The sequence below is a fragment of the Chrysemys picta genome, chromosome 3, assembly GCF_011386835.1.
Source record: "Chrysemys picta bellii isolate R12L10 chromosome 3, ASM1138683v2, whole genome shotgun sequence".
NCBI lineage: Eukaryota > Metazoa > Chordata > Testudines > Emydidae > Chrysemys > Chrysemys picta.
Window position 1 is genome coordinate 147,405,864 of NC_088793.1, and position 72,089 is coordinate 147,477,952.

At 45.6% G+C, this 72,089-nt stretch overlaps 1 long non-coding RNA gene across 2 annotated transcripts; it reads right to left on the reverse strand.

The window, feature by feature from the left end:
- Nucleotides 1-13,116: 13,116 nt before the first annotated feature.
- Nucleotides 13,117-39,465, reverse strand: LOC135982459 (uncharacterized). Of its 2 annotated transcripts, none has more exons than XR_010599820.1 (3): nt 39,343-39,465; nt 38,530-38,626; nt 13,117-15,136 (listed from the first exon to the last, which is right to left on the reverse strand). It is a non-coding gene; the product is annotated as an uncharacterized LOC135982459 (long non-coding RNA). The 2 variants fall into 2 exon arrangements; XR_010599819.1 differs by lacking the exon at nt 39,343-39,465 and adding an exon at nt 39,179-39,336.
- Nucleotides 39,466-72,089: the final 32,624 nt, after the last annotated feature.

Sequence of the window (72,089 nt, forward strand, 5' to 3'; positions counted from 1 at the left end):
TAATCAGCGTGGAGTAGAGCGGAAGAATTACTTCTCATGTCTTGCTTACAACACTCCTGCTAATCCATCCCAGAATTATGTTTGCTTTTTTTGCAACAGCGTTACTCTGTTGACTCATATTTAGCTTGTGATCCACTATGACCCCCAGATCCCTTTCCGCAGTGCTCCTTCCTAGGCAGTCATCTCCCATTTTGTACGGTCTATGCCATTATCTAAATCATTGATGAAGATATCAAACAGAACTGGACTATCTACTGCAGTCAGCAACAGTGGTATCCCATAAGGCTGCAGATGCAGCTGTGTATGTAGGGCCCTATATCACTAGGTGCAAAACAACTGTTGCAGCTGTGCCCCCCCCCGATGGGCTATGTGCACCATGAGTGGCTGTAGCACCCTGCAAAGCTGAATGATCTATACATATACCAAGCACCAGCGTGGGACACAACAACTCATCTCATATGGCTGGCTGAGGCAGATGGCTCAAATCATGGCAGCTGTGCAAAGGAACCAGGGTAACTCCTGCAACACTCCACCCCTCCTCCCAGCTAATTCTCTGAGGGGCAAACCTCAATTTTTGCAAATCTAAGTGTCTGAAATATTAACAGGAATCGTTAAAACATCCCCGGAGAATCCGTAAACCATCCCGTCACTTCCCCTCTTACAGTCTCAAATTTGTAATGAAAGAAGTGTCCGGAGCTCAAGTAATTTTTTTTACTTTCAGAAGACGTGGCAAACCCAGATGTGCTGGGGCTATGAACTGCCAAGCCTAGAGGTTCCAGGGCTCAGCTCTGGAAGCCCTGGCACAAATTAAGCACTGCCCTCTTAGCTTTGCAAGGGCAATGCTGCCCCCTAAACAGTATCAAAAACTTGTCTGCCACAAGCCAGCTGTTCCGTATTTCTCTAACTGAATTCATCAGACTTATTGGTCGATGTCCTCGGCGCATAAATTTATAATGTGACTGAGGGATTTTTTAATCTGAGTTTTAAATTTGATTACCGCTGTAATTTTGGAATGTAATTCACTTAGGTATTGCAGCATGTCACGTCTTGTGAAATAGCTTTTGAACGTCTATCTCCTTTAAAGAAACATGTCCGTGCTTTGTTGAATTAGCTGCAAATCACTTTCAGATGCCTGCTCTTTTATTTCTGGTGATTTCATGTTGCTATCAGAGCCTGGGAAAGGTTCGATGACTAGCAAGAATGGAAAGTGAAGTGTTTTGTCAAAACCACAGGCTGTGTTTAGTGCAGACAACTAGAATGAAAACTTTCCTAATGACTTCAGCGTTGTCTGGGGACCCTCCGCCTCCAGATCATAATAGTCCTTTATCCATTAGGTCACTCTGCTTCTTGGTCAGAAACTCCTGCTTTATTCTGCACGGCACAACCACTCACAGGAGGGGAAAACCCAGTATGATTATGGTGGTGTCAGTAGCAGCTCCACCACTAAGATAAAGTATATAAGGATTTGAATTAGAGATGGGTGTTTTCAGAATTGTTTGAACCTAATACATGGTTCTAGTTGGTAGGAGGCAGCTTAACTTTGCCTGAATAAGATAATAGTAAGATAATAATAGTCCTTGGCTAAAACAGAGTGGCTTGTGGAGTAGTAATAATACATCGCACTTGCATTGAAATTCACCCCCGTTCAGAGCACCAGCACAAAGCCTGTTCATCTCTTCAGTCCTGTGTTGGCCCTGTATTGAGAACTCTCAAGGCCCTCTGCGCAGGGGTAAATTTCACCCTTATGTAGCAGTCTCCAGCCGTAGATCTCAAAGCACTCTGCAAAGGAGGGCAAGTATCATTATTGTCTTTTCAGATGTGCAGAACTGGCATACAGAGAAGTGCCTTGCCAGAGGTGTCTGAGAGCCAACAGTTGAGCTCGGAATAGGAGCCAGGTCTCCTGATTTCCGTTTGTTCGCCCTACACGCTGACTGGACTACCCGGCCTTCCCTAGTTCGTTTTGGAATCTTGGCAGGCTGCACTTTTGTAATGAAGACAATCAGCATTTGTTATTTGTATTACTGTAGTGCGTAGGAGCCCTCATCATGGGCCAGGACCCCATTGTGCTAGGTGTGCTACAAACACAGAATAAAAAGACGGTCCCGGCCCCAAGGAATTACAAACTACGTATCAGACAAGAGACAGCAGATGGATACAGACAGACTGACGGGGGAATACAAGGAAACAGTGAGACAATGCTGGTCCATAGGAGAGGCAGTGGTCTCGTCACACCGTTAGTCTCGCCGTTGTTACGTTTTTTGTAGGTCTTGTGGCAAAGGAGGGTTTGGAAGGAGGATAATGAGGTGTCATGGCAGATGTTTATGGGGAACTGCTCCCAAGAGAGAGGGGCAGCAAGGGAGAAAGCTTGTGTGAAAATGTAATAAGTGGATGATGGAGGCTGGCAGCATGGGCCAATTGGAGCTGAGAAGTGACCTCTTGATAGTGAATTAGCAATGCCAGGTAAGGTGGGGATTGGTTGTGAAGATGGAGGGGATTGCAACTTGCTCCATTTCATGCAAATGAGTTGAGATCCTTGGACACTGAGATGCCTTGGTGATAGGCAGGGTATAGTGATTCCAAAGGAATAGAACAGCAATAGAATTGGGCTCCTGGTGGTGTCCATGGCTTGACCATCCCCTGCCTGAACACAATGGAAATTTTCCCGGAGACATGTTCCCCCCTCTTCTTAAGATTTTTGTGCCTCTTTGGTTGGTTGAGTTTTACACTCCACTTCCTTTCAGGATGGTTGAGTCTTGTGACTTGTGGCTAATTGAAAGCTGCTTCGCAGGCAATAATGTAGGAGGACCACAAATTGGAACAATATGTTTTGCTCCCAGCGAATGCTCCTTCCACTCCACCCCCACCTCCGGCAGCATTTGCCCTAGAGTCTGGTGCTGCACACCAATTGGCCAAAGCCCCACTCTCATCAGCCAGCTGGGCCTTTGTGATGTCACAACCATACACCAACTCCCAGCATTGCACAGCTACAGCCTCATCACTGAAAAGGAGCCAAGCTTCTTTGCCCCTTAAATGGGAAAGAAGTAAATGAAATACAGAGCAGGATGTGTTGCTCCATTTTCACTATCTCATCTGTGATCAGGTGGCAAGCCCACCCTGCTCCAAATAAACTCTTCATACACTATATAAGGTCACACATATCCCCTTCCTGTGATCTGGCCTTCCTGGTTACTCAGATAATACAGGGAAACGCCGGTATAACACGCCCCGCGATAACGCGAATTCGGATGTAACACTGTCATAAGGTGGCTCCGGCTGCCCCAAGCAAAAAAAAAAAAAAAAAAGGAGGGGGGGCGGAGCGCCGCGGAAGTGCAAAAAAGAAAAAGAAAAAAGAAAAAAGCGGCCAGAGCGCCGCCGAAGCGCCCAGGGGCAGTGGTCAACTGGGGGCCCTCCGCGCCTCCCTGACTGTGTCCCCAGCAGTAGGTGGGGAGGGGGCAGGGGAAGCCCCCAGCGCTCCAACCCATCCCCGGCAGAAGCGCAGGAGGTGGCGGGGGAAGCCCCAGCACTGGGACCCCCCTCCACTGGGGCCCCGGGAGGCAGCCTCACAGCTTGGGGGAGGTTGGGGGGGCACACACTCCCCACTGCAGCCTCAGGCTGTGACGGGGGGACAGGGCATCTCTGGTCTTGGGGCTGCTGTGGGGGGTGGGGAGGATATAAAGTAGCAAACGGGTTGAGGAGCTGCAGTGGGGGTGTGTGGAATGGGGGGACCCTGAGTGGCACCCCAGGGAAGGAGCAGAAAGGGGTGGAACTGTGGGCGGGGGCTGCAGGCAGACTGGGGGGCAGGCTAGCAGGTAGAAGGGGCGGGGGGGGGGACTTGCTTTGTCTCAGGGCCCCAGAAAACCTTAATCTGCCTCTGGCCCTGAAGTGTTGCACCAAATCGCCCCAAACGTTGAGAGGCTCAGGGCCAAATCACCAGCTTGACAGCCCCTATTAGCCTCGCTGTCCAAGTAACACCTGAGGGCTCTACAAATCTAACCACGCTGCCCTTGCTGAGATGCAGGACACCCCTACCAGCATCAGTGACTCAGTCACAAACTCACCCCCCACACACACACAGCGCAAAACAGAAAAAAAAGCGGCCGGAGCGCCGCGGAAGCACAGAAAAGAAAAAAAGACAAAAAAAGGGGCTGCAGCGCCGCCGAAGGAAAAAAAAACAAAAACAAAAAATGGAATGTGCCTTCCCCACTGCCTCTTCCCCCCTACCCCCGCTTCTCCTTTTGGCGAGAAGAGCCGTTCTCCTCCCCATCTGCTCCTCGCTCTTCCTCTGCCCCTTGCACATCTCCCCTGTTCGCCCCAAGTGTTTCCCTCTCGCTGCATGGCTGAGAGCCCCCGCTGCTGGAGCTGCACCCTTTCAGTTACTGTTATGGGCAGTTCGCAAAGGCAAGTCCTTTTCTGCCCAAGAGAAATTGACCGGCTTGAAACGGTAAACCTCGCTATACCGCAACCCCGCATTTAGCGCGATCAAATTTTTTGGAGCCCAATCATCGCGTTATAGCAGGGTTTCATGGTAACAGAACACACACATCCGCCTCAGCTTTCTCCCCAATGCTGCTAGTTCCTAGGCTTTCATACATGAACCTCCCATCTCTGCCCCTAGTTCTGTTAACCCAAGGGTCTCATCATGACTTGCTCAGCAGCCCTGAGCAGGGATCTAACTGCTGCTAACTGGCACAAGAGCCCTGCATCCTGCCACCCTTTTATGCCATCTCATTTAACATAAGAACAGTCATACTCGTCAGACCAAAGGTCCATCTAGCCCAGTGTCCTGTCTTCTGACAGTGGCCAGTGCCAGGTGCCCCAGGGGCAATGAACAGAACAGGTAATCATCAAGTGATCCATCCCCTGTTGCCCATTCCCAGCTTCTGGCAAACAGAGGCTAGGGGCACCATCCCTGCCCATCCTGGTTAATAGCCATTCATTGACATATCCTCCATGAATTTACCTAGTTCTTTTTTGAACCCTGTTATAGTCTTGGCCTTCACAACATCCTCTGGCAAAGAGTTCCACAGGTTGACTGTGCATTGTGTGAAAAAATACTTCCTTTTGTTTGTTTTAAACCTGCTGCCTATTAATCGCATTTGGTGACCACATGTTCTTGTGTTATGAGAAGGAGTAAATAACACTTCCTTATTTACTTTCTCCATGCCAGTCATGATTTTATAGACCTCTATCATATCCCCTCTTAGTCATCTCTTTTCCAAGATGAAAAGTCCCAGTCTTATTAATCTCTCCTCATATGGCAGCTGTTCCATACCTCTAATCATTTTTGTTGCCCTTTTCTGAACCTTTTCCAAGTCCAATATATCTTTTTTGAGATGGGATGACCACATCTGCTTGCAGTACTCAAGATGTGGGTGTACCATGGATTTATATAGAGGCAAGATGATATTTCCTGTCTTATTATCTGTCCCTTTCCTAATGATTCCCAACGTTCTGTTTTCTTTTTTGACTGCTGCTGCACATTGAGTGGATGTTTTCAGAGATCTATCCACAATGACTCCAAGATCTTTCTTGAGTGGTAACAGCTAATTTAGACCCCATCATTTTATATGTATATTGGGATTATGTTTTCCAATGTGCATGACTTTGCATTTATCAACATTGAATTTACCCTTCCTTTCCATGGCCACTTTACTGAATGGGCCTGAGGGTTTTCTCTTCAAAAGTGTTGCAGGGCAAAGTCTGGAGTCTCCTCCTTCTCTTCTTGTGGCAGCCCCATTCCATACTGCTTTATTTCCTTATCTGTGTCATCCCCTCAAAAATCCTTAAGAAACTGAATTGGGTGCATTAAACCAAGTCTCCACTTGTGTGTCTAAAATCAGCTCAAAAGCTGCTCCGAAATCTATGGAAAACAATGTCTGAGCCAGGAAGGGAAGCCACTTATTCCCGTTGAAATCCCACAGCCAGTATTGCTCTTGCAGTGGGAAACTGCTGCTTCCCCGACGCTACCAGAGGGGTCTGAGCAGTGCCTAAGCTGAATTTCAGAGACTTGAACTGGGCCCTGGTTTAAGGCTCCCAGATCCACTTCTTAAGGCTCAAGGAGAGTGGTTGAGAGTACTGGTACATTGGGGAAAGTGGAGGGGCAGGGGCAATGTCAGTTTCAAACTGCCCTCTCCTCCTTCCCCCAGGAACTCAGCTGGCCTTTCAGAAGTTTCTGCCCCAATATCCACTTTTGACTCATTTTCCATTTCTAAAACTATGAAGAGCCCTGTTCCTTCCAATAATAAGTGAGAATGTGTTCGTGCCTCACAACCCCCACGGCATCTACCAATCGTCTGGTGTGGCTTTTTACCATTGCATATGGAAGCCTATATGCATCCATAGACTAACTCCTAATTTTATAGTAGTAGACTGGGTTAGTGGTTGACTTTTTGTTGATTATTGGAAGGAGGTTCCACCCCCGCAGGATATTAATATCCTGAAAAAATCAACTGTGGTAAAAAATGCATCTTGTACACTTTGGCTGAGGTTTCACAAGACCACAGTCATTTTGCTTAGCTTGGAGACAGATGATGAGCTCCCTGTTAACAAAGAGCAGCTGTCACTCATTGAAGCGCAGAAATCAGAAGTCAGGAAAAAAATTATTAGGGCATCTACTGTCTCCGCCAGCCAATGTAGGATTGTCCCGAACACAAGATGGAAGCCTGAGCATTAGAGCAGAGGACTTGTAGCCAGGACACATGGCTTTTACTCCCAATTTTGCCACTGACTCACTGTGTGATTTAAAGCAAGTCATTTAATCTCTCCAGGCCTCAGTTTCTCTGTGTGTTAAATGGGAATAATAATACAATACACTGCCTCGGGATATCTTGCTTAATTTAGTGATCTTTGTACATCACTTTGAGAGCCTGAGTTGAAAGCACTAGACATGAACAAATTATTATTACATTTGCCAGTGCTTTTATTAGCCTCCTTTTAGAAGTCCTAAGGAATTAGAAATATTTATATTTAATCACACCTTTTCTTTGCTGTGCATCCCCTAGTGTAGGAGAGTCCAACCTAGTCTCGGGGGGCCCATACAATATGCTTTTAATGGTCTGGCAGTGTTTTCCTCTGATTACCCCCCACTTTGTTAGCAAGTGTCAATCATGCTGAGAAAGGGTGAATTGTGTTTGGCTGATTCACTAAAGCTACCCCACCAGGACACAAGAGAGGTGGGAGTGTGGTTGTCCGGAGAGAGGGGTTCATGGATTTGAAGACCTGAAAGGACCACAATGCCCTCCTGCTCCATGACACAGGCCAGAGAATTTCACCAGTAATCCCTGCGTCAAGCCTTATAACTTATGATTGAACTGACTGAAGGCATTTAAATGATGGAAATTGACCAATCCCTTGGTAATCTATTCCAATGATCAATTACCCTCATGGTTAAAACCTTGTATCTTATTCCTACTTTGAATTTTGTTGAACTTCAGCTCCCAGGTCTTGGATCTTGTTGGGCTTTTGTCTTCTAGATTAAAGAGCCCTCTGGCATGAGATACTTCTCATGTAGATACCTATAAGCCATGATCAGGTTGTCTCCTCACCTTCTCTTTGATAGGCCAGATACATGGGATTCCTCGAAGTTCTTCTTGTGAGATGTGATTTTTTTCAGACCCTGAGTCATTCTGATAGGATGTGAGCTGAACAGACCTGAGGGAGGATCTCCAGGAGTAGCTTTGTCTTGGGGAAAGTCTTTGTTATCTTAGCATTAATTTCATTGTTAATAAAGAGTTGGCTACATAGCTGCAAAATCTGTAGTTTTATCGTGTCGCAAAGATGCATGCAGCCCTTTTTTCCAAGTATTTCTTCCTGTGAAAAGATTACAACAAACATGAAAATTTGCTGCATTTACCATGCGCAAAATTGCTGTTGTTCACTGAGAGTATGTCTACACTGCAATTAGACAACCATGGCTGGCCTGTGCCAGCTGACTTCGGTTTGCAGGGCTTGGGATACAGGACAGTTTAATTGCAATGCAGACATGTGGGCTTGAGCTCTGCAATACTCCCATCTCACAAGGTCCTAGAGGCCGGTCTCCAGCCTGAGCCTGAATGTCTTCACCGCTATGAAACAGCCCCTTAGCCCGAGTCCTGCAAGCTTGAGTGAGCTGGAATGAGCCACTTTTTAATTGCAGTGTAGACATACTCTGAAAGGCGAATGAACTGTAACATACTACTGCACCTACCATGGGCGAGGTAATGATCTCATAATGTAAAGTTCATTGGGATACATTATTGCTGGAGCATGCCATGTAAGGACAAGGCAGCAGCCAGTAATGGATATAGTCCCACAACAATGGCACATGGGCATATGTTGCTATCCATTAGTCTCGTCACCACTCATACCACAGAAAGGTCAATGATAGAGAGGTAAGAGCATGAAGGCTGATTTATATCCCCTTCACCATGATAACAAATGCTTTTATGTAGATTGGGCCCAGGCTGTAAACGGCTCCAGTTTTTCTAGTCTGGTGGTGTTAAGGTCATAAAATGTCTTGAGATTCATGTGAACTTCATGCCAGTTTGGCTCCAACCCAAGTGCATCCATTTAAGAATCTCCTGAGAACAGCTGGGTAAAACGATGGCAGCAGGTGGCCTTCTAAGCTGGAAATTGAAAAGATTTGATAGGAAATACACTGAGCCTGTCCCAGCTTTCGGTCCCTCTCTCTCTGGGAACAAAAACACTGAAAAGGGGAAAAAAGTATTTTGACATCTCAGGTCATCTTGATTCTAAGTCAATTACTGACAAATTTTAACACCTAGAGTATTTTCAGCATGTATGAGCTTAGAGCTGAAGGATTGAAAATCCATCTCCACTGTAAATATCTCTCTCTCTCTGGATGGAGTTACAGTGGATAGAATTTGGCCTAAAACATTTACTTTCCTGAATCCACAGTTCGCTTAATAATCCATATGAAATGGTTTACAGTAGATGGTCTTAGCTCTCCTTGAGGGAAAACAGCACCTGTTGGTCAGGAAGATGGTAGTTTCTCTCACTTCATCCCATATAATAAGCAGCATGGAAGGTAATCAACCAACCTGCCATCTTGACTGATTAAAGACATGGTGACGTACTTGCATTTCTATGGCGCTTTACATCCAAAGAGCTCTCAAACCTGTCAGTACTTCCCTGATTGTCAGATCCCGCCCCCTGCTGTTTGCCAAATCAGAGGAAAGCCCTGCCCTTTGGCATACAAGGGGTGAGAAGAGGGTATAAAGGGCCTCTTCCCCTCACTGCCCACCCTGCAAGCGAACAGCTCTCTTCAGAACAGGCCCCAAGCAACATTTCATTGGACACATGTGGCCTTCAGGCCAGGCCTCTCCCTTGGACTGGGCCCCCATAAAGCATACTCATTCACCCCCCCTTTACTAGGGGCTTGTTCATGAAAGACAGACAGCTAATTCTGCTCCCCTCACAGTACATGGGCTGCAGGTTCGGAGGTATGCCATGTGTAGCACTTCCTTCCCCAGGAGTCTACCCTGCATTCTTCTGTCCAGAGCAGTGGTTTTCCACCTTTTTTCATTTGCAGGCCCTGAAAAAATTTCAGATGGAGGTACAGACCTCTTTGGAAATCTTAGACATCGTCTGTGGACCCACAGGTTGAAAACCACTGGTCTAAAGCAAATACTAACTAGGGCAGACATTACTCCTGCTCACATGTCCTCTTGGGCCACAATGAGGACTCCTGTCCTGGCCAATGGGATTCCTGTAAATGAGGCTACACCAAGCAGCATCTTTGCTCCCCTTCACTGCACTGTCCAGGATATTATGTGAAAAATTGGGCAGATAGAGAGGGAATATGCTTCTCCCCAAACACTTCCGTCCACATCTGAGTTTGTATCTACAGTATCCTAAAATGCAAGCAACTCTTTAGTTCTAAGATCAATTGACAAACATTTGTCTGATTTTTTGTTCTGACCTTTAAGCTGCCTTCGTATTTCCCACAACCTGAGGCTGGCCTGGGGCTGGTACAGAGTTCACACAAGTTAGAGCAGCTTCAGGGCTACTCTAACTTGCATCTGGCTGCCCGAAACCCCAAGGGCCTTTCTGGCAGCCCCGAATGGCCAGAGTACAGCAGTGTTCTAGCCCGGCCCCATTTGTTTGGCCACATCTTCTAAAAAGGAGGTTATAAGGGCAGTAGTGCAGAGCTATTACACTGGTTCCCTGACCCCATAGGAATTCATCACTGGTCAGTGTCACAGGCTGACTGGCCCTTCAAGGGGGAGTCAGGTTCATCCTTGCTGTGATGCAGCAGTTAGCCCTAAGCTGATCCTGATATGGATTCAATTAGAATTAGTGTTCCAGCCCTAGAAGGGTCAGGGAGAACTATAGAGAGAGGGAGGAGAATTCAGTTGGGGAGGAGAAGATCCAGGAGAGAGGAGCAAGGGGAGGGGGTTCCCTCTGTCTGGGAAGGACCTGGTGAAGGCCTGCTGGAGAGAACCACAAGGAGCAGATTAGGTTCCTGTGGGCGGCTCTGCCATAGCGGCTGTAAGAAGCAGGGACATCCCCGGGGGAAGCTGCCAGAGTCCCTGGGAAGGGGAAACCTGCTAGGAAGAAGCAATGTAGAAGAACAATGAGGGTCTGGGAGCAGAGGGGCAATGAGTGGAGGACTTTAATGTGGCCCAAGAGGGACAGAAAGTTTTTTGCTTTGGATATTTATTTGGGTCTTCAGTTGGTCTTTTGTTACCCCGCATGGGAACTGAACTGGGAAAGCGACCGGGCCAGAGGGCTAGGCCACCGAAGATATAGCTGGAGACAGGCCATGGAAGTGGTCAGAGGGGGTGCTGGAGATGAAGATCCCTGCAATGCCATGCTCTGATGCCAGGGAGCACTCTGGCCCTGAGTGCAGCTGCTTGTAGCCAGTGATGTAAAGGTCTGTAATACAATGAAGAATTGGGCCCCAGCAGTTTGCCTGGCTCTGCTATCACATCTTTAGAGACAAATCCTTTAAATTACATGGCACAAACTCAGGAGAATCCTGCTAAACAAAAAAATCCTTGTTGCAGTGAAATGGTCTTTGAATAGCTTCACTCCCCTAACAGGTTTGTCTCTGTTTCAGCCTGTTTTCAGAAGAACATTTAGATTTTTTTAAACACAAATCATGTCTTTGTTAAGCTGATCTGTTCTTTAATCAGGTCAAGTAGGCACTTAGACTTTACAGTGATTGGGGCCATATAAGTACCTACACAGGTAGCATTTTCTCTCCTGATGCCCTAAGAAATTTATTACTTTATGGGGAATTTTCCTTCCTCAAGGATTGATTGAAGAGGGCTTCATTGTATTTCAATATTCTCCAAAACCCCAAAGAAAAAATATTTTAAGAGGTGTAGTCCTTTTTTAAAACGAAAAGTTTTATATCAGTGTTATTGTTTAACATTTTTAGTAACTTTTAATTACATGCTAACTACATATGATGATTATACCGAAATGGCCAAATCTTGCTGATGGACTCCTGCAATGCATCCTCAGAGGGTAAAATTCAACACTGTGCAATGAGCCAGGAGTGCACAAGACCAATACATCTCTGAAGGCTCACTTAAGCCACAGGTTCTACCCACAGAAGTTGCCTGGCCTTATGGTGATGCTATATGGACATTTCAGGCACTGTGTATGTTTTCTGGGCTGAATTGTCATGGAAGATATCCCAGTGTCTTTCTGCAGAAATATAACTGAACTTTCACATACTTGTATTTTCAGTTGCCGGGATGGACAAAATTAATGCAGAAGCAGATGAGGCTAATTTCTGCCTAGGCTGCCTTGGGATGGGAGCCACCCAGGGTGTAACAGACTAAACAATGCCCTTGGTGTTTTAGGTGACTATGTCGCCCCAATTGCTTATTTTTTAGGTTGTACCACATTAAGATCTGCACAAAGAATGTAGCTTTGATACAAAGGTAGTAGGTACCTTAGACAGAGTGCCACTGAACAAAGATCAATACTGATTCCACATCACTTTATGAATGGAAGAACGAGGGATGTTGTACCTGGAAAACATGTAAGAGAGAGAGGACACCAGCTAAGGGAAATGTGACAGAGCATACAACATATTCCCGGACAATAATGTGCCTTCTTACAGCCACTTCTGCAACAACTGAAAAGCAGAGACAAAACACTCAGGATAATCAGTAAAATCTGGTGCTGAGAATGTGCAGAGGAGGTTTTTTGTGGAGTCTTTTATTCACAAGTGCAGGCTTTATCAAAGGATCAGAGAAGGGGAAAGCACAATATTTTTTGCCCTGTGCCTCCCTGGGAGTAATGACTTGCTCTAGGTTTCTTTTACCGATATGCTGCCAAAAGTTCTGATGTATTGGCAACCAAGTTAATTTATTCCCTTGGATGTTCTCCAGGAATAGAAATGGTTAAGGTGTCTTGAAGTTCTTGCATCCTAGCTGAGGAGGGCACATCTGAAGGGTAACAAAGTGCCTTGGGTGTTGCTTTAATTAATTAGTTCAGCCATTATCCTCACCTTTTTGTCCAGCTTAGTCTAAAGAAAAGGTCGGTTTTGTTTCAGCTGCTGGTTGCTGCTAATGGATACAAAGCCCCACCCTTTTATATTAATGGGTCAGTGCCCAAAACATACCCAGTACTAGCCAGTTTCACATAGTTCAGACAGGTGCTCTTTCTAACATATGAGAAATATGATCTGACTTTTTAGAGTCAAGTTGTCCTGCCTGGAGTTTAGAAGCAGGTCTCACTTTCACAAATACTCTCAATGGCTGTGAATTTGAGTTATGCATAATACAAGAGCTGGGATTTGGGAGACTGACATTCCCCAGGGTACAATCTTGACTGATGGACAGCTGTGTCCCCTCAACTCTCCAACCTGGGGTGCCGCTTACACTGTTCTGTTGTGAGAGCAACCACTCCTAGGCAGTTCATACACAGCCTCCCGTATATAAATCACTCCCAGCTGTACTGTATGAATGCTATGGCCAACACCAGCAAACTCCCAGTCCCAGATTTTCATCCAGAAATGTGCGTCTTGTACTGCCCAGCACCCTCCTGGACGATACAAGCTCATATAAAGTCCATCATTTCATTCATAGAAAATGATGCTCACAAATCCTGTTATCTCAAAAGAAGTTTCCCCAACACTTCAATCCAAACAGACACTGATTTAGATAAAACAAGTTTATTAACTACAGAAAGGTAGTTTTTAAGTGATTACAAGTGTGACATTACACCCCATATTCTTTATGGAAATATGCTTATGATATAGATATGGCATAACGAGATATATTTTATGCAAGATGAATCTTGTAAGGTTTCATCGGAAAGGTTATAATTTACTGAATGTGACTATCCAATTTGTATGCATGCACCATTTCTGTATAGAAAGTTAGGAATATTAACTATGTAACAATTACAACTGAGTATGTACTTGGGAAACACCCACCAGACAACAGGCCATCAGCCTTGATGGACCATTAGGAAGAAACAATAAGACTTTGAAGATACTAATCTCTCTCCTTCCTGAAAGGCATCCTGGGATGATACTGTGACTCTACTACGTCATGTGGTCATGTCACCTGGTACTAAACACCACCTTGGATATTGCTGGTACTTTTCCACTGGAAACAAAGGCTTCCTGACTTATGTAAATTCTATTTAAGACTGCGGAATAAGGCAAACAGGACTCTTTTCCATTGCCTTCCTGCCCAGGAAGAAAGACTGTGGAAAGTACCTGCAGAGACAAAGGAACTGAACAGTGGGAAAGGCAAAGGCTGAGTCCAGACTAAGGGCATGGCTACACTTGAAGATGTAGAGCGTTGTGAGTTAAATCAGCCCACGGAGACCGCAGCAGGAAAAGTGCTGCCATGTGTTTACACTATCAGCTGCAAGCACACTGGCGTTGCCACATTTGCGACACTTGCAGCGGCATTGGGAGCGGTGCATTATGGGCAGCTATCCCACAGAGCACCTCTTCCCATTCTGGCGCTGTGGCTTGTTGGAAGGGGAAGGGGGGTGCGGGACATCCTGGGTTCTGTCACAATGCCCTGCCGGTGGAGAAGCATGTGGCTATTGCAATCTGGAAGCTGGCAACTCCAGACAGCTACCGATCAGTCGCTAACCAGTTTGGAGTGGGAAAGTCGACTGTTGGAATCGTGTTGATGCAAGTTTGCAGGGCCATTAATCGCATCCTGCTCAGAAGAACCGTGACTCTGGGCAACGTGCAGGACATTGTGGCTGGCTTTGCACAAATGGGTTTCCCTAACTGCAGAAGGGTGATAGATGAGACGTATATTCCAATTCTGGCACCAGACCACCTAGCCTCCGAGTACATAAATCGGAAGGGGTATTTCTCTATGGTTCTCCAGGCGCTTGTGGATCACCATGGGCATTTCATGGATATTAACGCAGGCTGGTCCGGAAAAGTGCAGTGGTTCCAATGCTAGTAGGCATCTGTGTTTGCTACGTATCATGCACTGATTTGCATTTCCAGTTGCTTTCCTGGGCTACGCTATCTTTTACTTAATGCAATAAAGAATGTTTGCAAAGCCAAAAAAATCATTTATTGAAAAGAAACACAAATGCTAAGGAAACACACATGGCATGATACAACTGTGCTGTGTGGTAGGATGGAAGGGGGTGGGATTGGGAATGGGACAATCACCGATTTGTGTATGTCCTGTTATCATATTCAGCCTTCCTATCTGGAATGCCGTGCAATGAGTGCTGCACTTCAAGCTGGCTAAAATGCATGGTGATGGGGGTTGAGTGCAGTGGGTAAGAGTCGTAGTTTGCAGGGCTGGGTGGTGAAGCTACAGGTGTTGGAGGCAGCTGGTGACGATAAGAAACCGGACGTTGGGGAAAGTGGGTTGGCGGTGACATGGGGCACAAGGGAAAAAGTTTTGGGACAAGGGCTGCAGGGATGGGCGGGCATGGATCTGCTCCATCTGGAGTGCTATGAGCGCCTGCATCGAGTCCGCTTGGCACTCCATAATGCTTAGGAGCCGCTCCATGCTTTGGTGCCAGCAATCTGCATTCTGCTGGCGGAGCCTCCTTTCGTTCTCCCGCCACTTCTGTACTTTTTGATTTTCAGTAAGGTCCTCCTTGGTTCTTCGCGGGCGCTTCCTGATATTTTTCAGCCTTTCGGCCATTGATAACAAGGACGGCTGGAATCTCAAGGCTGCATCTGTAAAGCCAAAATGGAAACACTTAACAGAGGCAGCATTGTTCACACTAGACAGAGCAATGATTTGGCCAAACTTAAAGACAAGCACAGTGCACACAATAGCAGAAAGTGTCCGTCCCAAAGCGAGCGCACATAACCCACAAGAGCCCTGAAATCGTGAGTAAGCACAGGGGCAAGGGAGACTGATTGTTTCAGGGCCATACAGTCCTCTGGCGTTCTGTGCTTTAGGGAGAGCCAACAGCTGCAGGGGGCCCCTATACTGAACACTGTCCCCACATTTTCCACAGGATGTTTTCGTCCTGGAAGATATCTCGCTTTTGAGGGTGACCTGGGAAGCAAGGGAAGGTCTTCTACTACAATGCAGCTTCTGCCCCGGCCCTTATGCAGGTTGCCTGTGTGCAGCAATGGTCCCCCTGCCCCTCACGGCACAGTGGCGCGGACATGTTAGCATGACTGGGACAAGGAGCACAGTAGCTCTGCCAAGGAACCTGCGCAGGCAGGATTGCCCAGCTTCTGCATGAGACCTTCAATGAGATCACTGAGGCCTATTACCATGATGTGAGAGAGCACATCAATGCCCTATTCCTCATCTAGGCATGCATGCAGCCCTAACCCTTCTTTCTGCAACCCTCCTCGCCCCAAGAGCTCTCACCGAACAACAACCTTCCCAAAATAAAGCTGCTTATTGGGCACCTCTGCTGCTATTTGTTCTTCCACAAGCACCGTCCACTGCGACTGGCTACCTTGCTCCTGGCTTGAAAACAGCTCCTGGCTGTATGCATCTCGGGATGCCAGGCCGTCCTCTGGCTCTGGGCCCCCCTCCTCCTCAGCACCCTTGTTCCCGCTTTCCTCCTCCTGCCTTGTTGAACTCTGGGCTGCTACGGCCTCTGAAGCATCCATGGTGCTCTTTGAGGTGGAGGTGGGGTCGCCCTCAAGTATCTCGTCCAGCTCTTTGTAGAAACGGCAGGTCGTGGGCACAGAACTGGAGCAGCTGTTTGCGTCCCACGCTTTGTGATAGGCATTCCACAGCTCCTTCACTTTAACCCTGCACTGCAGTGTGTCCCGTTCATGGCCCCTTTCCATCATGGCCCTTGCTATCTGCCCAAAGGTATCATAATTCCTACGGCTGGAGCACAGCTGGGACTGGACAGCTTCCTCCCCCAAAACACTAATGAGGTCCAGCACCTCGCCATTGCTCCATACTGGGGCTTGCCTGGCACGTGGAGGCATGGTCACCTGGAAAGATTCGCTGAGAGCACTCCACACCTTGCTGAGCAAACAGGAAGGGGAATTTCAAAATTCCCAGAGAATTTAAAGGGCGGGTCTGACAGTTGGTCACCTGAGGGCAGGGCAGTAGAGTTCAAAGTGATGACCAGAGTGGCTAGAACAGGCATTGTGGGACACTTCATGGAGGCTGATCAGAGCGCATTAATAGACCAGGGCTTCCACACTGGCACCACAGTGCTACAGCCAGGGTGCAGCAAGCTTTATGTTTCTCGTGGAGGTGGATTACCAGGGGCACTCCAGCCATGGAGTCCGGGCACTCTATGTGCCTTGCCAGTGTGGACACCTCAGGAGTTAGGGTGCCCGGGACTGATTTAATGCACTTCAACTCGCAAGTGTAGCCAAGGCCTTAGACAGGAGTCTAGTCTGTAAAGAGAAATAACTGGAACTCTAAGCTACAGAAACTCTGCAACTTGCCTAAAGCAACAATTAGGGTGAGAAATTATTTCTTGAAACCAGTCTCTTTAAGATCTTAAGCTTAGTAAGCGTGTTTTGTTTTATTTGCTTGGTAATCGGCTTTATTCTGTTTGCTATCCCTTATAATCACTTACAATCTGCCTTTTATAGTTAAGAAACTTGTTTTGGTTATTATTAAACCCAGTTTGTGCAATTTCTAACTTGGGGGGAAGAAGTTGTGCATATCTTCCTCCACATTGAGGGATGGGGCAGATTCATGAGCTTACGTTGTATAGATTTCTCTACAGTGCAAGACAATATTATTTTGGGTGTACTTTCCAGTACCCTTGAGTGCTGGGCAATTTCCTAGCTGAGTCTTCTCATAAAGAGTTATTTCAGACTCTGTGTGATTCTACAGCTGGTGCGTCCCTACCTGTGTATGTGTGAAGAGGCCAAAGAGCCTAATTCAGCAACACAGGGACACGGAGCCCAGGCTAGTGGAGTTGGCAGGCTCAGTGAAATCCCAATACATCAGTTGGCATCCCAGTTGCATCCAGTTTTGGGGGCCCCCCACTACAGAAAGGATGTGGACAAATTCGAGAGAATCCAGCGGAGGGCAACAAAAACGATCAGGAGGCTGGGGCACATGACTTATAAGAAGAGGCTGAGGGAACTGGGGTTATTTAGTCTGTAGAAGAGAAGAGTGAGGGGGGATTTGATAGCAGACTTCAACTATCTGAAGGGGGGTTCCAAAGAGGATGGAGCAAGGCTATCCTCAGTGGTGGCAGACAACAGAACAAGGAGCAATGGTCTCAAGTTGCAGTGGGGGAGGTCTAGGTTGGATACTAGGAAAAACTATTTTACTAGGATGGTGGTGAAGCACTGGAATGGGTTACCTAGGGAAGTGGTGGAATCTCCGTCCTTAGAGGTTTTTAAGGTCCAGCTTGACAAAGCCCTGACTGGGATGATTTAGTTGGGGTTGGTCCTGCTTTGAGCAGGGGGTTGGACTAGATGACCTCCTGAGGTCTCTTCCAACCCTAATCTTCTATGATTCTATAACCCGTCACAAGAAGTAATGAGGCATGAGAGTCAGAATTGGTTACAAGAAAACAAAAGGTAAAATGCAGTTAATATCTAACTTAACAGGCTAAATTAATTCAAAGCAAAGGTTTCTCTCACCACATGCTTCAGCAGTCTTACTGACTGTATTCCCAGCCAGGGCCCCTTCCCAGTTCAATGTTAATTTCCTTGTCCTTCAAGTGTTGTTGATGCTATGGGCAGAGAAAAAGGGAGGAGTCTTTTGGAGCATCTGTTCCCCTTTCTTATAGTTCTCTTTTTCTTTGAAAATCATCTCCATCTGAGGTTCAGAAGAGAGAGAATGTAGAGATGTTTTTTTGCCAAAATGTAGATTTCTCACTCATACCCTTTTTCCTGCTGAAGAATGGCTGCTTAACCAAGTGATAGTCCATTTGATTTTGTCGACACCTGGTTGAGGCATCAGTTTGCCTTTTGTCTTTGAGGAACTGGTTAGTGCCTGCTTTTCTAAACTTGGAACATGTCTCAGTAATGTTATACAGTAGAATCTTATAACTTTACATACAATGTTGCCACACAAATTTTACCAGAACAATAATGATCAGCAAATTATGAGTTTTCAAATGATACCTCACAAGGAACACTTTGTACAAAATCCACTATAGTTTTGGGAAAATGGTGAACACAGAGCTATAGATTGCCACAGAGACAGCCCCTGGATGCCTCCAAAACAGCTGCTTTGGGACCCATAAAATCCTAGATGGTTTAGAGCTACCTGAATTTAGAGAAGAAAGTGGTGCAGGCAGAATTCTTATTGCAAGGTGCTGTGTTGCATGATGCAATGGAGTTCTGATTTCATATGTGGTTTAGGTTATAAGTGGAATGAGTTTGGTGATCTTGGGAACCCAGCATCTGGTGGATATGTGGAAATAATACAAGATTGCCCCGTGGAGAAGAAGGATGGTCTTGTTGGTAAGGCACTAGACTGGATCTCAGGAGATGTAAGTCACCATAAGCAGGCCATTTAATCTCTGTGGCTCAGTTCTATGTCTGTAAAAGGAGGACAATAATCTTTCACTTTGTCTGCTTAGACCATAAGCCCTTCAAGGGAGGGACTCTCTTTTATTCTGGGTTTCTACAGTGCACAGCACAATGGGGCCTTGATCTCGGTTGAAGTCCCCAAGTGCCATTGTAATACAAATAATAAATAATATTAATAGGGACAATCCCCAGCTGTCCTGAGGACTTCCCATGTGACCTCCGTGTTAGAAAATATTAATGCTTTCCCTGTCAGTTGTGTGCAGGTGAACAAATGAAACTTTGCTTTAAATGTATTTGCTAGACATTCATTCATTTATAATGAGGATTATGATGTACAACATTCCGCCCCAATTAGTACTGACTTGTGTGGTGGCATACATCCAGGCCTAGAACCTGGGCTTGCCTGTGGAAAGTCAGCCACTCGGCAGAGGAGGTAGCATAACCATTCACAGACACACTTTGGCCTAGGAACTTATAGGCATCAAGGTAGCTCCAAAAAGAGGGCAGTGCTGGCCAGGAAGGCAATGTAGTAGGGCAGGTGGGGGAATGTGCCAGTTCATCACTTCCCCAAAGCAGCCTCTCTACCAGTGGGGCTCCTATAGAATCCTGGCTATTGCTTAAGGCTACTGCAGAAATCCCCAACAGAGGGAAGGGGGGTTCATCTCTTGCTGTGATGCAAAGGATCAGGCAGGCACAGGGAGGTATGTGAATGTGGTCCAATTAGCAGAACTCATTCACTTTTAAGAATTTATTTGCAATTAACGAGGGATGGGCAGCTCCACTGGTATAGTGTGATTGCTGGTCTCTACTCAGAAGAGGTCTAGGAGTGGAATAGGAGGAAGTTTCATGGGTCAGGACAGACAGGCAATGGAAATTCTGGGTGGGGCTCAGGACTGGAGTAAGAGTGGGGAAGCCGGCAGGTCAGAACAGAGGTGCTGGACTAGCATGGCTAAGGGTCATGCCAGTGCTGGAGGGGCAAGGACTACAGTTTGGGATTGAGGTGTATCAGCAGAGCTGTGCATTGGAAAGTTTCCAAAATCTGCATGCAGCATACCTGGTCTAATCCATTGTTTGCCCTTCACTTCCCTAAACACTGAAGCAGATATTAAGATTTAAAAGCCCATTCTTTTTCCAAATCATTACCCCTTGCTACCTCATCACTGAGGCAATGTAACATGCCACAGAGCTGTGTATATGCTGACACATACTGGAAGAGGAAAAATAAAAGAGGATGGGTATCCTTTTCTACTGGTTACAACAAAGGACTAGTTGTCAGGTGGATCCTGGGTACTAATCATGATTTACTGACTGTGTGACCTTTGAGTAAATTACCTAATTACTCTGTCCCTGTGGTCAACTGAGCTAGTAAAGAACAGGTGTTTCAATGAAAACCAGAATATCTGAGCCAAACTTTCCTTGGGAAATAGTGATGGAATAAACATGTTCAGCCTTTTTAAATGGTAGTGCTAATACTGCTAAGGAAAAGTACACCAATTAGGTGTGTTTGTCCTCACTAAAGAACCTACAGTGCTTTTGGCATGTGCAGGGGAGTTAATCATAATGTTCTGGTCAAATTACAATTCATTTAATTCCATTCTGCTGACCTAAATTTCCCCCAGCTAGATACAAGTGTCTTCTTCATTTCTGGACAACATGGTTATAGAGCATTATTGTTGCATGCTGTTTAAACTGTCGCCTTGTTTCCCATCAGAGGTGGCTGCATTTCAGTAGGGGCTGATGTTGTTCCTCTGTATAACTGGCATCTCACTTTGTCAAATTTGGAAGGCACTTTGAGATCCTTCAGGATAAAGTGCGGGCTCAAAATACAGGATGATAATATGGACCCCCTCCCTCCCAAATTCCAATTGCTGTCCCCTTTCAAGATTTTCCCCTTCATTTTCATGTTTCTCCTGCTTCCCATCTGACTGACTCTGTCTTAGAAGACAGCATATGTATTCCTCACCCCTTTCCTTAAGCTATGGCAGCTTGTAAATATATACCATTCTTCTCCTTCTCAAGCATTTCTTCACTGGATATGTTCTTTTTACTGATGTGAAATGATGAGAGAGAAATTTCTTCCTCCACTTTTCAACCACTCTCTGTTACAAGATAATTCCCTAAGCTGGGAAACAAATGTTACAGCCCAGGCAAAGCTATTCATTGAGTTAAACTTAGTTCTCAATCAAAGAAAACCATGCACATCTCTCTGTCATGGATTTAAAACAGCCTCCTTCCTTGTGCCGTTGTCGCTTATTTTACTGATTCTGTCTTTCCCTTGTTAGAAGAGAAGGGTTTTCAGGGAGATGCTTTGCAAAAGTCTAATCCACAATCAAACAACTTCTACTCTGAACAGATTTAGTGACTGGATGTCATATGGTGCTTAGGTCCATTGCTGGGGAACGTGTTTGTATATTAAAGGCCACCTCACGAAAAACCGTTGACTAGGGAATTGCATTTACAGAGAGAGAAACTGAAATAGGGTCTTAGTTCTGATCAATACCTCCTGAAACAAGATTATTAGAACCAGATTCCGATACCCTCACGTTGAGTAGCACCTTACTCTGTGAATGGCCAAAATGAAACCAATAGAACTAATGCAAACTAAGGTGCTACTCACGGTGAGTACAGAGCATCAGCACCTGGGCCTTAGCGGTTAGATTTTTGAGATTTAAATTGAAAACAATACTGGATCAGATCCCTGGTTGGTGTAAATTAGTGCCGTTCCATTGACACCAATGGGCCAGATCCTCAGCTGGTGCAAATTGGTGTTGCTACTTTGAGGTGTAGTTCCACTGCAGTTAATGGAGCAACATCAGCTGGGGACCTGGCCCATTGTGTGCATGTTTTTGAAGGGTTGGAGGGTCAGGACTCAGGCATGGTGAAGTCCATGGAAGATGGTATTTCCTCCCCTCAGAAAGTTGACAATGAGATCAGCAAACGGACTGCTCCCCCTTTGTTCTATAGAAGAGAGATGCTCCGGCAAGGTCCACTTAGCAAACACCTTCCACCTCTGAAACAGACAGTCTGTGAGCTAGAAACTTGCCCACAGAATCAATGAGCCACTGAGGCCCCCACTAGATTAATCCTTTCCTGGGGCATACAACCAAACATTTTTTTTTTTTGTATCCCACGACAACAGGACAGCGGCGTCCGTTCCAAAACAATCTCAAAGCACACCCCAGATTAGACTGTTGCACTGTGCTCTACATGGGGCTGCATCTTAATTCTATCCAGAAGGATGTAGAATTCAGCAGCACATTGGTTAGAGGATCTACCTGGCTGGGAGCCCATGACACTAGTGCTATTCGCTCTTGCTGCCTGTTAGGTTCCAGATAGAATTAATAAGGTGTTGATTTTGACCTATGAATCTCTACATGCCCTGGGAACTATTTATCTGAGATCCTGCCTTGCTCTCCATTTCATCCTGCCACAGTTGTGATGCAGAGACACCTACACTGAGCCCCACTGATAGAAGAGTGAGGGGACGGTTGGCAGGGCATTCTCTGGGACGGCCCCTCAACTTTGGAAGTTACTGCTCCCCTCCCCTTGGTCTGTCACAACCTGAGTTCATTGACCTTCATTTGTTTCCTTAGCTGTGAGGGAACAGGAAGCCTCTCGTGGGAGATTTTGATGCCAGACCATTGTTAGCTGCTGGGAATTGTTGTCTAATGGATGAAGGGATTAAGTGGAGTTGTCTATTATGTAATTCACTATATCAGACATCGTCAGGAGAGCCTAGAGCAAGAGACAGAAACTCCTTTTAGGGCAGAAATCAAAATAAATAAATGCTAAGGGCCAGATCCTCAACCAATGTAAGACAGTGTAGCAGCCTAATGGAATGGTGCCCGTTTTCCTCGCCTGAGGAGCCAGCCCTTCATTCCAGACATTGCCGGTGGGGATGACCCTTTGTCCAGGATGCTCCGAGTAAAGTTTAGCAGCAAAAGTCCGTCTGACCTCCTAAAACCATAAACCACAGATGGAACAGGTTAGATTTAGGGGGTTTTCTTTATGTAACCCAACAAAAGGGGGGGAATCACACACACACACACACACACACACACACACACACACACACACACACACACACACAAAACAATCCCTCTTTCTTTTGATTCAAGGGGAAGCAAGTCCCAGCATTGTAACGTCAAAGATTAAGTAACGAGAAAACGCCAGGGCATGCTGCCGTGCATACATTAGACCTGTGTAAAAAATGTGAAGTGCACACCTGCAGGGATGTAACCATTGTAGGGCATGCAGGAGTCACATTGAGGATTTCATTAATTCTTCCTTGCAGCCCAGTATTCTTGCACGCATACACACAGAGGTCTGTTTAGAATCCACCAGCCAGGACTTTGCTCATCCCCACTTGCCCACTCCATGGTGCTGAGGAACCCTGAGTACTGAAAGTCCCTTGTTTTGTGCTGGCCAGCAGTAGCCCTGTGCTAGTGACATAGATGAGAGAGAGAAGGTCATCTTTTATCCTGTTGGTGAAAGAGACAAGGTTTCGAGTGCCACAGAGCTCTTCTTCAGATCTGTGGAGCTCAAAAGAGTGTCTCTTTCACCAGCAGAAGTTGGTCCAAGAAAGTACTTCACCTACACTGTCTCTCTCATATCCTGTGACCAACATGGATACAGCCGCACTGCAAACAACTAGTGATATATATGGGATCTCTGAACATGGAGGTATCTGCTTACATGCACACAGAGGATAAGGATTGCCATCTGACTATCTCCAGCCTGCTACTCGCATTGATTTAGTGCCCAGATACCATTGTGACCGGAGACTTCATAAATACCTTGCTGCACAGATCTAGTTGTACAGTGGGCAACAGTGACAGTGCCTTCCAAGCCAATGTTTTTCTGCAGAGTAGAGAGGCCAAATTACTCTCTGCAAATAATTTAGCTGATTAATTTAGCTCTTTGTTCTGCTCACAAATAACTGTTGATTTTTGCAAGAAGTATTCACGATTCTATGACCAGATAATGCTGGGATTATAAATTTCAATGGTATTTAAGCTATTACCTCCCTTAGGCTCTGTTGAAAATCCCTGCCTGTGTGAACACATTTCAGGCTCTGGGTTGGTTTATGACCTGTTTGCTTTGACTGTGTGTTATTGATCACTCATGGTGTGTGACGGTGACCCGAGTGGCATGATATTGTGAGATCTTTGGGCAGGGACTGTGTCTGTAGACAGCATCTGGTGCATTGTGGGAGCTACCATTACATAAATAGTCCAGTTATTCTTCCTGTCTCCTCTTCATTGCTCCTGTATAATGGAGCCAGTGCAGGATGGCTGCTGCCATCTAGCCCAAGGCAGAGGTTGTTGAGTTCAGCTTCACCCTCTGAACAACATAAACTGCTTGTAAAAATGCTGTGAGATACGTCTGGAGGGAAGGTTCTTTATGAAGATAAGGTATTCAGCCTTTTACAAAACCACCACTTGCTTATTTGCTTTGGGTTCTGGTGACATTGCACTCCATATGCTTTATGGAAATATGCTTATGAATATGACATAACTGAAATATGCTTTATGCTAAATACCCCTTGTATGGTGTCATTAGAAAGCCTGTAATCTGCTAAGTGTGTTCATCCTATTTGTTGGCATGTATTATTTCTATATCTGGAGTTAGGAGAATAAGATATAAACTTGTATCACCGATGTAAACATATTAAGTGGAGGTCATTAAGGGTGCTCCAGAAACAATCAATTGTAAAAGTTGTAAAAGTCTAAAGTCCTTAGTTACTTGAAAGCCTTCCTGTGTACATGTGGGCCAACCCATGGGGAATGGAGACTAGGGGTTTTACAGTGACATGTGACCATGTCATCTGATAATGAAATCCATCTTAAATCTGGTACTTTTCCATTTAGAAGGAGGGGTGGGGACCCAGAGAGAAAAAAGATTCCCGCCTTGTGCCAAAGCTATAAAAGGGGGTGGAGCAGGACAAAAGGCACAGCTAGTCATGAGAAAACCCCTGCTTACCACCTGAGATGTCTGCTGGATCTAACAAAGACTGTACCAGGGGAAAGGAGGAGTCTAGTCTGTGAGAGAAGCTCATTGGAACATCTTTGAGGGTGAGATATTACCTGTATTCAGTTTCTTAATGTATTAGGTTTAGACTTGTGTGTTTTGTTTTATTTTGCTTTGTGACTTGCTTTGTTCTGGCTGTTATTACTTGAAACCATTTAAATCCTACTTTTTATACTAAATAAAATCACTTTTGTTTATTAATAAACCCAGAGTAAGTGATTAATACCTGGTGGAGCAAACAGCTGTGCATATCTCTCTATCAGTGATATAGAGGGTGAACAATTTACAAATTTACCCTGTATAAGAGTAATTTACAAATTTACCCTGTTATACAGAGTAAAACGCATTTATTTGGGGTTCGGATCCCATTGGGAGCTGGATGTCTGGGTGTTGGAGACAGGTAACCTGCTGAGCTGTTTTTAGGTAAAGTCTGCAGCATTGGGGGAGTGGTTCAGACCCTGGGGCCGTGTTGCAGCCAGCTAGCCTGTCTGGCTCAACAAGGCAGGGTTCTGGAGTCCCAAGCTGGCAGGGAAAATGGGCTCAGAGGTAATTTCAGCACATCAGGTGACAGTCCCAAGCGGGTCTCTGTGACCGAACCCATCGCAGTTGGGTTCTAAACACCCAAACCAAATTACTGAAGCAGGTAATCTCTCAAAGCCTGTTGCCACATGTACCATAAATGGAGACATTTTGCTGCCTGTGCTTCTCCATCAAAAAACCAGCTGAAGATTTTAGCTTCTTCCTACCACTTCAGATGCCGGGCAGAGGGAGCCTTTCTTGTCTCGCATGACTTCGTCCAGATAATGCCCTTCCCCTGGAGAAAGTCACAGGATAATTCCAAACTCTTTCCCTCCCTGATGCTTGCAGGAACTCTGGATTCAATCCCTCAATCCCCACTCGGGCAAAACACCATTTAAAATACCATTTAAAATCACTGAGGGTATGTCTACACTGCAATAAAACACTCACTGCTGGCCCTTGTCAGCTGACTTGGGCTTGGGCTGTGGGGCTATAAAATTGCAGTGTAGATGTTCGGGCTTGGATTGGAGCCCAAGCTCTGGGACCCGCCCCCCCTCACAGCATTAATGAACTGGATGATGGGATGAATTGCACTCTCAGCAAGTTTGCAGATGACACTAAACTGGGAGGAGTGGTAGATACGCTGGAGGGTAGGGATCGGATACAGAGGGACCTAGACAAATTAGAGGAGGTTCAACAAGGACAAGTGCAGAGTCCTGCACTTAGGATGGAAGAATCCCATGCACTGCTACAGACTAGGGACTGAATGGCTAGGCAGCAGTTCTGCAGAAAAGGACCTAGGGGTTACAATGGATGAGAAGCTGGATATGAGTTAACAGTGTGCCCTTGTTGCCAAGAAGGCTAATGGCATTTGGGGCTCTATAAGTAGGGGCATTGCCAGCAGATCAAGGGACGTGATCATTCCCCTCTATTCGACATTGGTGAGGCCTCATCTGGAGTACTGTGTCCAGTTTTGGGCCCCACACTACAAGAAGGATGTGGAAAAATTGGAAAGAGTCCAGCAGAAGGCAACAAAAATGATTAGGGGGCTGGAACACATGACAGATGAGGAGAGGCTGAGGGAACTGGGATTTTTTAGTCTGCAGAAGAGAAGAATGAGGGGGGATTTGACAGCTGCTTTCAACTACCTGAAAGGAGGTTCCAAAGAGGATGGATCTAGACTGTTCTCAGTGGTACCAGATGCCAGAACAAGGAGTAATGGTCTCAAGTTGCAGTGGGGGAGGTTTAGGTTGGATATTAGGAAAAACTTTTTCACTAGGAAGGTGGTGAAGCACTGGAATGGGTTACCTAGGGAGGTGGTGGAATCTCCTTCCTTAGAGGTTTTTAAGGTCAGGCTTGACAAAACCCTGGCTGGGATGATTTAGTTGGGAATTGGTCCTGCTTTGAGCAGCGGGTTGGACTAGATGACCTCCTGAAGTCCCTTCCAATCCTGATATCCTATGATTCTATGAACTCTGAACATCTACACTGCAGTTTTACAGTCCTCCAGCCCGAGCCCTGTTAGCCCAAGTCCGCTGAGCCTGGGCCAGTCCCAGGTGTTTTATTGCATTGTAGATATACCCTGAGGAATTCTGCCTGAGTAAAGGACACCAGATCTGGCCCCTCTGTCAAGATAATTGTTCTCCAAGAAGATTGTGGGCTGGGGTTCTGAACACACTACCACCAACACATGTACGTGTCAGGGGCTGGGACATACCCAAACAATGGAGAAACATATTCAACCTGCATCCAGCAAAGAACTTCTTATCATAACTGTCAAGATACTGGTAGCTGGGTTATTTCCTGTATAAGGGGGGAGGGAGGTATTCTTGCTTGACTGAAGCAAAACAGAGCCAGAGAAACCAGTGCTTGGCTTAGACCCAGATGTCTCACTACCTCCATTCATGCAACAGCTGTATTTTCAAAAAACTCCTCAAATGGACCATGATGAAACTGGGGGGGGGGGGGGATGAAGGAGAGGGGAGTTTGATCATTGCAGTTCAGATCCCAGCAAACCAACATCAAATGTGCCATACGGTGATGGTGGAGTCCTGTTACCCAGGCTATGTGACCGAGGAGCTCCTCGAATATTCTGGTGACATTGTCATGCTAAGTCAAATAGAAGTCAGAATCTGCCATCTGCCTGCAGTGGCGCTGGAACATTTTTTACAGTGAGGGTGCTGAAAGCCAGTGGTCCCCACCCAAAACTTTTTACCTCACTCCCCCCCTTACTCCTGTCCATGCCCACCCCACCCCCCACAGCTGGGGTTAGGAATGGGACCCCACATGCAGGGATAGAGAAGAGCCCCGGGTGCAGGGCCGGCAGCAGCCGGGATCCTGCGTGTGGACTCCACGTGCGGGGCCATGAACAGAGCCCCTGGGTGCGGGGCCAGCAGCAGCTGGGACCCTGCATGCAGTGTAGTAGGCGGGAGCCCGCACAAAAACTTGAGGGTGCTGCAGCACCCCTGCCCCCATAGTTCCCACGCCTATATCTGCCTGGAAAATATTTCAAGGCCAAGAATTTGGGGAGCAGTGTGGTCTAGTGTAATGTTTGTCAATCTTTTTGATACCATGGACCGGCTTGCTGCCTTCCTAAACTGCGTCAGGGAGATCTCAGGGACCAGCGTCAGTCCACAGACCAGTCGTTGAGAAACACTGGTCTAGTGGATAGGGCCCTATACTGGGAGTCAGACTTTGGTTCTATTTCTGGCTCTACCCCGACCAGCTGTGTGACCTTTGGCAAGTCACTCCAATTTATGTGCCTCAGTTTCCCCATTCACCCTTCCTCTCTCTTGTTTATTTTTTATTATAAACTCTTCAGGGCAGGGACTGTTGCTATGATGCCAGGAGGCGCCCCTCTTCCCTCTGCTCTCCCCATTTTGCTACTAGTTAGTAAGATGACTTGAGTGGAAAGTCTCTGTCTGCTGGTGATCAATACCCCTGAAAGGAGACCATACCCCTCAAAGGGAGAGGCAGCCATTTCCCAAGGTGGCAGCCATCTTAACTGGAAGAGAAGCAGCATTGCTGCCAGACACTGTTTCAGATGGGCACAAAAGTCTTCTCTGGTATTTGTTCTCCCTGTGACTGTCCCAGGGCAGCTGCAGTTAGATAGCTGGCTGCGAGTGCAATCTGATCTCTTATGCCACCTTTCCTGATGCCCAAGATTAGGATGCCTCGAAGCTGGAAGGAGTGTTGGCGGGGGAAGAGTGGGGCCAGGGATCTCTGCCTGCAGCTATGCTCAGCTGATGAACAAGCCTTTGAGGGCCATTGCCAGCTGGCCTACGTTAGTGTAGTCTGCCCTGGGGCTGGGCAGAGTAGCCATATTTGCTTCTCTAATGGCCCCCCTTCTGCCTCTCTACATGTAAACTCAGCCAAGCCGAGATCTAGCCCTGTGTCTTCCTACTCTCCATGGAACAGCCCAATCTCCAGGAATCATTGCAGCCCATTGCAAGAAGGAACAGGGTCAAACCAATTGAATAGTGGCTAAAGAGGAACTCAGGGAGGGAATGTTTCCATTAGAACAGTTCATCTTTCTTTTCACAGTTCATCAAAAGCAGGCCTACTTCATACACAGATAGGCCTTACTGGTGATGGATATTGTACGTGTGTGATGATTAGAACAACCCTCCACTCGTAGCAATGATCAAAGGCAAGTAAAACAATCAGCCAGACCTTCACTAAGATGTAATATTAACTCCCCAAACACCTCATTTAATTATGTAATTTGGATCAAAATCCCAAGGCCAGGTTGTTGTGTTTTAAATTATGTACTCTGAGGCCTTCCCCTAGATAGCAGAAAAAGACTTCTGGAGGGAAAAGTAGTATTAAAAGCACATTTACCAAAAATAGCCATTTAATCTTGGCTAATAATTGTGCAAATCCTCCTGTTGCTCTTGAAAAATCGATGCCTGACTCACACCACTCAACTCTCACCACGCTGCTGCTGTCTCACGTGGAGGACGCTGCAGAAAAAGTCCTGGTTTTGTGATGCCAGCTTCTCATTGATGCAATAGCTTTGATGTCACCAATTCTTCCTTATGATTTCACTGCAAGGCTCAAGGACCTGCTCCAAAGCCCATTAAAGCCATGGAGTCTCTCCATTGAATTCAGTGGGTTTGGGACAGATGCCAAATAAGGAGAAGATGGGATGTGAAGGACAAAGGCAAGGGTGTGAGGGGCAAGGGACAAGACTTTAAAAAGAGAGTACTGACTTTTGGAGTCCTCGATGTTTGGGCATCTAATATGAGATAACTTGAAGGCAATTGATTTTCAGAAGGGGTATGCTGAGCACTTCTTGAAAATCAGACCCTTTAAAATCTCTCTAGTTGGGGAATCAAAAAATCAAGACACCCAAAATCACTAGCCACTAATCCTGGCCTAAACTTTGATGTGCAAGAGGTTCACTTATTAGCAAAGAGGGGAAATGACGCGATAATTCAATCCCCAAGAGATCGATTTCTACCCGCCGATTCAGGCGGGTAGTGAAGACGTAGCCTGAGTCATTCAATCAATAGTAATTTCCCTTTTTTGCCCTCTTCTTTTTGCTTTTAGAAAGAACCCACAAAATGAATCTTGCCATAGTGTATTATCCACCTGTTCTGTGCGTTCAAAGCCTCCACTGAAATCATCAGACATCTGAATGAAACCTGCCCCAGTGCTGCCTGGCATGAACAGCCCACTTCAGCATTTCTCTACCCAGACATCAGACACAATAAAAAGGGCAGAGGATTTCAGGGAAAGGAGCACTAGGAATTACTAGGCCAGAGGTTCAACTAGTGTAATTGGGTAGCTCCACTGATATCAATGGAGCCATGTCCTTTTATGCTAGCTAAGGATTTGGTCTATTTTTTAATAGTGCATTTGGCAAGCAAGTTAAATCCAGGACTATGCATGCTACTGACATAGGATGTTAGGAAACTGCATGTGGAGACTCTCTTTCATTCTTTCTTTATCCAAGAGGTAGATTTGACTTCAAAAAGATGAACCCCAGAGGCCTCCTTGCAAAATCTAGATGCATTTTTCATGCACCCGTGTGCAAAATAAGGAGGGGGAAGGGAGTGAGACAACAAACCAAACCTGCATTTATGTTTTACTGAGTAAAATAATTATAGTTTAGTTTTCCCGGTGCTGAGTTCCAAATTGCTTGCAGCATGTCGGTAAAAATAGCTCTGTGATCTAAATAATGGGTGGTTAAAAATAAACCACCTATGTTGTTTGCCCAGGTGACTTACCTGCTTTCAGAGGTTTATGTAATTAGGTCATTTCTAAGAATATATATTTTTAAGCCACCATACAGCAATATTTGGTTGTTTTCTAGCTCTCCATAGTTACTACACTGAGAACACATCAGCTGCCTCTAGCACTTAAAGATTGGGATCTGTAGCGAGGCACAGCTGGGCCCCTCTTGCTTCTGCCCCCTCGCAAAACCAATCCAGGATGCCTCCGGTCAATGAAATCACCCATGTATTTTATTTATAGCTCTTTCACACCACCTGCTTACTATCTACATATAGGGTATTACAGCCAGACTTCACCAGCAACAGACCAGAGCCACCAGTCCCTCTCAGCCTCTGGCCTTTCTCTTCCCCCTTCTGGCTGCCTTCCTCCCTTCCAGCCTTATAGCCCCTGGTTAATTAGGCTGGCAGCTGTTTCTAGTTGCCAAGCAGGCAGGGCTATTCAGCCAGCCCTAATCCATTCCCCTTGCTTGGGGCTGGGGTGGCAGGGGGCTGATTAAGCACTTTGTGCCCAACACCCTGTCACAGGGTCAGAGTCTGCATATCAGATCTGTGTATTTTGGGTTTTTCTAAAGTAAATATTACCATGGCATCTATGCACTCTGCATGCTTACTAATGTGAGTATTCAAACCCTGCTCACCCCGTGCCCTGGGGGTGAAATTCACCTTCATGCAGAGGGCTAGCATGAGTCCCAAGCACCATTTAAGCCCAACTACACAGGGAAGAATTTCACCCATGAGTAGTCCCCACTGAAGTCAATGAAAACCTTACTTACATAAGTAAAATAAGTAGGCTTTAGTTCTTAATCTGTTAGTTTGTAATTCTAGGTGGGAATAGGGTAAATTTCTGAGTCTAGGAACTCCCTTGCTAGGATTCTATGCCCATCTATAGTTTCCTTCCACTGATCAAGCAAAACTGGATAATGATGATGAATGATGGTGACATTTGTGGACAAATATTGCCTCCTTCCTACTAATGACACCCATGGAAGCCCACTCCATGGATTGGTGGATTCTTGTGGGTATTGTGAGGCTGGATAAATAGACAGCAAATTAGGCATCGATTTGCAATGCAACATATATAACTAAATAAACGCAATGCAATTTTGGGGCTGTATATGCCAAGATAACACGATGCAAGCATAACAACAAACATCATACCTGGAGAATCTGACCAGTCCTGCATTGGCCTCTAAGGTGGTGATGAACAAATGGATATACAGTGTCCATCAGGAAGTTTAGGCTTGCAATTAGACACAAGTTTCTAGCTACCAGAGGAGTGAAGTCCTGGAACAGCCTCTCAAGGGGAATAGTGGGAGAAAAAAACCTAACTTATTTCAAGACTGAGCCCAGGTCTACACTAGCAGGGGAGGGGTTGACCTAAGATATGCAAATTCAGCTACGCAAATAGCGTAGTGAAGTCAGCATATCTTAGGTCGACTTACCTGGCCGTAAGGACGGCGGCGAGTCGACCGCTGCCGCTCCCCCGTTGACTCCGCTTCCGCCTCTCATGAGCTGGAGTTCCGGAGTCAACGGGGAGTGTGATCGGGGATCGATTTTATCGCGTCTACACTAGACGTGATAAATCGACCCCCGATAGATCGATCACTACCCGCCGATCCGGCAGGTAGTGAAGACCTGCCCTGAGCTTAGGGTGACCAGATCACCCAAGTCAAATATCGGGACGTGGGGGGGGGGTGACGCGGGAGGGGGGCGTGGCGGGGGGCGGGGCCAAAAAAACCACACCTTCCTCCACAAGCGCTGGAGGGAGGCCCGGGAGACTCAGGGGAAGCGAGACTCAGGGGAAGCGCGGGGCCGGGGTGAGTAAGAGTCCGGCCTGGTCCCGAGCAGGCAGGACTCAGTTGGGTGGTAGGGAGAGGAGGTGGGTGGCCCGCGGGGCCAGGCGGTGGCTGTTCTCCCCCCCGGGCAGCGGGACTCGGGAGCAGCCGCTGCTGCAGCTTCCACTGCCGCGGGGGGAGGAAGCGGCCATGGCGCTTGGCGGCTGCGGCTCTGGCGCCCCCGAACCCCCCGAGCCGGGGCCTGCTGCGGGGACCCAGTAGCGCACGCTGCGCCCAGCCCAGCCCCTGGCCAGTCGCGTCTGGGCTGCTGCCCAGCTGGTGCTATCGCGCGGCGGCCCCGGAGTGGGGGCAGCAGGCCCCAGCCCCCCCGTCCCGCAGGGGAACAAACGGGGCTGGGCGGCCGATGCCTCCACCCCGGGGCCACTGCGCGATAGCACCAGCTGGGCAGCAGCCCAGACCCTGGCCAGGGGCTGGGCGCAGCGTACGCGCTGTTGGGTCCCTGCAGCAAGCCCGGGGGGTTCGGGGGTGCCAGAGCCGCAGCCGCGGAGCGCCATGGCCGCTTCCTCCCCCCGCGGCAGTGGGAGCTGCAGCAGCGGCTGCTCCCGAGTCCCGCTGCCTGGGGGTGAGAACAGCCGCCGCCTGGCCCCGCGGGCCGGCCCCCTCCTCTCCCAACCACCCAACTGGGTCCTGCCTGCTGGGGACCAGGCCGGACTCTTACTCACCCCGGCCCTGCGCTTCCTCTGAGTCTCGCTTCCCCTGAGTCTCCCGGGCCTCCCTCCAGCGCTTGCGGAGCGGGGAGGAATGGTGAGCCCGGGGAAGAGCTGGGGATTCGGGGAGGGAGCCAATTGGGGGAGGAGGGGGCGGGGTCGGGGCGGGGGGGGCGAGCACTTCCGGGCTCCAGGCTCCGGCGCATTTCCTTGTTTGTCCGTCGGTCGGGACACGGGACAAACAAGGAAATATCGGGACAGTCCCGATAAAATCGGGACGTCTGGTCACCCTACCTGAGCTTGATAAATTTATAGAAGGGATGGTATGATGAGGTTGCCTACAATGACATATGGTCCATCCACATCTACTAATATTTAATAGTATTTCCAAATATTTCCAATGGCCGGAGATGGGCCACAATCTGGGGATGGCTCTGAGTTACTAGAGAGAATTCTTTTCCAGGTGTCCGGCTGGTGGGTCTCGCCTGCATGTTCAGGGTCTAACTCAGGGGTTCTCAAACTCTCAGGGGGTCATGAGGTTATTACATGGGGGGTCACAAGCTGTCAGCCTCCACCCCAAACTCTGCTTTGCCTCCAGCATTTATAATGGTGTTAAATATATTAAAAAGTGTTTTTAATTTATAAGCAGGGTTGCACTCTGAGGTTTGCTATGTGAAAGGGATCACCAATACAAAAGTTTGAGAACCACTGGTCTAACTGATCACCATACTCGGGGTCAGGAAGGAATTTCCCACCAGGTCAGATTGCCAGAGACCATGGAGGGTTTTCGCCTTCCTCTGCAGTGTGGTGCATGGGTCATTTGCTGGTTTGATCTAGAATAAATGGTGGATTCTCAGTAATGTGAAGTTTTTAAATCAAGATTGGAGGACGTCAGTAACTCAGCCAGTGGTTAGGGGCCTGTCACAGGAATGGGTGAGCGAGGTTCTGTGGCCTGTGATGTGCAGGAGCTCAGACTGGATGATCACAATGGTCCTTTCTGGCTTAAAGTCTCTGAATCTATGGCTGACTATTATAGGTCTTTTCTCTCTTTTTCATTTAATTCAGGGGGGAGTTGGCAAGGACCAGACCCTTGTTGCCTGGTAGGGGTGAAGTCCTAAATTTTCAAAAGTGATTAGTGAATTGAGTGCCTCAGTTTTTCACTGCCCAACTTGAGACACTTTAAAAAGACCTGATTTGCGGAAAGCAGGTACTCAACACTTCCTGGAAATCAGGCCCATTTAGTGTGTCTCAAAAGTTAGGCACCCAAAATCATTGAACCTCTTTTGAAAATGTAGGCCAGAGAATGGGTGAGACTGTGTAATCTGTCTAGATTCATATAATGGGAATAATGACTCCTGTTGAACCCGATGCTCCCTGTGGAAATGGCTAAACGAGAGCTATACCAGGAAGGGACGCATTCAGCTCCTCTCCCCCTCTGGCCTAGCCTCTGGCAGGATCATGCATTTCTATTTATTTGTCATCGTATTGTCCATCTTGTCTCATTTGCGTGATGGATGAGGATGAAAAGACCTGAACTCAATTCCAAGCCCTCAATAAAAATATGATTAACATCATTCACCTTCCACAGCACAGCTCCAGCTGCTCCTCTGTGTGAGACACTCACATGAATAATAATATTCACAGTTACACTAGCTAGATTTAATATTTATAAGGGATATTAACCCTACTGCTTCAGGGCACAAGCCACTGCCAACTGCCTGGCGTTAGAAAGAAGATTCCCTTATGAGCAGGTTACTCCATAATTACCCAGTATGGAGGTTTCTTGCAACATCCTCAGAAGCATCCGGTTTACCCCCTCCCACTCTGTTACCTTTGCCTCTTTCCTCCCTCTTGTATTCTTTTCCAATCAACTTTCATCTCTCTGTGCTGCAGACCCTTGTCTAGACCATTCTTCCCTTTCTCAAGCTGACTTCCCTTCCCAGTGTGTCCCTCCTCCAGGTTATCCTGTTCCATCTCCTGTCACTTTTTGTCCTCCTCTGCCACCCTTTCCCATATGCAGTGTTGTTGTAGCTGTGTCAGTCCCCTGGGATATTAGAGAGACAAGGTGGGTGAGGTGATATCTTTTATTGGACCAAGTTCTGTTGGTGAGAGAGACAAGCCTGCGAGCGTACCTGGAGCTCTCCTTCAGGTCTTGTCCTTTTGCCTCTATGGGACATCTCCCACCCAGTCCCTTCTCTCTCTCCCTGCCTGTCTTCGTTCCCTATCCCCTGGGTTCCATTTCTCCCCTAACCAAAGTGAAATCTGCTTTTTGAATGCCAGGCACTAGGGAAATGATGGAAATCATGCCCTGGTTCTGTGACAGGAATTGCACATGTAGTCAGAGCTAAACTTCATGGAGTTGTGCCCCCTGGCCAATTACATTTTGGGCACCCGCATCCCATAGCCAAACCATATGATCCTTCACTGCACGTAAAGGACTGTGGCAGGTGGCCTGAGTAGCAGATTATGCCTCAGCCATCCCTATATACATGTAATTTGGCTGTCGCACTAGTACTCCTCCCTCATCATAGGTTAACTCAATGAGTAGATTGAACTCCCCAGTGGCAACCTCCCCATCCTTGACTTGTCATATGCCCTCTTAAAATCCCAGCTTTCCTGGCCTTCATCCATGTGGTCAGGTCTACCCCCTCAGTAACAGCTGTTTTAAAGAATTTAGTCACCACCTTGACCCCCTGAACTAAAAAGATTAATCACCTGATAGTCCTGCCACACTACTTTTCCTTCTCTTTCTGCCCACCACCTCCAAAACTCTACTAGTGCCTCTTTTCTGTAGAAGTCAGTTGTGGCCACTGTCAGAGACAGACAGGATACGAAACCAGATGTTCCTCAGGGCTGACACAGTCTGGATCCCTTAGTTATTTTAAATGTGTCAACCCTAGTTTAGACGAGATGAATCAGACTGTATTTCACTATTTGGATCTGGGTCCAGAGCTGGATTTTGAGTTCAAGGTATTTGGATCCGGGGTTTCGGTTCAATCCATTATAAAGCCTGGAGCCAGCTGCAAATTCAGATCCCAGTTCAGATTCTGCAACATACCCCAGCCTCCCAAAACATTCAGGCTTGTTGGGATTGGGAGTTTTGACTGCAGCCGATTGCTACTTTTCAAGTGTGCGAAGGGTGATGAGGGTCTTCCCCCTCAGCTGCACAGTTAGTTCCGAGGTGCTCAGATACAAGGGGCATGGGTAGGAAAGGGACGGGAGAGAGAATGACTGGAACAGGAGGAAAGGATCCATTGGCCAGTGCTCCAAGTTAACCCAGTCCTGTGATGCTAGAGTGTTCTAATGCTAGAGACGGAGGACACAACACTCCTCATTCCCTGGTGCACTGTAGGAGGCACAGAGAGATCTGGGTGATCTGCTGAGAAATACTGTAGCCAGAAGTTACACAACAGCATTTCATTTGGGCATGTATAGTCCAGAGGCCCTGAGACTAGGCCGCCTCTCAGGACGCGACGTTCCCATTTCAAGGCAGGGGACATGATAATGAATATTAAACAAAGAAAACGTGTCCATGTCCAGTGCATCTGAACACATACAATATTTCTAAAACCATAGAGCCTGTGGCTTCTGTCAAGATTGGCCTCTATCTGCTCCTATCTTGCCCGTTTTCCTTCTCCTTAATCTTTCCCTTGCCACAAGCAGGAGAATGTAATAAAGCAGACAGGGCACTTATGTCAGGGCCCATGTATTTTAACTATCTCATTTTTGCTTCTTTTTTCCCCCCACACCCTCCCATAACAATGATTAGCTATAGCCACAAAATGAAATAGCTGCTGGTCCAAGTGGCAGCCTTCTGTATATGTGCAATGTGCAATGAGGTCTTGTAGTAAGCCTGGTAGATTATATGATCATATACCACAGAGATGGGTGCTCTGTAATGACCTGTTCCAAAGCCCTTTAATGGCAATAAAATCTTTCCATTAGCTTTGAGGGGCTTTGGATCAGGCAATAAATTACAAAACCTAGCAAGGTATGTAGACTGAAACAATCAATATCTACAGTGTCTATGATAGGTAGATAAGATGGAGACCCACCATCTAAACCTGGCCACCATCTCATCTGACTGAACCAGGATTAATGGTTAGTGGCAGAAGTTAGGGGCAGGAATGACCATGAAGCATTTTATATCACTGCCCATCTGCTTCCGCTGAGCAAAAGTTCCAGAGATCCTTCAACATGCACTTCCACTGCCCTGCAATAACTTATCATTTAGTTCTACGGGAAGATTGAGAGCACATATGTAAAGTAGCACACATAAGCTAATGATGCTTTTCTGCAGCGAGCCCTCCTGATTCATTTAAACATAATCCCCGAAATCTCAGGAGGTTGTAGTTTGAAATCCTCCCTTGACTAGTTCTCTGTATCTGTAGCCAACAAACCCAGCAGCAACTACCGCCAGTGCTGGGGTTTATTTGTGTGACTCAATGTAGATGAACTTAGTATCCAAGATTACGTGTGTGATCCAAGCTCAGTTCATATCATTGGTACCCAAGGTTACCAGTTCTGACAACATCAGACTAAGGTTACCTGTGTGGCATAACCTGTTTATATTCACAACTGTGAGTGAGAACCTGACTTTCATTCATAAAAACATGTCTCCATCTGAAGAGAACACGGGTGTGCAGACACTATCCAGAGAATGAATTTCTCAGACAAAGGTGTTTTAACTTCTGATGTAGCACATGTGCATAGTTTCACATTAAACAAGGATTGCCAGCAACCATCACCAATGCCTTATAAATATTCATGTATGGTGCAGGCTGGAGCAGAGAGCACAGACTGGCCCGTGCAATTTGCAAGAGTGTTAAATGTTTTAGCATGAATAAGTAGGAAGAAACACAGGCACTGCATTAGAGCTGGGAGGGTGCCGTGAAAATATTTGCAATACAGCAGAACCTCAGTTTTATGAACACCAGTCTTACAAACGACCAGTTATACAAAACCATTTTTTCGAACAAATAAAAAAAAAATCATGTAACGAAAGTGATGTCAATGAAGAACAAATCAATGTCCCATCACAACCTTGTGCCTTCAGTGCAATGGAAATCGCTTTGCAGTGGTTTGAAGGACAGGAAGAAAGCTATGCCGTGCGCAATACTGCAACTTATGCACTGGGACCCTACTGGAATGATGAGATGTTCAGTTTGATTAACTTTTTGATTTTATGAACTCCTCAGTCCCCAATTAGTTTGTAAAACAGAGGCTGTACTCTATTGAAAAACTTTCCCTTGCCACATTGGGAATCTTTCAAAATGTTTCACAAAAAAACAGAAGAGAGCCGCACCCCACCCCACAATAGTTAATAGCCCAGTGATTAGGGCACTCACCTGGGATGTAAGAGATTCAGATTCATATCCATGCTCTGAATTGAAAAAGTCCTGACCAGCTCTACTCAGCACTGCTTCCGTGCAGGTGGAGAGACACCTAAAGTATTAAAGAGAAATGCTTTTCAGCACACAAACTACCATGAGTGGCATAAACCTACAGTTTCGTTTGTATATAGCAGCAGAGGTGTGGTTAGTACTGTGAATAAGCCACACTATTGACAAAAAATTGCCTTGACAAATTTTCAGCCGTGGCAATCAGTTCACGTGTTGAAGGCTATTTTCACAATGCAAAAAGCTAGAAAAACTGACTTTTAGAAAAATTAAAAGTTTGAAATTTAGCATCCTTCTCAGAACTCAGGGGCGTCAAAAGCTCAGCCTTTGTGGAAACACAACTGTGTGATTTTCCGCCATTATGTATAAAAAACAAGCAACATCTGTGGGATGTATAGGAGGATCTTCTATCTTTGCAAAAGTGGCTGAAATCTATAAGATTGAGCCATTGCAGAACAAACCAATCTAACGTCCACCCAGCTTCTTCCATTCTCCAGGCAGACGGTATTTTCTCTGATCACCAAGAAAAAGCAACAGCCAAAATGAGGTCCCAGAGATCGACGCTCTCACTCCAGGGTTCGAAGCAGATGTGCATCACCTTTATTATAATTGTGGCCCCAATTCAGCAAAGCTCATGCTTAAGTTCCAATCCCTTCATCGGGACCTAAGCACATACTTAAGTGCTTTGTTGAAAGTCCTGAACAAGGCAGCGAGTAATTCCTTGGGACTGTAGCAAGGGAGTAGAGTCTGTGCTGAAGTTACCTGTTGCAACTACAGTCCTATGCCTCACTGAACCTGTTGGTGGTATGCCCAAATATGGGAGTTTGATGACTTGAGTGGTCTCTGATATTTTCTTTTATGGGTGGTGTAAGAGTGGGGTTTTTGTTTGTTTTATCCTTGCTCCTTTGAAGTTTTCCGGTCATTGCCTTGCTTGTGATTTCCTGTTGATATAGTGATATAATCAACCTTTAATAATAAGACATCCATTGTGCTACAACTCTGAGATCCTCTCCAAATGATGCTAGACTGGTTGCAAACAAGCTCAATCATGTCAGGCTACTACTGTACGTCTTTAAGAGCTTTTAGACGTTGGGAGCAGCCTGGGGACCAGAACCAGTCACAAAATGGTTTTTGTTTCAGCAAAAAATTTGACACCGTTTTCGTTTGCTTTGAAATTTGACTTCAAACGTTTTCAGGTTTTTGTTGAAAAAATGAAAATCCACAAAATGAAAAATGTTGGCTGAAAATCAATGGCGGGGGGGGGGGGTTGGAATTTTTCAGTTGTCAGTTCCTAAAAACTGACTTTTGTTTCATTTTCTGCAACTGGAAACCAAAAGACTTTTGTTCTTCAACTACCACCTCCCCCAAATAAAAAATGGCGAAAAATTTGTATTTCCTGGAGAAATTTTAGTTTGGTCTAAAAAGCCATTTTTTTTGGTCTAAAAAAAAAGGGGTTAAATGAAAATTTTCAGCCATCTCTATACTCACAACTTCTTTGTGTGCCCTTGTGTGGGGGAGGCTATTTGTTCCTTTTGCTGTCTTTCATGGAAGCTTAATTTGGCAGATGACTTCTGTGCTTCTATGTGATTATGGATCATGTAGCAGCTCACTTTCACCTTGGAGACCTGTGATCTGGCCTATTTAAAACATGAAATGAGATATGGGGGCTCTCATCCTCGCTCATGGGGGTTGGGAGTTACCCACATTTACAAAAAACGTCTTAGTGAATGACTTATTGTGCATGTTCATGCTCTGTCTACTTTTAGAACCGGCAATGCTGCCATGCTGGGTGCACTTTAATTGCGAAACCAACGGCACTGATTCATTGAGGGGGAAAGGGTAATTGATAACAAGTATGTTGCACAACACATGTGTATCTGGCTTATGTATTGATGACATAATATCAGACTGGAAAATGAATGTACATGGTGATCTGTACCTCCTACGGTACATAAAATTGGTGATAGGTTTTTTTGTACTTGTTTGTATTATTTGTATTTATGCATTTTCTGTTGACAATTGGCAGGGGTACAGTGAGCTGAGTTTGTATGCAGTTTTGAACCAGCATGGGACTTATTTGCAAAGGAGGTTGTGAGAGATTTCAGCTTGTGATGACTCGATGCTACGGGGTCCATTAAAACATGTTTGGATGCTTCCAAATAGGGGTTGCATAGGGTCTGAGCTTTCTGAATCCGGTGGAACAGTCTTTAGCCTGAGTGGTGTGCATTTATCGGACTACAGATCACTTTTACTCTCTCATGCACTTTCCAGAAAAATTCCCAACAAGAAAAGCTATGGCACAAATAGTGAAAACTTCCAGTGCGTTGACCTAAAATGGCAGCCGTGTCTATCTCATTCCACAGAACATTTGATTATACAGTGCTTGTAAAGCGCTCTGTGATCCCAGGATAACGAGTGCGGCACAAAGCAATGTCTAGTCTCGGTGGGTGAAATTCACCTTTGTGCAGATAGGCAGCACAATGCCTAGCTACCACTTAAGTTCCACTCAAAAGCCAGGGATGCATTTCACCCTATGTTCTTTTTTTTTTTTTTTTGGCAATGCATTTAGAAAACTGATCCAAAGCAATGTCCCGTGACACTCTTCTGGTACTGAAACTAAGTCAACATCAGCCTCATTACCTCCATAACACTCCACCGATTATGCTACCCAGATTGCTTTGCAAGGAGATTTAAATTATAGACAAAGAACAATAGATTCACCAAATATAAAAGTTTTAAAAGGAGACCTTTGAAGACTCCATCTCTTTATCAGGGCATGGGAAAACAAAGCAGCACAGAGGTTGGAGATATAGGCCATAATGTACTGGTTAAGACAGTGTAATTAAATTCAGTGCTACAGATGTCAGTGAGGGAAGCTGTAACAATAAAGTCAGGTCCAGGTGTGGATGAGCTCAAGCAATAAGAATAATAGCGATAATCTTAATTACAAAGGAAGGGGGAAATAAAACAAAGAATTACTGTACACAAGAGAGGAAGCCAGCAGGATAGTTTCTGGACAGAAACCAGTATCTTGTACTGTGTTGTGTTAGGAAATCAATAGCTCTATTAAGCCTGGTTCTTTCGCAATAATAATAAAGTGGATCCTTTTGAGTTCAAATGTCCATCATTTCAGGGTAGGTTTAAAATTCCCTTTCTAAAACTGAAATGATCCAAACGAAAATAGGCTGCTTATTCTGTGAGGCTAAATAAAAGGCATCAGTCCAAATTAATCTCTGGGATGAACCCAGTGAAACTAGTTACACTATAATACTCTTGCAACAATTCCGGGCAAGTTCCTATAATCTGTGTTGGTTGTAGTTTTCCATTCCTCAGCTTCTACCCTAACACAATAACCACAATTCTATGACCTTCTGAACTCATATTTGCTTAAGGTTACTTTAATCTCACTAAACACCACATCAAGCAATACTTAGCACCAAAGGAAGTCATTCCACCTGATGGTTTTTTTCTCTCGGTACTAACTATCCCTGGGGAAAATAGTGTGTTTATGTCATAAATCGTGGGGGCCTGCAATAAATCTCATCATTGCTGAAAGCCGGGCTGAAAACTACTACTAATTATTACTATTACTAATATTACTATTATTATAACTTTCTATTTATTATTTTCACTCTCCCATCTTTAGCACTCTCTCTGAATCTCAGAAACACCAGGCTAAATCTTGAAGTCTTTAGTCCAAAGTCTCATTGAAGGTAATGGGAGTTGCCTAGGTAGTAGTTGAGTAAAGAAAAAGAAGGACGTTGGGACATGGCCCACCATTTCTGCCTGTTTCCATTTGGCAATCATTGGTCTTTTTCTCCCTGCATTTCCAGGGGAGTTTAAATCAATAGGGGTGTTTCAGGTTACTACCTTGTCTGTGGCCCATTGCTACTGCTGCTGCACTGATGGCATGCAGCTCTGGGAACAGGGTTTGCTGTTAGCATGTCTCTGTGTATTACAGAGACATCTGTAATACATGGACTGTATATCCACAGTCCATGATAGTGAGGTAAAATGGGATCCTGAGACACTCATCCTTTTCAGATCCCATGCAGCTGATACTCACTGCCCTCTGAAGCCCCATGCCAGCATCAGGAACTGCGTCCATGGCTCCACCGTCTGGTTCCCCTTTGTGATTTGAGGAGATGTTCCCTGGTGTTCATACAGGTCTGTGGGGCTGGAGAGACTGGATGAGCCAAGTGGCTGGAAGAGAGTTCTCTTGACTAATGGAGCTGATGGCAAGGCAGCCCACAGGGTCAAAGACCCTTCCCCAACTTTCAGGGAAGAGGAGCTCGGGAAAGAGAAATCCCCCAACTTTATGCGCTGTCCATCACAAACTTTAGTGTGGTCAGCACAGAAGGTCTTACAGCACAGTTGAGGAGAAGTCCTGCTTTCATATGCTACCCTACTCTTAAACAGATACCTTCAAGTGTTCTTCTGGCTCTTGAGAGACATCCTCCTCCGAGCTCTGCTGCACAGGGAAGTGGGCCTGCCTGTCTAATATTTGAGGGCCCTCTTATGTTATACCTGAGCCAGGAAAAGCTGTTTGCCAGGCTGACAAGCTACCCTGTCATGCTAGGACAGAAGAGAACACCCCTTGTTAATTCTGCCTCTTCCATTGCTATCACTTGCAGCAGGTTTTGTTTGCAAGGTGAAACCAAGATTAACCCATACAAGTTCTTGCTACTGTTCTGGGTTTTTTGTTTCTTTTCTTCTTGTTTGTTTGTTTGTTTGTTTGTTTGTTTGTTTGTTTGTTTGTTTGTTTGTTGGGGAAATGATTTTGCAATGTTGTGTTTGGCTGTCAGCTAATTGTTCTTCAGAAAAAACAACACTGTCTATGTAAGTGTTCTGAGAAATCCTCCCCCCAAATTATAATGTTCTAAGAAAGTCAACTGTCCCAAAGAAAACCCCTTCTCATGGAAATATCCTCAGAAACGCACTCATAGAGTTTGTCACAAGAAATTCCTCTATGGAACATCCCTCTGTTCAGCTGATCTGAGAATCCAGAACAAAAGAATTGACATAAAAGAAAAGATCAATTGTCCATCTGAGCAGATATCCTATCTATGTCCTACAGTGGAAATACGAGATGAAGTTTCGAAGTCCTTCATAATTCACCTAAATATGCAATACTATAACACAAGGGGAAATTTCTTCCTCTCCTTCAATGTTTGAGCAGCTCATGACCAGAAGCATGGGGTAGCTAGCCCTTGTGAGTCATCCTGTGCTTTGAAGATGTAAGTGCTACATAGTATTTGTGTTAGTGTAGCTGCAGATGCTATTCTTATTCATATAGTAATAAGGGCAGAATCCATTGCTGGAGTTCTACCAAGGATTAATTTGATCCCCCACATCTAATCATTCTTTTAATCTAAACTATTTGCCTCAATAACGTTCTGCAACATTGAGCACTCTACCAGTGTATTATGAACTGCCAGAAAAAGTATTTCCTTCTAGCCTTCTAAAATCTGTTCTCTGTTAACAGTGACTCTCCCCTTCTCCTTGTTTTATGGGAAAGGGAAAATAGACAGTCCTATCTGTGCAGTCCTGTCTACTTCTGTCTCCTCTTCTCTCTTCTAAACTTAAATTGTCCTAGTCATTTTAATTGTTCCTTATATTGACCCCTTCTCCCACTCAAACCTCCAAGCATTTTCATTGCTCGTTGGTAGACATTTCCTGTGTCCGCTCACGCTGTGCCTTTTTAGAGATGCACTGACCAGTGCTGAGTGCAGGGCATCCCATATGTGGGCATATGATCACTTTACTTATGCGACCCCATGAGGCCTCTCCTTAATGTACACTAACTTGCCGGCTTTCCTGTTGCCTCATTCCCACCACCACTACCTGTTTGTCTCACCCACACGTTGTAGCTTGTCACAGTCTAGTTTGGGAACCCTTCGGGGCAGGGGATGTCTTTCTACTGCGTATCTGTACAGCACTTAGTACAATAGAGCCCTGGTCCTTGTTTGGTGCCCTTAGGCACTACTGCCACACAGTATAATATCGCTATTAATCATCTTAAAAATTGAAATAGCAATAATATTGGCATCAATATAAACATGTTCATTATGCCTTAGCCACTTCTTCATACATCTTCTCTTTCTTGGCTGCTGTACATTGAGCGGACATCTCCTTCATCTGGTCAACTCTTACTTGTGGCAACTTGTATAGTTCACAGTCAGTCTGTTTGGAAAGAGACAGACTGAGGTGAACCCTCCCCGAGATACAAGGAACAAACTCTGCATTGCACGTTCGTGCACCCCTTCCAAATCACATCCCAAGATGAGCCAATGGGTTCCTCAGAGATGTCTACTGGAGCCGGGCTAGAGAGCTCTCAGAGCTGCACTGCCTGGCTCAGTGCGGGAGAGGGAGCAATGCTGAGGTCGGTACAATGGGGACAAACCTGGAATTCTGCTAAGTCATGACATCTAAGGCTTCTCCCATAGATGGCTATGACGGGGCAGACAGAATCACAGGCACTGGAGCTCCGAATGGAACTATTCAAGTCAATGCAAGTGGCTAGATTGTGCCAGGAGGCACAAATTCGGGAAGGACACAGGCCACTGAATAACACCAGTCTCTCTGCTCCCGTCCTTCCAATTCCTGGGGCACCAGGCACCTGAAAGGCTGCACAGGTGTACCTGATTCAAACTTAATAAACACTTCTCTTGAGGATGTCTGGGAAGGAATAAAATCCAACTCGCTCTGCAGAGCTAACTGGAGAAAAAAACAGCCACAACTTTTGGTTGGCAGATGTAACTCACACAGCCAGATCTGTGAAGTAAAAAAGGGGCCATTTTGACTTTTCAGAGTGAAATCACCCTTCAAAGAAGAGGAGGAAAGGCTGTGAAAACGATCAGCTGAATTGGATGTGACTCATTTTTAAATTAAAGTGCAGCTGATATAACTAGCTAATATTATTTCCCGCTGCTTTGACCAATGCCCCTGCTGGGGGACATCAGAGCAGGGCAAATAGACTGCAAAATTCAAGATGTTCCCATGACAGGAACAGCGTGGCCATTCCAACAACAAATGTCCTGATTATATTCACAAACTGGCTAATAAAGGAACCAGCCCATAGAGGAAGCCTGGCCCTGAATGCTTGGAACCACTTTGGAGAAGGCTGGCCTGGCTCATTCTGACGGGCGTCAGTGGAATTCTGGCTTTGATTTCACATCAACGTTCTCTTGCGAAATTTCAGAAGAAGACGTTAACGTCCTTGATAGTAGTGCATATGCTTCTTCCATAGGATCTTCTGCCAGCCTTGTCTAAAGCTGGCACAGATGGGGACCAAACAGTGAGGTGCACGTGGATCCCCTGCCAGGTGAATGTTAGTGGAACCCTGATCCTATCCATCATGCCGAAGGGCTTGGAAGGAAGCTTGTTGCACTTACATGGCATAGTGGGATTATCTCCTCCTTGACCTCCCAACCCTGTAGTTAAGTCTATCAGTTATTTTTATCCCCAACTGACATTGCCCAGAGGTTCTTATCAGATGTGTTGCTGTTGACCAGGAGTCTGTAGGATGGATTCTCCATGCTTAGTCTACTTCTAAATGACTCAAACAATGAGGCTTCCAAATCAGATAATGGAGCTTTTGGTATTAGAGGCAGAGTAAGAGGGTGTCAGTGAATCCACCGCCCTGGCTGGGTTTGACGTTCAACATAAATATGGGCATCGGTGCAAAGAACAGCCAGTTCTTCAAACCTTCATATAAACAACAGCCTATTCTAGCTAATAATAAGGATACAAGCACGAGCAAATGGAACAGTCCAGGATTGAAATGGATGTTCACAAACACTACTTTTCCTGTACTCAACCCAGCTCTGGGATCTACCATTACTGCCTCCATTGCAGAGGGCAGCCAGTCAGCCCAGCTATACACAGAGGTTTGACCATGCTCAAGCTACTGGTTTGACTTTGAGAAGCTGTCCTGAAGCTCCCATTAATATAGCATTGAGACTGCATTAGTCTGTGTGATTACTGATATCAAGCTACGTCCACTGTAGAAAAAAGGTATTTTTAACACGAGTTAGAATTCTAGTGTAGTCAAGGCAAGTTCTAGTTTTAATGTGTTAGGTGGTCAACATAAACCCTAAGGGTAACTTTCCTGTTATTTAGTAAGTACTGTTTTATTCTTTATATTTAATACTGATCATTATTGATGTGTACCTGAGGGACAATCTCCTGCCCTAGATCCCATCACAGCAACAGAGATGCCTGCCCATTCCCATATCCCATTTCTGAAATACCCTCCTGCAGGACAGATGGCAGAGTACACCTGTGCCAGCATTCAGGACAATCCATAGACTATTCTGTTTTCTCTATTCTTTGTGAGTGCCACATCATGTTAGTTATTGCATCTGTGTGGAGGTGGTTCCTTTTACTCCCTCTTTTGGATTATTTGGGCATGCTGCCTTTTCTAATTGTAAATTATTGTATATTTTAGTTATGTTTTCTTATGGTACCCAGAGGATCCCTTAAAAATAACCATGATGATTCATAACACTTCCTGGTGAATTCCAATGAAGTCATTTCTTAATCTGTAACAAAAGTACAGGGATTCCTCATTTATTTAAGGTGAATTTCGTGCTAGATAGACAGCCCTGGAGACCTAAGTCCTGTTATCTGCACAACTGTGACAGCATGAGGAGCGGCAGCACTACATTGATCTGGCAAGTTGCCTCAACCTCAGCTCAACAGGGTCACTTCTAGGAACAGGGAGATAACTCAGCCCCTGTGACCCTGTTCGGTTCTCAACCTCTCCCTTGAGCTGTGCTTCATCAACACTCAGCAGCTAAGTGGGCACAGTAAGCTAAGTCCCTGGAATGGGAGACCTCCAAGGCAAACTGAGTTGCGGCAGGAGGTGGCTTCTGTGATTCAGCTAGAGACATTCTTCCCCAAGTTGATACTGAACTAACGCTGGCATGGTGTTGTTTTGCATGAACTATAAAAGTGAGGCCCAGACCATTTATGGTCATGAAAGGTCCCATGGATTATTTTGCAGGAAGACAGTGTTAGCCAAATTCTAACCTGGGTAACTAGATTCTTCTTCCCTGAATCTCCTCTGCAGTATCAGTTGGATATGGTATTGTTCCCATCTTGTCCACTCTTCTTATATAATGTTGTTCACTGAGTACGATATTCCACTTTTCTTAAACCCCTGTTTTCCTTTTCACCTATCCAGAATTTTAAGGCACAAGTTGCACCTTATTTTTTATATCATTTGGCTAACAGATTCCCGGAGGCTGTGTGAGTATTTTTTATTCAATATTTAATTTGCCAGCAGGTCTAAATGATGATCCTCAGGAGTGTTTGATTGATTAATTAATGTTCTAAGAAAGGTTCTCTATCAATACAGCACATCTTATCAGAGGAGCCTTGGGAGTTATTTATTCCACAAAGTGGAAACTTTCCCCTCCCCAGTTCCCCATCCTGCCAAGGTTACAGCATTTATGTCAGCTTCTACTGATTTTACGGTGAGAGTACTCACCCTTTTAGAGCCCCTGGGCTTTCTCCATGTAGAACTATGTGTGGACTATACTCTTGAGACGTGTAATAAATAGTTATTGTGTCTTACTGCACTTTATATAGACAAGACTCGTACTCTGTGTGTGTAAGTTTGCAAAGCTATCAGTTTTCTCTTTCTCTATCATAGCCATTAGGTATCAGAGCAGCCTTAAATTTATCACTGTTTTGTGTGGCAAGTTGGGGCTAAAGGGGACATTTTTATGTCAGCTCTTTGATCACATCGATCTTTGGTCCCAGAACATTTCCCCATGCAACGAAAGAAAGAAGATAAGAGGAAAGACATATTTAATGCACAGCTTGGTGCAAGGATGGATGGGACATACTTTGGGCCTCTCTGATCCAGGAGTTGCATGGCCTGGTTTGACTCCAAGTGCTGGTTAGTGCAGCTCTGAGGGCTGCCCTCGTTTTCAGCCCAGCTTCCATGACCCCACAGGCCTCATGGCAGCCAGAGGTTCCAGGAGAGGGGGAAGGGAAATCCATGTTGGCAGTTTACCCTGGTGGGCGCAAGGTTGTTCAGGCAGGGGCTCTATTGCTTATTAGCAGTTGCCAAGTGGGCAAAGTTCAGGGATGAATTTATCTTAGTATGTTCAGATGGTGGAAGAAACAGTACATTGCAGGACTGGTAATTCTGTGGTATTATTTTGCCTCTTCTCTTCATCTTAATATCTCACAAAGACTCCCCCTAATCCTAGGGTAATTACTTGGATTAGTCAAGTATCAAGGGGTAGCTGTGTTAGTCTGGATCTGTAAAAAGCAACAAGGAGTCCTGTGGCACCTTAAAGACTAACAGATGTATTGGAGCATAAGCTTTCATGGGTGAATGCCCACTTCGTCAGACGCATGCGTCCAATACATCTGCTTGTTGGATTAGTCCTGGATCAACTTTTTCAGTCGTAATATCTGGGAGACACACAAGGTTTCGTTTGGGGTCCATTTCCTCTTTTATTTAGTCAGTCCATGAGGTCCATTAGTCAGATGATCACTCCGCATAGGCTCTCCTGTTGCTGTTACACTAATGATCTCCAAATGTCATTTGAATTTCAGAGTTGCCAACAGCTGTTGAAAAATTCTCGAAGCATTTTTTGAACTGCAAAAATCAATTGTGTCCGAGCTTATTGTTTCCTTTAAATCAAAAGGAAACTATGTATGACAACTTTCTTTTTCCACCCTCGTTTTGTGGATAGGGCGGGGTGGGGGGAGGGAAGGCGGGGGAATCGGCCGCCCTCATTGCTGATTAAATGGGTGGTCGGAAAAATCTTATTTTTGGTGGGGTTTTGATAATGCGGAGCATTTTTTTGCCCTCACCTCATATATCACATGACAAGGAAAATCAGTTTTCACAGATGGAAAACTAATTTCTCAGTAGCAAGTTGTTTGCACTGTGCAATAAAGGTGACATTTCTTTGTGAAAAATGGCCAAATTCTGCCTGCAGCAATTCCAAGACCATGTATGATTTTGCCCGAGAGGTGAAATTTTCCCATTTTATTTTCCCATGAAACTGGTAGCAGCATTCACAGAAACTTGTAAGAATCCACAAATATTGTAGTTTTCAAAGGCAAATATCGTCAAGGCAAGAAGTAATACTACAGTGTCAAACCCTCCTCTGGGAAATGTTCCTGTGTGCTTAGATACAACTGAAATTTACATCCAGGCACTCATCCATAATCATGGCTTTCCTATCAGTCTGGCTCTACTATCTTTACTTCTCAGGTTTCACATTATTTTTGTTATAGCACCTAAAGGTCCCAGCTCCGATTGGGGCCTTATTGTGCTAGCCACGGTACAAATATGGTTAAAGTAACGTTTTATCAACTTCTGCACATTGCTCCTATTCACTTCTCCTTGGACTATGACCCCCTGTATGTTGTAGTCCATGTTTAGTTTTCATTCTGACTTTGTTCCAATTCACCAGTTGTGAGCTGCAAAGAAACTTATATGCCAAAACTGCAGTATTGGCAACCTCAAGTGTTCAAAGATCATGAGTCAGCCCGCCCAAAAAATCATGAGATTTGGCTTAAGAATCATGAGAATTTTTTTTTTTTAATTGGGTTTTCTTTTTTATTTGCCTTCTTGTGTTTGAGCCTTTAGAGTTCACGTTCTCTGGCTTCCCTCTGCAACCATTTAGAGCTAGAACCTACATTTGTAAGTAATTGTGATTGTAATTGTAGGTAACTCTGAACTGGTCACACAAAGATCTTCATTGAACTTGTTAGTTCACACTAGAAAGTTTCAGCATATTGACTTTCTATGAGATCTTTAAACTCCCATGGGCTTTCATTGTAACATCACAAGTGAACAGCTTCAAATTTCACTTTCAGCCAGCTCAAAGCAAGATCTGGGCCCGGCAGTAGCAATCATGTTACCAGGAGCTGTTCCACTTCTTTGGAAGAGTTAATAAAATAATGGATCAAAGAACCAATGAATAGGCTCTCAAAGGGCTTGTGACAAAGTCCCTCACAAAAGGATTTTAAAGAAATTTTGCAACCACAGGGTGAGAAGGCATAGGCCTGTCATGTATTAAAATCAGTGTAAGAGCCAAGAAAGAAAGAAGAGGGAAAGCCAATGTCAGCACAGCAGAAACAACCCCAAGTGGTAAATCACAGAACTAGCTCAAAGAGCAAAGGCAAAAGGGCTTTTTGCAGCCAAAATTCAAAAAATCAAGGGCCTCATCAACAACTTTTGCCTTTCTCTTAGTCTCATTCTCAAGTCTCGTCAAAGTCTGGTCCAGGCTGTGTCCACAACTTTGCCTTTTTATAGTTCCCGGTGTCCTTCTCTAATGGAGCAATTAGCTTCAGCTGAGTCCAGCCACATTTTCCTCCATTTCATGCTTTCTGCCAGTCCTTGCAATGTAGACTTTCTGCTCAGGGAGAGCTCAGTCTCAGGTGTGCATCCCTATTCCAGAAAGCAGAATGGAACGGCTGACTCAGCAAATCCAGTGAGTTAGGACTGGGGCTGGCCCAGGTGGATGAGAGAAGGAGTTACATGCTCTTCTCCCTTACTAGATGCCCAGAGAGAACAGGCTGTTGTGGGAGGAGGAAGGGAAGGGACCACATTGGCTCCCCACCCCTCCTAACAGGGCCGGCTCCAGGCTTTAAAGCTAATGGCACCCCGTCAGGTATGGGGGAAGGTATTTGACAGTAAGGCCTGCCCTCCCCCAAGGTCGGTCACCCTCCCTATGGTGCAGCTGGTGGGTACATTTTCCCATCGGGGTGAATTGAGAGCTTTGTGTGTAACCAGTTATGAACAAAACACAGTAAACAGCAACACCTTTAATATGGGTAAAAGAAAATGTGTCTTTCTGCATTTCTGGAGGGTTCCCTCCTGCAGTACTGGGGCTATTAGCTTACTAATCCTCATGCTTCAGGCAAAAACTGCTCATCTGGTGGGGTCAGGAAGAAATCCCTCCCCTTTTCGTACCTCCACCCATCCCCAGCATAGGATTGCAGAGTTGGCCAGCTGCAAAGTGTGTGTGTTGTGGGGGAAGGGGATTCGTATGCTTTCTGAAGTGTCTGGCCTAGGCATCCTCAGACACAAGATGCCAGCCTATGAGTAGATGGACCACTGATTTCATCCAATCCAGCAAGTCCTATCTTCGAAATAGGGCCAGAGGTCAGAGACCCTCCAATAACTCTGTCATGAAAGACAGAAATCTGTGACCTCCCCACTCAAACAGGCTAGAGGCACGTCCGTCCTCCTGTGATATGCACATTTCAGATTGTCTGACCTTCTCCAGCCTGGTTGTTTTGGCTGTGGAGCCTTGGTTTATATTTGGTCTGGGCTGGCTTTTGTTTTACAAATCAGGTGGGAGGGTTTAACATTTTGTTTCTGGGGATCTCAGGATTCCGTCTCTCCCTTTCTCTTTCTCGATGATTTCATTGGCTGGGTCAGGCTGATCCGTGTGGGATCCTGGCACTGCACCAGGAGGTAGCATAAGCAGTTTTTGTAAAACTGATTGTCTTGTACTATCTGTCTTCAGACTGCTTGGCAATCAGAGCTCCAGAGCAGGAAGGCATGGCTTGGGGAAACCATTTACAAAAGAGCATATCCTGCTCTGCCAAGAACTGCCGCTTTTTTACAGCAGGTGGAATGACTCCAAAGTGGGTGCCTTTGCCATTTCATAGGAGAGGCTACAGGTCCATCCCATTGAGAAAATACATTTCCCACATATGGTATATGTCCAAATATATTCTAGCCGTGACTCACTTGAGAAGGATACATACTGTCCTTACATACTTGGGACTCGCTACGGGTATTAGACTATATTGCAGCTCTCTGTAAAATAGTCCATATTACGTGACCTATACAACAGGAACCTGTTTCCAGTCGAACAAAAATATATTAAATGCTAAACCATAGCTGAACTTTGCAAGGCTGGATTCACTCATGCTGATACAGGGAGGTGCAAATGAAATTGACAGAGGGTGTCTAGCCATCTGCGGCCATTTTCCCAAGCATCTGCAGCCATTCTGCTTTGCCAGGGTATGGCCATTGTCTAGGTCTACACTTCCCACCAGCACTGCCCCCACAGCTGTTTCTACACTAGAGAATTGAGCAGTTCACGTAACTGAGCCGGTGGGACAGCACTGGGTCAAGTATCAGTGGTGTGAGATGTCCACATTAGCTGTGAACTGTTTCTTTGCTCTGCGTCCAGGCTTGCATTACTACCCGTTGCTATTGCATTGTCTCTGATTTCCTGTCACATGATTCCCAGCATAGCTCCCTGAAGCAGGGACATCCAAAGGACTTCCATGAGAAAAAGGGAATTGCGGGAGAAGAGGTTAATCTCCCATGATGCTTTGGGGAACTGTGACAATTTGGGGTTCAACCAAGACCAGGAAGGGGTTGTGTTGCCACCTGTCTTTCAGCTCTGGGTTCCTTAAAAGCTATGCTGGTGTGGCTCACAGTGCTGACACCAACAGTCAGCAGACAAGCATGCAGGTCACACCGTGGCTTCTACTTCCCAGTTACTTTTTTGCAGAGTGATCCCAACACCCTACTTGTCCCGAATTCCCCCAAAGTTGTCTGCCAATGTGACGATCTGTTGGGGTTCCCAGAATTGGGAGTTACTGCATTGCCCCTCTGAACCTCAGCAAATGAGAGTTTTGCTGCTGCTAAGCTGTATGACAACTCCGTGACACACCAGCTCGTCTGCCTTGCCAGCAAACTCTACGGGACTCTGCCAGGCCAAACCTTGCCTTGCACATAACAAACAATGAGGCCCAACTCCTGAGCTCCCCAAAGATATCTCCCTGAATCATCCAGCCCTCTCCTGGAACACTCACAGAAGTTATTAAGTTCATTGCTCCTTTATAGAGCCAATACACCGCAGCTCATTAATTGAACTGGATTTTGACAAACGCTCTTATTTCAATCGAAGCACTGAATTGGTTTAGAGTAAAAGTAAGCCCAGACAAAGCTTCTCTCTCCTGCTGGGGTGTAGGTGCCAGGCTTTCATTGACCATCCTTCAAGAGGCAGGAAGGCTTTCTGCTGTTCTTCCCTTCTTGTTGACTTCCCATCTCCATACTGATTCATATGTAAATAGGGGTTCCGTTGTTTTGATTCCATAGTGCTTAATTTACACTGGAGACAGGTAAATAGCTACCTTCCCTCCTGTCCAAGACAGAACCTGCTTCTCCCTGTGCTTGGTCACAGACTTTAAAGCATAATATCTCTAAGTATCCATAATTCTTCACATAGTGTTAATACATACATTCCATGAAGATATTAATCACCAGTGTGTCAGAGGTTTGCATAAAAGACTTTACTCGATACACTTTTATAATACAGTAACATTGTATACAATCAGCTGATTCAATTGCTTGTCATTTGAGATTCAGACCCCCTGTCTTGATAGTTCAGGGGGCCGACTTGGTATGTTGATGGCTTTTGTTCACCTTTTCTGTAAATGTGTCTTCATTGTCTCTGCCTGACAACCAGGGTGGTCAGACAAACAAATACTCATTCCTTTGTCTAGGGCAGACTGGGCTTATGCATTGCTTGCCAAGCGCAATATAAGACATAATTCTAGCACATATTTATAACTCTTTGCATACCTCCCTTACATACATCACACCAGTATATTAATGATCAATGAGTTATTAGTTTTCCGATGATATATTACATGCCACCTTTTAGGTATTGATTATGACAACAGTGTGTTAGGTGTAGTGAGTGTGTCAGGCCTGACAAGTGTTGCGGACACAGAGTAGTGACCCACCAATGGGACTCTGTGTCACAGGAACTTACTTAAGTCCCGGGGGAAACTCCCATAAGCCTTTGGACACCAGGGTCATTTCCTACTCTTTTTCTCAAAATGGAGGCCAGAATGAATGCTCAGCTCTGTGCTCAACAAGACAGACTGCTGCTGAAGTTGTCGCAACGTAGTTGTGAGGTGTCAGTGGCAGCAGTGATGAGGTAGTGAAGCATATTAAAACTGTCCTTGCAGAGAACCCAGAGACGACAATTAGCTCTTGATCTCAGTGCTATCTCGTAGCAGACGTCCACAGTTCAATTATCCTTTGTGTCAGGTATGGATAGATACTGACATGTCTTGAGAGGTTAAAATTGGCCAATTTCCCTAGGGTTAAGCTGGCACAGGACAGAGCCTAGCAGGGCAACAGTGCATCCAAATGGCCAGGTTCTAATTCCATGTGTTTTATAAAGCACAGTGCACTCTGGGGAATGCAGCCTCAAAGCATAGAAGGCATGAACTGAATGTAAGACCTTCCTCCACTCCCTCGCACAAGCAGTTGGGACGGATCTCCACCTACACTAGTGCTCAAGAGCTAGCTAGGAAGGAGACAGAGCTGTAATGCTGGCGGGCACCCCATGGCCCCTGTAGGGAGCACTCTGCCAGCTAGGAAGCAGTGTATCGAGCGCCCAGTTGGCTACAGAGTATCCTGCAGCCAGTAGCATGTACTAGCCAAGGATATGCATGGATCCATTTCAGAAAGGAAGCAAACTGTCTGGCAGCTGCCCACCCTGAGCCAGGCTCTCTGGGCCATTTCATCCATGCTTACTAATGTATGGTTCTTTTGGGGAAGGGCAAGATTTATCCCTAAATCTCCTATCTTAAGGTTTCATATATTGAATATCTGCTTTCAGGAAGTGGTTGTGCTACAGATAATTGCAGGGGGCCAGCAACACAGGGGGACCAGCATGGATATATCAGACCAGCTGGGATCTTCAATTTTAAGGCAATAAGCAACCTGTGCCTCTGATGCTGTGACAGGCTTAGAGCACTTCCAGTTTAAAAACAAACTATCTAGACTGGGCTGTTCTTCCCTGTTGTTCTGATACCCAAACCATCTAGGCTCCAGGGCAGCCTCATGAAATGTTTCCCAGGGCATGAGGCTAATAATTTAATCAGGTGAATTTCACACAGATTCCTCTTGCAGCTCAGATTGCATTAGCACAACTGGCTTGCCAGAGTCTCTGTGGGAGGATGTGTCTCAGAAGTCAAGCGGGATTTTCCAGGATGGCCATTAAAGAAAAAAGTTTGCCTCAGTTTTGTGCTCAGTCCAATGCTCTGAAGTTTCACTAGGGGAGGAGCACTGACTTCTTCCCATTTATAAACTGTGATGTGGATTTGAAAATAAAGTGGGTTGCTTTTATTACATAAAGCCCTTTTGCACAGTGGCTGCCTTGCTAAAAAAAGCAAAGCAACATCCAAGCATCACAGTGCTTCAGCCTTAGGGACTGCAGACAGGTTTCCCTCTGGCTTTTGTGCTGATTTAACAATCAGGAAGAGCATATCTGGTTTAGCAGCCTGACTGGCTGAACCTAGCAAAGTGCTTTATAATGTATAACAGAATAGACAACAAAAAAGTAGAAGAAAATTGCATGTGTGGGTTTGGGTGACAAATGGCTCAGTTCCATAATCAGGTGGATTACAAGGTCTCGAAAGCCCGTCATTGGATTATATCTTTGTATCACACAGTCACTTACGTAGTATTCTTTCCGTATTTGCTTTGTGTCTACATGAAACTCACTGTATTAACAGCCTGCCAGTACATGATACTCACCCTGTAACTGAAATGATCATTAAAGCATGTGATTAGAGAGGAAACAATACACGTGACCTTTAGTGTACTGAAATATTACAGCACTTCAAGAAAATGTGTGTTCCAGGGCTGGAGTGAGCCTGGTTTCTTAAACAAATTAGCATCAGACAATGAATCAAATATACAGAGATACAGTCATGGGGCTCAGTGTTCTGAACAGCACCTTCTGTTCCCCTCCCCCTCCTTCATAATTACCTCAGTGATTCCATGCAGGTCATGTTGAATTATAGAAACCAGCAGCTATTATTAATGGGTCAATCGCTAGGTGGCAACCCGGGAATCACATTTAGGTTCTTGTTATTTTAAGTTTCTGGCATTTGTGTCTCATTATGGTACCCTCCCGAAAATGTCAACACCAAAATAGCACAGAAGCACAAGGTTACCTGCTTAACATAGAAGGAAACAAGGAAGATGCCCTCTCTTACTTCCTCTCTTTCTTGCCTTTCTCTTTTCCTAAAAGGTGGCACTTGTGTGGCTTTGTTAAACACGCATGCTGAGATTGTCATCATTGCCTAAGATATTTGGATGCCCGGTTCTCGCTAAGTTTAATGGTGTTCAGATCCCTTACCCAGCTTTGAAAATCTCAGCCTAAATACACAGCAGGAGATGCATACCTCAGATGTTGTGGGTAGACCATGCAGTAGCTATGGAGATTGGTTCCTGATGAGCCAACCTAGGAAACAGTCCTCTCCTGTAGCTGACAGCCCCACAGTGCAGGAGGGTGGGGATCCATGAGGACCTGATTCTGTGGGCCGGTCTGTGCAGCCCCTGACCCTGGAGCAGTGCTGGCAGAGGTCTGGGGATGAATCTGGTCCCAGGTGATGTGAGGGGGTTTTATGCTCCTATGCCTCCGTTGTTGTGAAATCTAAGGGTAGGTCTACACTGCAACTGGGAATGAGCCTCACAGCCCATGCAGACAGACTTGTGCTCAGGCCTGGATTAACCAATGTGCACTTGATGCACTCGCACAGAGCCCCCATCTCAAGGGGACCCCTACCACCAGGGTTGGATGGGTGGAGTTGTGACGGGCTATACCTCAGTGGTTCCATGACCAGGCGCTGGGTCTCAATGCCACTCGCTCCAATTCCTCCCAGCCTCCCGCCCACGTACTCACCATAACGGGGGCAGCGGGGGCAAAATTTGACAGTGAGGAGGGCAATTTTCATAGTGTACATGGCCCCCAAATTCTTTATTGTGGCTCTGCTCATGCTAGCAGGGCTCGAGCGAGACCATTAAAAATAATCGTAGGGACGTTATGATTCAGGTGGCAGCTCAGGCTCTCAAGCCCACCTGGCCTCCTCGGGGTGAGTTTGTATGTCTAGGCTGTCTCTTTGCCTGAGCTGCAATGTCCACACCGCTATTGTTAGCGCACTAGCCCGAGACCTGCTAGCATGAGTCTGCCTACCTATGCTGGTAGGATGGCTCCCCGCTGAGGTATAGACATATACCCTGAAACCCTTGTCCTCTGCCATAGCATCTTGCTATGTGAGCACAAGTTAACAGATAAACTCTCCTCCTAGAACCATGCAGATACCAACCGCGACGCAGCTACACATACCAGGAAGTGGAGTGATTGTCTATATTCCAGTGGTCTCCAAACTTTTTTGATCACGCATCCCTATCAGGAAAAAAATTTTGAGCACCCCCCCCAATATATGTATATTTATTTATGTATAAATTATATGCATGTACTACTATACTAATATATTATGTACATTATAAAACATACCAAAAATAGAAATTAAAAAAGGATGAGATAAAGATGAAATAAACAATATTTTTAAAATAATTTTTATTGTATTTTATTTAACGGTACAAAAAACCTTTTTGCTCTCACAAAAAAAATTATTATTAATATTTTTAGTGAGAGCAATGTGATTGAATATGCTTCATTATTTCTGAAAATCTTGGTTTAACACTGTGATACAGCGATTTGAAGGTCTGGATTAGGGTTTGGGTGAGGGAGGGGGCTCAGGGTGGGGTGCAGGGTCTGGGAGGGAGTTAGGATGCAGGAGGGTGCTCAGGGTGGGGGTGCGGGAGGAGGCTCAGGGCTGGGGCAGGCAGGAAGCGCAGAGCACTTACCTGGGGCATCTCCTGTTTGGTGCAGGTGGTGTTCAGGTGGCTCTGCGCAGCACGGCACCGCCCCCATTGCCACGATTCTGGGAGCTACCCTCCCACCCACCCCCCGGCAGGGCCACCTGGAATGCAAGGGCTTTAGGGGCTGCAGGGCCCTGGGCTAAGGGAGGAAAAAAACTACCAGCAGTTCTGCCGGCCACCCCGTTCTTTCACTTCTGGGTTACAAGAGGAAATATTATGACTCAGTTAAAGAAACTCTGCCCTCATGGTCTGTGTGGGAAAGAGCTATTCAAAGATGAGGGACTGATCGTGCATGAGACTGTTTGTTTATCCATGGGGAGGGACAGTGCAAGGTACTGGTGAAAGGTGAGAGGCCGAGAGCACATGGGACTGGAGCTGTCTGTTTGCTCAGAGGGCAGGGACAGTGCCTGGGGCATGGTGAAAGGTGAGATGGAAAATAAAATCAGGGATTGTAACTCCAGACCCTTTCTCTTCCTGTACTGCAGTAAAGAGACTGTAGGAAAGTAATGAGACCAAATCTTCCTATCAGTTTGTACAGCGCCTAGTCTAATGGATCTGTGATCCGGATTGGAGCCTATAGAATGCTGGTTGCACTAGAGCTCTCCTTATTTCTTATGCAGGAGACCTATGGAATTTAATAGTGATCAGATCTATAGGGTTCTGCAGAAATTACACTATAAACCCAAAGAATGGATTGAGAGCCTTTCTATAGATTTCTTTAAACAACCTATAGATTTCTATTGCAGGGATATAAAGCTCTATTAGATTACATAGGCTCATCATTAATTTTTGTATTATGGTATCACCTAGAGGCCCCTGTCAGGGATCAGGTCCCCATTGTGTCAGGCGCTGTACACGCATACTGAAAGCATGTCTGCTCCAAAATGCTTACAATTTAAGTATCGAACTAGAGGCAACAGGTGGATATAATAAACAAATGGGTAAACCACAAGGAAACAATGAGATTATTAGGATTCGCTCAGTAAGCGGCAGGTACAGCACATATCCTGAGTGGTTAAAAAAAATGCAGAAAGGCTTATTCTTGTCTATGAAATTTAATAGGACCTTTCTATAAAAGGGTGAATCTGTGTGGATCTCAAAAGCACAGACCAACTGATTCACAAGCCTGCATTTGTGTCTGTAATTTTGCAGGAGAAACACAGATTGCAGAGGAGCCACTACAAAACACAATATAATATGCCTTATCCCAAAGTGCTGCCTGGAGACACAGTCTTAGGCAAAGGTCTGGGATGAGGTTGGAAAGTGAGCTGGGCGGTGACTCATTGGTTGGAAGGGAGGAGGTGAGAATTTCAGATAGAGGGAGAATAGGAGGATGTGAACTCAAAAATGCAAGTCTCCCTTTCTGCAGCTGCAATTTATTAAATTTATTTGATAGAGCTCTCTATGGCACTCATCCCCACAGCATCCTAATACTTCATTATTGAAATGGATACCTCATGACACCTCTGTGAGATCGGGACATGTCATTATAGCCCTGTTTCACAGCCAGAGAAACTGAGCTACAGAAAGAGACAGGCTGCAGTTTAGCCAAGAGAGAGATGAGAATTAAATCCAGATCTCCTGAAACCCAGCCCAGTGTCTTAACTATAAAGGCCAACTTCCCTCTCATTGTGCCTGGAGTTAGAGGCACAAGTACCAGGACATGTGCCCTCAACTCAACAGAGGACATAACATAAGTGGGTGCAAACTGGGCCTGTAAGAAGGATACTGCCCTTGTGAAAATTTGACCCGTAGTTTGGAGATTAAATGAGGTGAATCAAATGGGTATGAGGGAAGAGGAGTCAGTGGAGAAAGTCCAAGATAATGTTTAAAAGCCATGAAGGTGATCTTGAATTGGTTCTGAGAGAAACAGAAAGCCAGTGAACCTGACTGGGGGCAGGGCATGGACACAAAGCCAATAAAAGGGATAGAGGATGAGAATATGGATAGAAAACCAGTGAAAGAGGCAGATGATGGTGGGAACGGACTTTAAGTTGCAACTTTTATGGTTGTTCTACAGAACTTAAAAGTCACTTTATAACATTACCAAATCACAACATTGTGATTGGGACCAAAATAAGGGACCCTCCGATAGTTCTATCTACCTAATCTCTCTCTCTCTCTCTGTGTCTCTCTTACCATTGCCTTAGTAAGCTAGCTTGCAAGACATTGGATTGTTTCTTCAACACCGGGATTGCCTTGCAAACATCAGGAGCCTGATTTTGTCCTGCTGCTTGAAGAGAGAACAGTCCTGCCATAGTGTTTTTGTCCCCTCTGGCATCTGGAGGTTAGGGATGTTAGGAAGACCATAGAAAAGAAAATTATTGTACTAGTGGAGATTCCAAAGGTTGTGTTACCCCAGAGAGTTGTTCTTGGTCCTCAGCTAAAAATAGTCTGAAACCTGATTCAGATTGTGCTCAGTAATGAAAAAAATTGTACCTGCTCTGCTCCTTTCAGAGAGGACTAGACTTACTGGAACCATTTTAACACAGGCCATTACCTGATTGTTTTCCTAGTTTGGACACATCTTCAGTTGCTACAGACATTGGCCTGTAGCATCTATTTCCAGTCCTTTTCTCCCCAGACATTACTTCTTCCTCTCCCAGGGGAATCTCAGAGCTCAGACTCACACCCACAGCTGTTGAATATGCCTGCACCAAGCTGGTGGAGTTTCAGCCAGGAGAAACTTTGTGAGGCTTTCACCACAGTATACAAAAGTGAGGGATGTGTTTATGAAGGTCAAAAAGAGCTGTCTCAAAGCCCAAGATATTCTTCAGAGGGATATAAGCCATCTGCTGTGTCTTAAGGAAGCAACCTCAATCCCAGATCCCAGTTTATGCCAAATTCAATAGCAACCACTAAAAAGCACTATATAACACTGGCCAGTTGTATAGCATTCATATCCCTGAAGCACAGTACATATTCCAATTAATTAATCCTCATCATAAAAGCTGGTTGGGAAATTGTTTTTTTCCCATGTGAAAAATTTTGAGGAATATGACTTTTTTTTTGGTTGTGTGGAATTTTTTTAAATTTTCCATTTTTGGCCAGCACACCCCATCCAAATGCCTGACAATCAAAATACTTTTATTTTCAGTTGCCAAAAAATATGTTTCCATTTTTTAAGAGAAACTCAAAATATTTTGACAAAAAATGGCCATTTTTCACAAAAATTTCTGTGTGGTCAAAAAAAAAGATATTGTCTGTCCAAAAAAAACCCCCATCCACATTTGAACATTTTTTCAACCAGTTCTACTGACAACTCTTCTCTCAATTATCCCCATTTGAAAGATGGGGAAACTGAGGCATGGAGCAATTAAGGGCTACATGTTCAAAAATGCTAGGGCCTGCTTTCCTGTAAATCTCTGTGGAGAGGCAATAAGATGTAGCAGTTAGAGCCAGGACACTGCAAGTTAGATGTCCCAAGTTCTAGTCCTGCCCTTGTCAGTGACTCACTGTTATGAGAGGAGGCAACTGTTACCTAGTGACTCTAAAGTTAGCCCTCTAAATCCACATTTAGACATCTCCCTAAAAGTGAGTTGACTTCTACTGGTGCTGAACACCTGAAGCTCCCATTTTTATTTAGGTGTTTAAACAGGCCTAACTTGAGGTATTCACCTTTGAAAATTGTGGCCTTTAGGTTTCTAGATGTTAAAGCCAGAAGGGACCATTCTGACCAGGTAGTGTGATTTACAGGCCACAAAATTTCACCTTTCATGTTCTCTGTCCCTCAGTTGCTCCATTCACAAGATAGAAACAACATTATTTACCTACCTTACAGGGCCGAAACTTATTCCTATTTGTAAAGTACTTTGCTCTTCTGTGTCACTTTTTCAGTGACTCTCAAAGTAGTGGTGGGGTTCATCATAATAATTAATGAAAAGAAAGGGAAAAGAAGCCCCCAAAATCTGTAAGAAGGGTTAGTTCCGAGCAGGATATTATAAAGCGTTCCCTCTCAGGCATCTGCTTCTGTTCCACATTTTAACTCGGTGGTCAACAAATTATATCATGTAGGAAGCAGATATTGTACGAACAATCTAGTGTGTATGTCTCCCGCGTGGGATGAAAACCACAGCATGGAAAAAGCAGTCTCAGCTCCCGAAACAGGGTAAACAGAAAGGCACAGAGAGGGAAATCCTCTCCGACTTTGTTAGAGCAATGTGATCCAGTTTGACGTTTTAATTGTGACTCTCCTCCTTATGATCTGGCACATGTTCATGGTGCCCAAGATGTTGTTTAATGAATCCAGCTGCCTCCTCTGCTCCGTTTGAAGTCCAGTGACGCCGCGTGAGAGGGGAGTGTGAGAGTCAATGTGATTTGTGTATGAGGAAACATAAATATGTCACAGGAGTTTAGTCTTATAGGGTTGCAGAGTTTATACTCTCCAAATCTGTTGTGCCCTTGTTTACACACCCGGATCCAAAGACCTGACACACCCTTTCTGCCGATTGAGACCTTCATCTTTGCAGAGTTGCTTCTAATGAGGACATTGCAAAGCATGTGGATGATGTTTGACCGCAGCTTAATGTGCACAGGCAAATGTGCTTTCAAATGTTAGAGGAGCTTTAGTCAGATCTACCCTTCCTTGCTAGCAGGCCGGAGCACACTCCAGGGTGCAGTGCCACATGTACAAACACACAGGCACACGCAGTCTTACGCACAAATAGATACACACATGCAGGAAAATGGGGAGGCAAACTATACATGCCTTCACACAAACATATATGAATACAGATGCATGAATATAGAAGCAGTTATGCATACATGCTCACCAACACATGCACAACCCTTTCCCAGCTACCCATTTCTATTAACTGCAATGAAAAACGGACATAAAATGGTGGCATTTTACATGCATCTCAAAGTTTTCATTTCGGTCAGATAACATTTATGCCAGGATTTGTTAGAAATACCTGTCAGTTAATGAAAAATGGGAGGCAGTGTGGTCTAACATGTGAGAACAAGGGCCTGAGAGTCTGGCCTTCCCGGATATGACCAGTGGTAGGAGGGGAGTGTGCACTAGTGGTTAGAAGCAGGGGACTGGAAGTAAAGACACAAGTTTTATTTCCAGCTTTGAAACAGACCTTGGGTGAGTTGCTTGAACAGGTTGCACCATGTGCCCATCTGTAAAATGAGCATAACAATACTTACCCACCCCCAAAGAGTCCTGTGCGATCCTTGGAGGAAAGTTATTGCATCAGGACAAAGATTTATCCTAAACCCTCACTGGAGCTTTAGCAATATCTGACAGTGCTGGTCATACTCAACTCTGACCACGTCCATACACCTCGAGGCACTACCAGTATTGATCCTTCTACTGATTTTGTGTGAAACAAAGACCTCACTCGAGAGGCTCAGAATCTGCAAGGTGACTGGGCTGGGAAGGGAATTGGCAGGACATGCTTTGAAAGTCTGGATGGTTTTTCAGGCCTGCGTTGCTGGGGTTGTCTGGCCAGAATTCAGGCCAGAGCAGAAAATTTGCACTGGCCCCGGCTCTAGTTAAGCCTTAGAGGCAAATACATTATAATTCTTAGCTGGGGCTTGATGCTATCAATCGTTACTCACGTGACTAGTCCCTACTCACTTGTGCAGTGCCACTGAAGTCAATGAGAAGTAAAGATTATGTAGGTAAGGGGCTGCAGAGTGAGAGTCTCTTAATAACACACAGTTCACAGTACCATGCATTCAGATGTGAACCTTTGGATGCTATAAGACAATTATTGTATATTAACTGTCAGCTGATTACCAGGCATATTTCTGAAGCTTTGCCTTCTCTCACACCGTGAGATGTGCTATCTCATAGCTATTGAACAGCCTCAATTATTTCAACCATCCGTGCTTATTAAGGGGAGATAGCAACAGCACAAATCGGGGCTTGGCATTCAAGTTCCACTAACTTCCAATGGGAATTGGGCATCTAGCTGCTCTTTGGGCCTTTACAGTTATCCCCCTACATATATACAATAACTGCATCCTGAGCATGGTAATTAAATGCCTAGTTGTGTTTAGAGCACCAATTTGAACCACCATCAGAAAGGGCATGTTTAATCTCTGGGATTGTGAGTGTGTGTTTGAGTACGTACACACCACTGCTCTTTCCATTAATTCTTAACATGAATTAACTGCCAAATAACACATGCCTTGTAGTACAAATACAAGTAGGGACACTAGCAGATTACTGTAACAGAGCTCAGAGTGCCTGTGCGCACACCTACAAGTCACTATCAGCTGAGCATGACATCATAGTTGTCTCCATGTAAATCAACAGTGATGTCAAAAAAAGAAGGCTGTGGCAATAGGTGGGGAATAAGCAGCAGGCCCTGAGGAACTGACTCTTTAGAAACATCTTGGATAGCCACGCAGGGTTTTATTCCTTCAGAGTGCACCTCGGTAGCCCAGATGATGAGACATACCAACCACATGGCCCTGCTTGCCTACATTGTTCCAAGCTCATGGTCAGAACATGACCAGGAGGATGGTCACTGCTGTGATGTCAATGCCAAGGGGAAGCCAGTGAATTTAGTGACAACAGAACGTAGAGCTGACCTATTTTTGTCTTCTGCACATGAGACTAATACTGCAGCCAGGCTGTTCCAGAGGTTTCGTCTCTCTTGCACTGAATGACCAAATCATGCGAGAGCAAACAGACTGTGAGGCCACTGGGGCATTCATTATAAAGTGACAGCTGCGTGGGGGACTTGTTGTCCCTTTCATTTTCGAAAAGGTGCATTCTGATAGGCCCAGAGAATGAACTCACTTTGCGCTTCAGCCAGTTAGAAGCCAGATAGTTTACAAATGCATCATTTGTGGCAAATGACATCACTGAATTTTTTTTGTCCTATGCCCAAGCTCACCGAGTCGTTAGATCAGAGGGACAGAATTCATGCCTGATATAGGTGGGAACAACCCCAAGGACTGTAATGAATTCACACCTGTTTATACGAGAAGAAGATGTAGCTCAAAATATCCCATGGTACCTAGATACAAGTTTTAGGTGAAGTGGACTGGGTGTTCCTATTTGTTAAAGTTCATTAGCTGTATTGATCATGTGTGCTCCATTTGCCAAATCTTAGAGTTGTTTTAAGTGGCTGGATTATTTAGTCAGTTTCACTGTCTAGGTTATTTAGTTAATGTCAATGGCTAGATTATTTACTTTAATTGATTCCTTTGGCAGCAATATTTATCTGATTTCTGAGGCCTGATTACTCTGTATTTCGAATTGACTTGTGACCGTGTCTTGGGAATCCTAAGGCAGAAATGTGATTGTGCAGCAAACCACCTCCTTAGAATATAATTTCAGTTTTTGGATCCCACATTTAACAATTGCTTTACCTGCTAATCCCTTCCTACCATTATTACTTTCTCTGACTCTCTCCCCTTCCCTCTTGTCTGACCACCAACCCCCATCTTTTAAAAGGATCAGCGCTATATTTAGCCCTTCCAAGTCCGCGTGGTCACTCCCGTGGGCTCCTGCACTGACAGAGAGGCCTATGATTTTCCACTGCTGTTGCAGAGAGGTGCACTTTCTAAATCGGTGACACCAGATCTCAGCAAAGTGACCTAAACTAGGAGGCAGGAGCCTGTGAAATGTTCTTAATATAGTCACAGCAAATAGTTCTCATCTTGTGTTACCGAAGTCCCTCAGTCATATGACCCAGTAGTCTCGTACCTCCGTAAAGCAGCAGGCCTATCGGGTGAGGTCAGCACTGCAGCCTTGCTTCCTTGATGTTGCTGGGTGACTACCTGATTTAGGCGTGGGAAGTCTCATGGCAGGAGAAGGGCAAACTCTGGCTTTAGGCATTTTCTTCTGCTTCCAAATGAGCCAAGCATATTCTCATAGGTTATAAAAGGTCGTTTTTTTCTCCCTATCCCTTGGAGGCCAAGATAGGAGTTGTATTGACGGCTGCTTGTATTCTGAACTGGATCACCCATTCCCCTTACATTAATAGAGTCTGAAGAGCCCTCTACAGGTGATAGGAGCAAAGGCTCCACACTGGTTCATTCTTCTCCTCCTGGGGGAAGGAAGGCGGCATTGCTGCCCATAGCGCATGGATTTCTCCTCTGCTTTACACCTCCTACACCGATTCATATTCTTCAGGGGCTCTCTGCTCCCTGAAGATGTGTCTGCACCATGCCATTCATGTTTCTCCAGTGACTCCAATGGGGGCAAGGCCAGAGAAAGGAGGCCGGGGGCTCCCTTGCTCCCCAGAGAGTCCTTTCCCAGCTCAGTTCTAGCTAGGCCTGGGGCATACTGTTCAAATATCAGGTGGCTGATACATGGGTCTTGCTACAATGGCCCGTGTAAGCATCTTGCTAAGGCCCAGAAAGAGTCAGTAATCAATGGGCTGCAGGAGTAACAGCCATTCATATTGATGGGGCAGGAAGCACTGCCCTCATGCACAGGTGAGTCAGGAGGGGTAGCCTGCCTCAGAGGAGGCCCTTCTTGCATTGAGAAGAGCAGGTTTGGATGCTGGGCTGAGGGGACACTTTGAGGTCCAAAAGCTAAGGGGTAATGACAGAATTTTTACTGACAATGGACACTCTTCTAGACTGAACGACTGGCCTTATGGATAAGGCATGGTCATAAGAGTCCAGAGACCGGGGTTCAATTCCAGCTTTCTCTGCCCTCGACTCCCTGTGGGATTTTGGGCAAGTCACTGAACTGCTGCCTGCCTCAGTTTCCCCATCTATACAATGAAGATAAGTGTACCTCCATTCCTGTTTTGTCTATGAAGACTGTAAGCTCTTTGGGGCAGAGATTGTCTCCGGATGTATGCGTGTGTACAGTGCCTAGAATTGTAGCTGCCCCGGCACTTATGTAAAACAGACAATAAAAATAACAATGATGACGTGGTTTGGTTTTCTGTCAACTTCCTCCTTCCCTCTCCTCTGTGGTTTCCTGCACTCCCTCTTTCCCTTTGCTCTCCTTTCCCCTCCTTTCCCCATTGCTCTCCCTTCTCCCCCATTTCTTTCTCACCGGTCACCTCTATGACAGCACTAACTTGTTAGTGGGGGCACTCCCCCTTCCCCCGCAGCCTGACTGACACATGACATGCTTTCAAGGAGAACTGGGCTTAGCCCAGCCAAGGTGAAAGTTCAGCTCTCAACATGTGTGAGCTGTGCAGCATAATTGAAAGTATGGTTTTTAATTAAAACTAGGTTTTCTGGGCCTCTGCTGCTGGCTGCTTTGCTGAGAGGTGACATCACTGGAGATACCAGCAGCCCCCCAGAATACAGCGCAAACTCGTTCCTATGTGGCTACAATCCTGGCTAACATCAGCACACGCACTTTGTGTAGAGAGAAACAGCCTATATCGCTATTAAATAGTCAAGTCATCCTAATGTTGCTGCCAATGCAGGAGAGAGATGCGTTTATGGCCCTGAGCACTGGGCTCTATGGCATGGCACGGCTCACAAGTCGTGACACTTTTGCAAGGGACCTCTGAAAACGGCTATTTTAAATTAAACCAAATTCTGGCTCTATTTGAGTTTATCCGAATTTTCAGCCGTGTAACTGACACTGGGACCAACCGAGACTGGCTAGGTAGCTGGGAGCAGGGCCATCCGATGTTTATCTTGTTTTATTTGGTGCATGGAAACACGTTCTTATTAATGTTAACTTCATCATGCCTCCCTTGTTCCTTTCAGCTGCTGGCTTCACTCACTTATTGCATCTTGTCTTAATTACACTGTGTACTCTTCAGGGCAGGGACTGTCTTTTGCTTTGTGTTTTCCAGCAACTAACAAAATGGGGCCCCAGTCCTGACTGAGGCTTCTAGGTATTCCTGTGACACAATGAATTCATATAATAAGACAGGAAGGTGGGACCAATGGTTAGGACACCAGCCTGAGACTCAGGAGACCCAGGGTCACTCCATGTTCTACTATAGACTTCCTGTGAGATGCTAAGCAAGTCTCTTGTGCCTCGGTTTCCCAGATGTAAAATCTCTTATATAATGCTTCTTATCAGTAGATCTCAAAGCACTTTACAAAGAATGTCAGTATCATTATCCCCATTTGACAGATGGGGAAACTGAGGCTCAGAGATCACCCAGTAGACCAGTAACTGGGTCCATCCTATCCCTGGCTCTGGTCTCCTGAGTGTCAGTCCAGTATTCTATCCATGAGGCCACCCTGCCTCCCCTAGTTCATCCCTTCCTCACAGAGATGTTCTGAGAATGCATGAATTAAAGGTTGTGAGAGGTGCTTAGACACCACAGTAATGATAATAGGTGCCTGAGATAGATCAGATAAAAATAGAATCAGGCCCTTTATGATTAACTCCTTGGCAATGGAAGCAATGCTGCCCACTGATCACCTGACCATTATGCACCAACACAAGTTGAAATAAAAGTCAAGACCCCAACTAGTCTTATTTGGTGCTCATATTCTAAATTCTCTCATTCAAATGAAATAATAGATTCAGACTAAAACATATGAGCAGTTTTTGTTTCCCACTGTCCCACTTAAACTAGGCTACAGTTTTGTTTTTATGATATGACTCAAAAGAGTTTTGGTCAGAATCCTGAAAGTGAAGTTATAGAAAATGTTACGGGGGCTACAGAAATCGAGCTGATGTCCTTTTATTTATTATGATGATTATGTAACATTGATTTTGCAAGGTCTCTAATCAGGATTGGAGCACCACTATGCTAGGAGCTGTACAAACACCTGGGAAGGAACATAGTTCTTCCCCCAAAAAGCTTGCAGTGTCACTTCTTGGAGACCTCCTGGACTCTGGCAAACGTAGATTGGGAACCGCTTGTCTGATTTACTTCAGATTTGGTGGAAATCTAAGGCTCTGATCCTGCAACTCACTCCCTGGGAGTGGACCCTGGCACCTGTGCAGAGCCCCCCGGCTTCAATGGGACACCATGCAGAGTCCATGCACATGGATTAGATCAGATTGCGGGATCATGACCTAGGCATGTATTTTACAGTTTAGCTGTAGGCTGAAAACTTTTGTTTAAAAAAAAGGCACCTTTTTACTTAACAGGGCCACTCTCAGCATGAAATTACAGAGCTAGCAGCCTCTCTCTGTTTAAGGTTGCAGCTTATTTTCTACTGTGATGCTCAGTTTTGCCCTCTTCCCTCACCGCACCCCCCAAAACCATCGGCAAACAGAAGAATATCTCCTTCAAAATTGGTGTATGAAATCTGCAGGCAAGGAAGAAATTTCCCACCAAATCTGAAGTAAATCAGACAAGTGATTCCCAATTTATGTTTGCAAGAGTCCAGGAGGTCTTTTAGCATTTACACTATAGCAAAAGAGAAAACAGCACTGGCAAGGAAGAGAGACAGACAAGTGTAGCTTACTGGTCTCAGCTGGCTGAGAGCTAACGCCCAGCACCACCGTTACATTGATAAGACTCTAACTGTACATGTTTTATAGCGTGTAATGTCTCAGTGGGTCCTGGGGAGCTGCTCAGTTGATTTGGGTTCATGGCCTGATCCAGATACAGGGCTGGGAAACAGAACCTCGGAAGGAGGAGTGGGATGCCCCCACCTTGTCCCCAGTTTCTCCCGTCTCCCCAGATCACATACACCTCCCAAGTGCCGCAGGGCGGGAGTCAGCACTGCATACGTTAGGAGGAGATGCAGCAGGCTGGAGAGAGAAGAATTCCTTCGATCCTCATGGACCCCTGAGGTCTGCAGGAGGAGACACCCTCCAGCAAGCTCTGGGGCACTTGTTGTCCACCCTCTGCTCACCCCGTGTCTGAGGCTCTTCTGGAGCTCCGACACTACCCTGCAGTCCTGTTATGCTAGTGAGTTTCAGACTAGCCTAGTCCAGCTCCTCCAGAGGGGCTGAAGAGCGTAAGTAAGGTCACCGGGGGCTGAAGACACTGCCTAGGTTTGCTGGGCGTTCACAAGATTCCTAAGGCTTTGGAGATCTAGGAAATGCCAACATGCTAGAGGAGGCACCAATGAGCCCCCTAAGGGTCAGGATGGGGGTGCAGATCGGGAGGCTGCCAAGTAGCCCCCAAAAGTTCTTGAGTGGAGACCCCTATGAGCTTCCTAAGGCTCTCGGGGAGAGAGGGGTTGACAAGCCTTCTGCGGATCACAAAGGTGCTGATGCACTTACCCAGGAGAAAACCCACTGCTACCCCTCATTAGGCCTATTGGAGCAGGATCGCCCTCCAGAGAGCTACGTGAATGGGAAAGGTCTGACCCCCTTGTTGTGCCCCTTCCTCTTCCAATCCGTCATGCAGTAAAGGACCTTGGGAGTTAGACTTGTAGACTTTAAGGCCAGAAGAAACCACCGTGATCATCTAGCCCAATCTCCTGCATACCACAGGCCACAGAACCTCACCCACCCACTCCTGTGCAAGTGTATTCCCCTCCTGAAGTCAGTGGGAACCAGGCAGGGATGAATCACTCTTCTCTTCCTCCTGAGAATCCTATTCTTCCCAGCCCTGTGTTTAAGTCTCTTTCAAAATTAAAACAAAAACAAAACAAAAAATAAACCCAACCACCACTAGGGGAATTTCCAAACCAAAAACTTAGTTAAGGTGCAGTTACAGCTGGGAGTAGATAGCAGCTAAAAACCCTTACAAAAATGGTGTGATTAGCAGGACTCACAATCACTCAAAACATCCAGACATGGAGAGGTAAAGTTAAGCAGACAAGAATCCAAACAGCGGAAAGTGTGGGAATTCAGTTATGGTAACCAAACTACCTTAACTTTGCCCTCAGAGCGGTGCCCTATGCAAATCGGACTCTCAGACTGCCTTATCCAACCGCAACAAACAATTTAATCTTATCAGCGACTAAAAAACCTAGAATTCCTCACTGTTAATTGTACAGTGTTTGTGCCAACTCTGCCCTTCTTTATGGCCATGCAAAGTCAACAGGAAAAAGAAGCTATTTCATTCCTAATGAGTCTAATGAGCCTAAAGGCTGAATTCCTCGCTCAGAGATTGATCCTGTGAAATTGCTCAGCTCCTCACAGGATTAGGGACTATGAGTCCATGAGCCAGCCAATAACCCAGGTGTCATTGAATCCGGGCCTGACCTGCACACAGCTTTTGCACCAGTATAACTATGTCAGTTATGGGTGGATACAGGTACACTGGTAGAAGCCTTAGTGTAGATGCAGTTATACTAGCATAAAGGTGCCTTATGCCAAGATAATCTATTCTTCTTCCTGTTCCGGAATAGCTTTCTCAGTATAAAGCACCTGTGTATTGGTATATCTATGCCTGCACTAAGGGGATTGTACCACCTTAACTATGCCGGCATCACCCTTGTGTGTAGATGAAGCAGGGAGTAGCTTGTCTACATATAAAACCAATCTTTTTAGCAGAGACATAAGAAATGGTTCGTGCGTCGACAAGACATTGAACTTAGCATCAGTGTCATGCATGTAGGACAACAGTTACAAATCCACCATGCTATGGAACAGCCCCTCCCACAAAGAAGGGAAAACGGGCATCTCTACAGGGGCAGAGGGAAGGTGTTGGGTTATCTTAATTATGGACTTCCATACTTTCAAATTGTTGACTTTAACCTTAACACAGAATTTGATGGCTTTATAATGTTCGGGTTTTTCCCTTCTAACAGCAACATTCTTCTCAGGCTGTTTACCCTTAAGGTTCTGATTTGCTCTCATCCCTACCTTCACCAAGTTTTTCAACAGCTACAACTTTGTATTTCTATGTGCCAGTCATTACTTGTGCATAGTTGTTGTATCCAGCTAGATGCTCAACCGGTGTAAATGGGCGTAACGCCAATGAGTTCAATGGGCCAGATCCTCAGCTGATGTGAACGGGTGTCACTCCATTGAAGTCAATTCCGTTCTGAGAAAAACACTCTCTTA